The following is a 64671-nucleotide window of genomic DNA, read 5'->3' as shown; positions in this document are numbered from 1 at the left end:
AGGGCAGGGCATTCAAAAGCCCTTCCTGACTCTTAAGGTTTTTTCCCCTTTCCTTAGTCCAAACACTCATTAACATCTTAATACTAGTTATTTTTGTATGGACCTAGCAAAAGATACATTGAGGCTTGCAAGGCAGCTCTCCTGGCAACATCTTGCCACAGACTCAGACTACAGCACTCAGGCCAGATTAATCACTCCTCATCCTAGCAGGGTCCGAATCTACTTATTACTTTTGGGATCATGACAGCATTTGTCCATGACCAAGCTCTTAACTTATAGTTAAGCATTAGGCACTTTGGCCTGGCCCATCTCGATGCCAGGGTAGCACACAACTCACCACTTCCCTGGGTCTGTCTCGTCTCTCGTCGGGACCCTGCTTTTGGGGGTGCTAGGAAGTAAGGGCAGCTGAGGCTTAGGTCGAGAGAACAGATACCCAGGAGGAAAATATCATGTAGAGTCAAATGACTCCCAGGTTACAAAAGCATAGCATTTGCTAAGTCTTCCTGTGCCCATACAAAAAGGACATTGCTCTGAATAAACTGCAAAGGACTCAAGGAGAAGAGAAAAACAGTATTTGCAAGTCAACAGAACACTAAGAAAAAAGTTACAAATAAACAAAGAGGAGTGGGAGCATTGTAATGGGAGTAACCAAATAAACCTAAACTACCTGAGGCTATGTTATCCTACACTGGCATTCTTTGTTTGTGAGTTGAAAGGCCGGGGTGTTCCAGGTGCAGGTGAGTGAAAGTATACTGCCCCAAGCTCGTCCGGGCGCTGTGCATGGAAGGCTTGTTGTTTGAACCAGAACTTCTGGGTCAGAAATCGCTGAGGGAAACGTCACCTGGGCAGAGGGGATGTTCGTCCAGGCAGAGCCTGCCAGGCTGGGGTTGGCGGCCCGCACTCTGGAATCATTCCCATGGGTGCTCAGGCAACTCTATGGGATGTCAGGGTCAAACCCGGGTCAGCCTCGTGTAGCGCAAGTGCTCTGCCCGCTGTGCTGCTCTCTGGCCCCTCAATTACCATTTTAATCTAATTCTCTGGAGTTACTTGGAAGTGACCCTCACCTGAAATTCTGATCACCAACGTGAAAGGCGGTATTTGAGAAAACCTGAGCACACAACTCTCTGTTCCTGAGAACAGTGCTCCTCCCTGGAGACAGGAAAGTGGGGGCAGGGCGTCAGCTCAGGACTGAGGCACGTATTGTTAGGGCGTGGATCGAGATCTCCCTATAAGGACAAAGAGACTCCAGAGACTGCAAACAGCAAGCAGGGTTTATTGTAAGACTGGCTAGCCAGGGTCCAGCCGCCTACGCGGACATGCAGGTCCAGCAGGTTGGGCAAAAGACCCCGAGCTTCTCCAAAGGAGATCTTATATAGGCCTTCCCCGGCTCTTACAGCAGAGTCCGCGCATTTCATAGCCAATAGATTTGTAATATTACAAACGTTCTTAACCAATCCATTTAAAAGGACATCACTCCTTAGCCTATGGTTTTAGAGATCAGTATTCGCACCAATATTCAGGAATGTCCCAGTTGTGAGGGCAGTCCTGGGTCCTGTAATATGGGTCTTGTGATATGGGTCTTGTTATCTGGTCTGACCACCACCCTTCTTCCGACCCAGGGTACCTGTATTCAAATTCCTTGCTCAGGGACAGATAGGCAAGTTATTCTATAATGCTGGCTCCTGTAAATAGAGTCTTAAGAAAGCAAAATAGATTCCTGTGGTCTGTCCTCACATTCCTCCCTTTCCCTGCCACATATTGAGGAATCTTTCTCTATGCCCAGCCTCTAGACTGAAGGATACCCTTCCCTGTTCACTGCGGGGGTTAGAGGCTGGTATTGCTGTCTCAGAACCAGCAGTTGGACTGCATTAACGAAATCCCTAACAAATGCTACTAGCTTGTTCTGGTTGCAAGGGGTCCGTGGTCAGGAACAAAAAGCAGGGGTACTGGGGTCCCAGGTGGGATGGGATCAGGGTAAGCGAGTTGACTTTCCTAGTTTCCTTTCTATTACAAGATACCTGTAGGATAATCTTTGCCATTAAACACAATTCAGGACTACTGGAATTGGCAAGGTAGGAGGGGAACAAGCAAGGGGTTACATACAAGCATGCCAAGTATTGTTGGGGCCCGGTATAGGGGTTCTTCTAGCTATCCTGTAATATAGATGCTGGGAGGCCACTGTATAGTTCCAGTTACAATAGGCTCAATAGGTCTCTGATCAAACACACATCCCAGCATGGGTCATAACTGGCAAAGACCAAGGTTAATTTTACATGCCTCAATATCAAAAACTACCCAGTGCCAAAACTGGGGCAGGTAAGGAGCTCGCTCTACAGCTTTCACTACGACCCTACAGAAACAGAGAATTACCCATGCCCTTCCCATGGTTCCTTTAAGTCACTTTCATCAGTCTTATCTTGAGGGGGTCGTCTCCCGTTGTCTGGACATGCCACTAGTCAATGTCATTCTGATTCCAAGAGGGGAGGCAGCTTTTTGATTCCATCCTCCTTCAAAGCAGTTGGTGTGTTCAGGATCACAGTGTGAAGACCTCCCCACCGAGGTTCTCGGGTGGCAGTTTTTACCACCTGATTCAAACCAGATGTCTCAATGCATACGGATGAGAAGTTCACTCTGGCAGTGTGATCCGAGCCACGCTTGGAGCTGGGCCTTGATACCTGTAAGGGCTAGTAATAACTGGAAAAGAGAGAGAGCATACATTCTGGCCTACACTTCCATTTCAAAGCTAAGTTGGAATAGTGGCAGTTGACCCAAAAGAATTCCAAAGGGAACAGAGTTCCTCCCTTAGTGGGGTTCACACTCACAACAGGGCAGTTGGGATTTTCAAGGCGGGACGGGCTTCCTTAGTCTATCTATCTATTTCACATTCCCCCAGAGATTCCACCACCTTTAATCCTTTAAGGGAAAATGGTCGAAGGTCCGTCTTCTGGAACTGCTTCCTGCTGACACAGGAACGCTGACCCTGCCTGCACAAGGGGTGGAATCTCAGGCTGCCTCAGTTTTTAGTGGGCCCCAGGCAAGGAATTTGAAAAATCACATCAGTTAGTCTTAGAAATGCTACTTTGAAATGACCAAATCTTGGAGGCAGAAGAACAAATGACAAATGCTCAAGCGCTCAGGGTACAAGAACAAATTATAAATAGCATAGAAGGCACGGTTCTGAGTTACTTACCTCTTAGGGCCCTGTTCATCTCTCAATATTTCACTTTCTTAGTCTAGGGGTCTGTAATTTACAGCGTCCCTTTGGAAACCTTGCTCCAATACTTATTCTTCCTCTTCTGCAGGGTGTTCTGGCTTAGGGGAGCTATTCTGTAATGGGCTATCAACCCCATGATGAAACAAGAATTGAGAGCTCTTATGTACTAACTAAGAATGATTACTTAGAACCGATTTAGATCACCACTCTCAGTTCTTTAATCAATTTACAGGTTGGGGGAAACAATTGATATATATATATTTTTTTGTCTTTAGTAATTTCTTTTTTTTTTTTAATTTATTTATTTTTAATTAGAGAATCACCGTGAGGGTACAGTTACAGATTTATACACTTTTGTGCTTATATTTCCCTCATACAAAGTTTGGGAACCCATCCCTTCACCAGTGCCCATTCTCCACCACCCGTAAACCCAGTGTCCCTCCCACCCTCCCCAATCCCATCTCCCCCCCCCCCCACCCTGCCACTGTGGCAAGGCATTCCCTTCTGTTTTCTCTGTCTAATTAGCTGTTGTGGTTTGCAATAAAGGTGTTGAGTGGCCGCTGTGCTCAGTCTCTAGCTCTCATTCAGGCCGCAACTCCCTTCCCCCACATGGCCTTCGACTACAATGTAGTTGGTGATCGCTTCTCTGAGTTGACTTTTCCCCGGAACGTGAGGCCAGCCTCGAAGCCATGGAGTCAACCTCCTGGTACTTATTTCTACAGTTCTTGGGTGTTAGTCTCCCACTCTGTTATTCTATATACCATAGATGAGTGCAATCTTTCTATGTCTGTCTCTCTCTTTCTGACTCATTTCACTCAGCATGAAACTTTTCATGCCCATCCACTTGACTACAAAATTCTTGACCTCCTTTTTTCTAACAGCTGCATAGTATTCCATTGTATAGATGTACCAAAGTTTCCTCAACCAGTCATCCGTTCTGGGGCATTCGGGTTTTTTCCAGATTCTGGCTATTGTAAACAGTGCTGCGATGAACATACATGTGCAGATGTTGTTTCGATTGTACTTTTAAACAATTGATATTTTAAGCTGAAGTTCCCCCACTTTGGTAAAGCTCTGGCTCCTGCTTTTCTGGCCAGACTGGTGACAGCATGCACAACATTGAGTATATAGACTAGACATCTTACTTACTAAATTACCCAGTTATTCAATCACCTTTATTCTCACAAAAGAGGCAAATTACAGAAGCATGGTTTTCTCTCCTCCTCCATTTTAAATTTGCCAGACAGCTTAATAAATCTGGCTTGTTCTTTTGCATAAGCACAGCAAGATTTGAGAACTCTCCACTGGGGTACTCCATTACTTACTGAGAAGTCCTTGGAACTGGTCAAAGACAGAGCAGGAAACACACCAATAAAGGCGTTTAATGTTCTTAACTCACATCAGGGATACCCCAGGCTTGGCCACAAGATGTGAAGATCAGGTCCCACGAGGAACTTAAAGGTAGAGCCTTCAGGTTGAGTGGAATGTGGCCTCAGGCCTCTCGCCCTCTATAGGAGTATCTGGCAGTCAGGAGCTCATCCCATACACGGAGGGTGGGGCTAGGCTGAGTCAGTCATTGAAGATTTCCAGCTTCCTCATTTTCCATGGCACAGAGATGTCCAGTCCTTCCTTGAGCCAGCCTGCCTTTAGGGTCTCCCTGAGGTTAGTAGAGCACTTGAAACAATAACTGTTAAATACCTGCTCCAGTCATTTAGACCAAGCCTCTGACTCCTTCTCTGAAGGAGGGTTTTTGGGGTCCCATAGCTGGTTTTCCTGTCTGCTCCAGGATAGACCCTATTGCAGAGAGGAAAAAAAAAGTCTTGTCTGGGTTTATGCAAACATAATACCTTAATGTTTCATGGCACTGAGGAGAGAAAAGCAAACATTTCCCTTACTCACAATGAGATCTATCCATTTACTATGGGTCCCGGTCAAATGAAAGTTCTGTAGAGATGGAATATGCAGTTTATATTCCATCGGGTCTAACTTATTTAGTCCCAAATTAAAAGCCTTGATTTTCAATTATCTAAGAGCACTGTAACAGTAGTCTGATACTAGAACTATTCTTCAGATAATTTAAGGAGTTTCTTATAATAGTATAGTTTGATTACAGTCTTCTTCTTTCTTAAAACAAAACCTCAAACCTACACACAGATTTCTTCACATAATCAAGCCTTCTACACATTCCTTTACATTCCTTCTGTCCTGTTCCTTAAAACCAGTTTCACTTTTACAGGATTCCTTCCCCCCCCTTTTTTTTCCCACTAATGATATCTCTACCGATCATCCTTTTAACTTAAAATACACACTTACATTCCTTCCTTATTGTCATATCTCTCCGGTTTTAACCTATTTTTATTGAACTTAATATAGTTAGATCTACCAAGAAATTGAGAAACAAGTTGCTAATCATTATTTCAATTACCATGACTAAGCTATACTCTGCAGTAATCTTTTAAAAACATTACATCAATCCCATAGGTATTCAAAAGGTTCATAATTAAAGATCTTATAACATAGGATCCCTAATTCTTAAAATATTCACAAGATTCATATATTTCATTAACCCACATATTCCTTCAACCCTTGCCCACTTCATCACTTCCAGTGAACTGCATTTTGTATTTCATTTTCTTTTAAATGACTCCAACCTCAGTTTTTCCTCTCCAGTACACAATTCAAACAGTCACATATGTAGTTTAAACTTAAATTTTTAAACAATCCTTGAAAATCACAAAAATATAGAGAAAGGGAACATAATTTTAAATCATCTATATTTTTCTTAGTATGAAGGTCAAATGTTCCTTTTCATAATTTTTGAGTCAAAATTCTTCTGCCAGAATGCTTTAAAACTTAAATTCTTTCTTGCCACAAATACATATATATACATATTTTGGATATTCCCAATTCAAAAAGCATTCAAAACTTTTAGCACTTAGATATTAACTTCCTAACTTCAAGACTGGAATCAGCATAATATTGTGATATGTCACCATTCTCAGCTCTCACTTGCCTCAGCTGAGAAGGGGGAGGGGTCGGGGGCAGCCACTTGGATTCACGTGAAAGCCTAATATCTTTAAACTTTGATAGGATAAAAGTTTTGCAACCGATTTTATAACTTTAGAAACTCACATTTTAAACTCATTACTCTTTAAACTTGTTTTAGTATACCACAATAATTTCTACTCACATTCTGATAATACAGTATAAATACAAACAAATATATATATATTAACACACTAGCATAACAAAACCCTTGAACCATCATTTTTTATGAAGCATAGGAAGACCTTCTTTGGCTTAAGTTTAATAGTTCTTATACCTTACTTATTTCTAATCATGAGCTTTCTAACTTTAACAATTCCACAGTACAAACATGCTTTTAGGCACAGAAAAAGCCCTTTACTTTTTTGTTTTCTTAACCAAACTTTGATATTAGCATAGAAAAAAATACATGGACTGTCAATGTTTATGGAAACATAAGAAAACTGTTTATTTTGATGGCTTCTGTACTTCTGTTGATTGTAAAACAGCTAAATTCCTGATTAAAATTGGCTGAGGCTTGAAAGATAAAGTCTTATATCCTCAGAACTCTTATTTCACTTTAGTTTCAGGCGCTACTTCTGCAGCTCTTCCTAGATAGTACAGATTCTGAATTTCAGAAGAATTATAACTGTTAATAGCCATTAATGTTCTTCCAATAAGAAATCTAGATTGAGAATTTTGCATTCTTTCTAGGCTCAACATTCTGATAAGAAATCTTTGTTTAAACCGGGTCTAACAGGTTCCAAAATCACATAGATCCTTTAAATTGCTGAACTGCATATGACTCTGACCTCTTGAGATGATCCTGCTTTCCCCAGGCCTAATTTTTACTACTGATTTTTACTCTGGCTCCAGCACTCAAGTGTTCCACATAGAGGACAGACAGACAGAAAATGAGCTGACTAAAAAAACCACTACATGTGCACACATCTGCAGTTGATCGACTGATCTGACCCTTCAAAAATGGCAGGGAAAAAAACTGATAGACTGAGAAAGGAAGGAACAAGTCCCCAGGGCAAAGTTAAGCCCTGTCCGCCGATTTGGAACATTGCTCCCCGTTTCTCTGCCTGACCAGCCAGTTTCCTGCTTGTAAAAATGGGTCAAGAAAGAGCTTTTGTTGATATAAGATGGCAAAACAATCCATGAGAAAGTTTCTGAAACCCAAGTTGTCAGATGTTACCATTTTAAGGTCAAGACTACTTCTGAGGCAGGGAGCTAGTATCTTCTTATCAACCATGGGGATAGACCACCTTAGCGACACACTTTTTCAGTCCTGATATTATTAAACACTCAACCACATGACCTTGCATTTCCTGCCTTCTCTGCTCTGAAAATAGTAAGCAGAACTAAGAGAAAGATAACGAGACAAATACACACACACTAGGGTCACACGCACAAATCACACTCCTGCACTCGCTCGGAACAGTCCTTCTTTCACGCGGGTGCGCACCCCACTCACCATGTTCACACTGAGACTCCCAAACCCGCCCGATGGGCGTCCACGTGGTCTGAATGTTCAGTGGAGTCAGCCTTTCCAAACCTGCACCTGGTGCCAGAATTCCGAAACCAAATGAGGACCCAAAGACCATTTGTCCTCCCAATCAGGGTTGGCCACTTCCCTGCCGCGGTCCAAATGGGGACACCTTCCCCCCCGAAACCAAATGGAATATTCCCCCAAATTTAAGGCCTTTTTCTGACCTGCTCTCTGGGACTGTTTGCCGTCAGGAGATCTCGCTGGGGCCTCCAAATGTTAGGGCACGGATCGAGATTTCCCTATAACAAAGAGACAAAGAGACTCCAGAGACTGCAAACAGCAAGCAGGGTTTATTGTAAGACTGGCTAGCCAGGGTCCAGACACCTACGTGGACACGCAGGTCCAGCAGGTTGGGCAAAAGACCCCAAGCTTCCCCAAAGGAGATCTTATATAGGCCTTCCCAGGCCGTTACAAGAGAGCCCATGCATTTCATACCCAATAGATTTGTAATATTACAAACTTTCTTAACAAATCCATTTAAAACTCCTTTCTTAACCACTTTCTTAATAACTCCTAAGCCTATGACTTTAGAGATCGGTATTCGCACCAATATTGAGGAATGTCCCGGTTCTGGGGGCAGTCCTGGGTCCTGTGATATGGGTCTTGTGATATGGGTCTTGTTATCTGGTCTGACCACCACCTTTCTTGTGACCCAGGGTGCCTGTATTCAAATTCCTTGCTCAGGGACAGATAGTCAAGTTATTCTATAATGCCGGCTCCTGTAAAAAGAGTCTTAAGAAAGCTAAATAGATTCCTGTGGTCTGTCCTCTCAGTATGTGTCAGGTGGTGGCCCGGGTAACTCTAAGCACAGTTGGACTTGCACCAAACAGCAAAGTTCTGACACGGGAGTGTCTCTCAAATCTAGTACACACGTTTCACAAAGCATATCCAGGGTCTAGGACTCGGGTGAGTTTGGTGACTGGCATGTTGACACTGCCACCCCAATGTCACTTCAGTCACTCTCAGTACTGGGCGAGCCTGACTGTGACAGGGTGTGGTGCGTCCACAGCCAAGCTGCAGGCTACAGTGTGTGGAGAACACCCCCAGGCAGGGCAGAATGGGTGAGGAAGGAGATGAGGGGCGGGCAGGAGTCTTGGAGAGGTCTGCCTAGAGCCGCCGTGGAGAGGGGATGCCCATGGGACGCTGCATCCGGGGGCCCACCTGAGTGGCAGGAACGGTCACCTTAGGACAGGTGTGGGGGCCTGTCGGAGGCCGAGTCTGAGGAGAAGGTGTGCGGGCAGGGGATTCACTGGGCGCTGGCAGTAGGGGACCAGGCGGGGGAGGGACAGTATATGAGGGTCAGGGTAGCCCTGCCCTGTGAGGGCCCAGTGTGGGACACGAATGGCCCTGGCCCTGGGGCACCTGTCCCCAGAGGCGCTTGTCACTCTCCTGCCCATGTGTGACCTTAGGAATGTCATTCACGAGAAAAGGCACCTTGGTGCAGTGGTGTGGTGGCGGTTGGGTGGGGGCTTTCATCCAGGTACCACAGGACACGTCTATGAAAGTGGGAGTTGCATCGCCACTTGACTTCCTGTGGTTCCTCTGGGGAGATGTTGGCCCGGTTTTAAACCCTAAATAATTCAAAGGAAATTCCGAAGCTCCGGTACCTGTCCGTTTGTAGCATTTGCTGAAGCTCGAGGGTGCTCACACCGTTTTTCTCTCAACCTGCCGGGGCCACATCGCTTAAAAATCGCTAAGGGAAACGTCAAGTCTGGTTCTGTGCTGGGTAGGCATCACCTGGCAGAGGGGACCTTCGTCCTGGCAGAGCCTGCCAGGCTGGTGTTGGCGGCCAGCACTCAGGAATCATTCCCGCGGGTGCTCAGGCAACTCTATGGGATGCCAGGGTCAAACCCGGGTCAGCCGCGTGTAGCGCAAGTGCCCTGCCCATTGTGCTGGTCTCTGGCCCCTCGATTATCATTTTAATCTAATTCTCCGGAGTTCCTTGGAAGTGACCCTCACCTGAAATTGTGATAACCAATGCGGAAGGTGTTATTTCAGAAAACCTGAGCACACAACTCTCTGTTCCTGAGAACAGTCGCTCCTCCCTGGAGACAGGAAAGGGGGGGCGCGGGGGGCAGGGCGTCAGCTCAGGGCTGGGGCACGGATGTGGCAGGTGGGGGCCCGGGGAACTCTAAGCGGACTTGGACTTGCCCCAAACAGCAAAGCTCAGACACGGGAGTGTCTCTCCAATCTAGTCCGCACGTTTCACAAAGCACATCGGAGGGTCTAGGACTCGGGTGAGTTTGGTTTTGGTGACTGGCATGTTGACCCTGCCGCCCCAGTGCCACTTCGATCACTCTCAGCACTGGGCCCGAAGTTGCGTGCCTGACGGTGACAGGGTGTGGTGTGTCCACAGCCAAGCTGCAGTGTACAGTGTGTGGAGAACACCCCCAGGCAGGGCAGAATGGGTGAGGAAGGAGATGGGGGGCGGGCAGGAGTCTTGGAGAGGTCTGCCTAGAGCCGCCATGGAGAGGGGACGCCCATGGGACGCTGCATCCCGGGGCCCACCTGAGTGGCAGGAGCGGCCACCTTAGGACAGGTGTGGGGGCCTGTCGGAGGCCTTGTCTGAGGAGCAGGTGTGCGGGCAGGGGATTCACTGGCTGCTGGCCGCAGGGGACCAGGCGGGGAGGGACAGGATGTGAGGTTCAGGGTAGCCCTGCCCTGTGAGTGCCCGGTGTAGGACAGGAATGGCCCTGGGCCAGGGGCACTTGTGCCCAGAGGCGCTTCTCACTCTCCTGCCCATGTGTGAGCTAACAAATGTTGTTCACGGGAAATGGCACCTTGGTACAGTGGTCCTGGTGGGTGGGGTGGGGGCTTTCATCCAGCTATCACAGGACCCGTCTATGAAAGTGGGAGTTGCATCACCACTTGTCTCTGTGTGGTTCCTCTGGGGAGATGTTGGCCCGGTTTTACACCCTAAATAATTCAAAGGAAATTCTGAAGCTCCGGTGCCTGTCCGTTTGTGGCATTTGCTGAGCTCCGGGGTGCTCACACCGTTTTTCTCATGACCTGCCAGGGCCACATCGCTTAGAAATCGCTAAGGAAAACGTCAAGTCTGGTTCTGAGCTGCGTAAGGCATCACATGGACAGAGGGGACTTTCGTCCTGGCAGAGCCTGCCAAGGTGCGGTTGGTGGCCAGCACTCAGGAATCATTCCCGCGGGTGCTCAGGCAACTATATGAGATGCCAGGGTCAAACCCGGGTCAGCCGCATGTGGCGCAGGTGCCCTGCCCTCTGTCCTGGTTCTCTGGCCCCTGGAATATTATTTTAATCTAATTCTCTGGAGTTACTTGGAAGTGACCCTTGTCTGAAATTCTGACATTTGAGATAACCTGAGCACACAACTCCCAGTTCCTGAGAACTCTCGCTCCTCCCTGGAAACAGGAAAGTGGGGGGCAGGGCGTCAGCTCAGGACTGGGGCACGAAGGTGGCAGGTGGGAGCCCGGGGAACTCTAAGTGCTATTGGACTTGCCCCTAATAGCAAAGCTCTGACACGGGAAAGTCTCTGAAGTCTAGGACACACGTTTCACTGAGCACATCTGGAGGGTCTAGGACTCAGGTAAGTTTGGTGAAACTCACTTTGGCCCTGCTGAACGCCTCACCCCGGTCTCTCCCAGCACTGGGCCTAGAGTCCTGGGCGTGGCCGTGATGGGGCATGTTTTGGGAGTGGACTCGGCAGAAGCCCAGGGTGTGTGGAGAGTATAAATCAGGCAGTGCAGTGTGGAGAGGAAGCCGTGCCAGGAGCGTGCGGGCACAGAGTGGGGGGCAAGAGGAAGGGACGTCGCCAAGAGCAATGGGTGAGGAAGGAGGCCGTGGAGAGGGACGCCGTGACGGTGGGGAAGACAGGGGCTGTGGGAAGTGTCCAAGGAGTACGTGCCATGTGGTGTGTGTGGAGGGTCGCGTGCCGGCTGTGCTGGGTGCGGTGTGCAGGGCAGGGAACGTCCCAGAACCTCTGGGCAGCTGTGGGTTGCTGGTCTGGGGAGCGGCTTTGTGCAGTGGAAGAGCCCCAGGTGGCACGTGCGAAGAGGGACGTCCAGGGCACGGCGTGGGCCCTGTGGCCGGGCAGCCCAGCTGTGAATGTGCAGACGCCGTATGGGGGGTCCACTGTGAGTGGGCAGGAACGGCCATCCCGAGGACAGGTGTGGGAGTCTGTCAGAGGACTCGTCTGAGGGGGAATTCACTGGGCAGGCTGGCCGCAGGGGACCGGGCTGGGCGGGGGAGGAGAGACAGGCTGTGAGCTGCTGGTGGGGCCGCGAGGGCCCGGGTGGGGCAGGACCGGCCCTGGCCGCTGGGCACCTTCCCCAGAGGCGCTTTTCACTCTCCTGCAGTGTTGACTCATTTCTCCCTGCCAGCTGTGAGGTGAGGACTGTCCCTCCGCCGGGAAAGGAGCTGAGCGGGCGCGTTCCTAGACTGTCAGGTCCCGGGAGGGAGTCCTGCTCGCACGTTGACCAGACAGCCTGAGGCTGCAAACCAAGGCCCTTTCTTGCTAGCTCAGCCTAGGGTCTGAGTCTCACCCAACGCAGTGGCGTCTGGACAAAGACCCTGCCTCCGAACTCTAAGCAGCTTATGTAGGCTTTGGTTACAGAACTGCCTTTTCCCTAGGAATTGGCAGTGTGTGTCCCATTCTGGGCCCTGTCCCATCCCCTGACCTCAGGGCCCAACACTTTGTGTCTAATTCTTGGTCCCCGTCCAGTCCCGAGACTCCACTCCCTCGGCCCTCTCTGCTGGCTGGCATCACTGCCCAGGCCCCAACTCTGGTAGGCTGCTGCCCCGGGGCGGTTTACCTGCCTGGGTGACACTGTTTCCTGAGGAGTCGGGACTTTCTGATGCGGGGAACGGAGACTTAGGCCTGCTGAGTTTCGGCCTTAGAGTGGATTGTGTCACGGCCCCTCTTCAGCCTTACGAGACCGATTGCTGACACCCCGAGTCTAGGCCCAGGAACGGCTCCCTCTGTCCCGGGGTGTTTCCCGCCTTGGGGGCTTGTCACCCGTCATGATTCCCTTGGGGGCTCGTCACGGCACCCCCGAGTGTCTGAGGGACGCCATCAGCGTTTCTCCTGTTGTCGCTTATGTTTCTGGCAAAGGCAGGGGCGGGAGGGGGCGTGCGGAGGTGCTGGGAGCTCTTCCGTCCTGCTCCGGTCATCCTGCTTAGGTGGCCCTCCCCCTCCCCCTCTCCCAGCCAGGCACTCGGGTTCTCTGCTCCCCTTAGTGGGTGGGAGTGGGAACCCTGTGGAACCCTTATTTTTTCCCTGTTTTTTTTGCAGCTGTCAGCCAGAGTCAAATGACCACTACGGTTGACTCTATCCGAATAAATGAGCTGAACATGACGGAAACAGATGCCATCCCTGGAAGGTGAGACGTGTTCCTTCCCGATCTCTGCCCTGGGTGGCCCAGCTGTGAGCGTCGGGCCAGCACCGGGCAGCCGGCTGGCCCTCCTGTCTCCGCGCTGCCCCCACCTGGAAAGGACTCGAGCTCAGATCCGAGTGACGGGCGGTGTTTTGGAGAAGGGGGAGAGGCAGGTGTGCAGGGGCGGGAGGGCCGGGGGTGGAGGGGAAGGTCAGTACTCCAGCACAGTCTCTGCCGGCCGCACCTGTGGCTAGACCAGATGTTCCCAAACTAATTTGGTCCGTGCCGCAAGTTGGGGGCCTGGGGAGCCCCTCAACCAGCCTGGAACTCTGCCCGCTGTGAAGGAACGTGTTGGGCCGCCCGGGTGAGGCTGTCCCCGACCCGGGAAGCTCCTTGAGGACCAAGTGACCGTTTGCTTTAAACGTGCACAGCGAAGTGATGGGTCCGGAAGAAAAGTACAAAATGAACCACAAGAAGCGAGGACTCGCTTTGATCTTCAACCACGATCGGTTCGACAGTCTCCTGGGCCTGCGTGACCGCCGGGGCACCTGCGTAGACCGGGAAAATCTCTGTCGCAGGTACCGTGTCTGGGTGCCTGTGGGCCGCGTCCTCCCGTAGGTTTGCCGGGAGGCTGGGAGCTCGGACACCAGCTGGGGCGATGCCCCTCACCTGTGCTGGCTCTGGCGTCCTGCGGGTCTGCACAGGTTCCCTGAGAATCACTCGAGGTCTTGGCACTGACCCCTGTGGCCCGCTGGTCAAGACTCACTGGCGGGGTCCCCAGGTCCCCAGAGGACCGGGAGGTGCCTTACCCACGTCTGCAGAATGATCATGTTTGTTTTTAAACACTGAATGTGTGGGGGTTCTTTTGGCGGGGCATGGGGGGGTAACCTGGTGACCTCCTTGTTCTCATACAGTTACCAGCCTGGGTGGTGTGCGGGGGACCCTGTGGGGTCTCTGGGACTGAAATCAGGTCGGCCCTGTGCAAGGTGGGCACCCTAGCCGCTCAGATATCACGCTGGCCCTCTCGAGCAGCGCCTGAGTTTTGCACCAGCTGTAGCTCCCCCTCCACCACCTGGCTGGGTGCGCCCCTAGGAAACAAACAAAGCAAGCGAGGGCGCCAGAGTGGATTCTGGCCTGTGCCAGCGCATCCGCAGTCTAACGAGTTGTCAGAAACGTGTCTGCACCGCGAGGGCGGCACTTGAGCCGGGAGAAACCCCAGAGGATTGGGGTGAGCAGGGAAAACCTCAGCGTCTCATTGGGCGTCTGTTTCTCCCGAGGGGAAAGTCCGTGTGTTTGGTCTGGCTTGGGGGTCGCCCAGCTGTGCCCAGGGCTTCCTGCTGGGGCTCGGGGGGCCTCTGGGCGGCCAGGGAGGTGGGCGCCCACCCTCTGTGCTACAGCTCCGACCTGGAGGGTCAGTTTGTGTGTCCTGTAAGTGGGCGTCCAGCCCTCCGTCCAGCCAGCTGTGGGGAGACTCAGAGTGGCCCCCAACTTCCCTTCCTGTTGCTCCCCAGGTTTCAGGAACTAGGGTTCGAGGTGATTTGCTACGACAACCTTAAAGCGAAAGATGTACTACACAAGATGTATAAAGGTAGGTGGACGCCCTCCAGTCTGGGGCGAGAGCCCGGCCTGGCCGCTCTGGAAAGACAAGCTGGACGGTCCGTGTCTGTCGCCAGGTTACCCAGGCCCCAGGTAGCAGGCTCCTCCTCCACGGCAGGGACCCTTGCAAACCTGCGGCCCCTGTGCCGACTAAGGTTCAGCAAACGCCTGGCTGGCCCGCAGCTCCAGATGGGAATACTGAGGCTGCTTCATGACCACCGGTCAGGAGGACACGACTGACCACATCCCAGTGCTCCCTGGCCACGGGCGCTGTGGAGCCACACTCCCATTGCCGTGTCACAGTGGGGTCGCTGGTTGAACAGGGCAGACTCAGAAGTGCAGCAGGCCATGGGATGCCCAGGGCTGGGCATGGGATGGCCACCTGCCTGCAGGCCGTGCCCGTGGGCTCTTGGGATTCTGACATCACAAAGCCCCTTCAGACCTTGTCTCCTCCCTGCCTTCTTTTCTCTGTCTGTGGAGAAAGCCGTGCTCTGAGCCGTGGATTCTCCTTTGGATGCTGAGCACTGACCGGGGTTTACCAAATAAAAACAAAAAGGCTCATTCCAGAATGTTCTAAGTAGCATATGACAAAAAAGCTCTGATTGCCAAAATCACTGGTTGCTTGAACAGGGCTCCCCATAGAAGTCCCCCGCATGAAATTTGTGTACTGTTTATTTCCACGTGCAGACATGGCTGCGATAATTTAATTCTTAACTCAGTGGAGATTAACCACATGAAAGTCACATGAGTGAATGTGATCTCTCATTACTATTGTCGGTGATATTTTTGGGACCTGAGGTATGGCCACCATATTCCCTGTAGTTTTTGTCATTATTCTGAGTTTTTTGTTGGTTGGTTTGTTCTGGCACAGTGCTCATGGCTAACTCATGGCTCTGTGCTCAGGATTCACTCCTGGAGTGTCTGCAGGGAGCACGGGGGTGCTGACTGGACTCAGGTAGAGCTAACGAGCACTTGTTTCTCTCTGAATGTCAGCGTCAATCGCCAGCCACATGGATGCCGACTGCTTTCTCTGTGTTTTCCTGACCCACGGCGATGGCAATCACATTTTCGCCCAGGACGCTAGGGTGGAAATTTCCAAGCTGACGGACTTCTTCAGAGGCGACAAGTGTAGTAGCCTGGTGGGCAAGCCCAAGATCTTCATCATTCAGGTGAGACGGCCAGCGACCCTGAGGGCACTGACAGTCTCCAGAGGGACTCTCCGGGTGCTCAGAGGCTTTGGCGTGCGGTCCCTGAGAGTTGCAACTTGAACCCTGGTCATAATCCCACTCTATCCTAGAAAGAATCATAAAGAGTCTCTGTCTTTAACCCCACAAAATCCAGGTGCAAGACCAGCCAAGACTGGGGACCTCACCGGCCACCTCCATTCCCGGCTCCCCTTGCTAAATGGTACATTCTAGAGTATTCCTCTTCAGGACAGTGGGCAGGTCAAACATGGCCCAGGAATGCGTTGCCCTTTGAGCTGAGAGGGCTGGAGCAGGCCCCTGAGCATCCCCCCTACAGAGATAGAGAGGCAAGGGCAGCACTTTGACAGGCTCACAAAAAAGCCCGAAGAAGCAAGACCTCGGTTTTGCTTCCAGAGTTCCTGGAAGTGAGCGTCGATACTTGGAATTGAGTCATGATTTCCGAGGAGTGAGAGAGCCAGCGAGGTCAACTAAGGGTTACCAATCAGATACAGACAGGGAAGTCCCCAGTATATAACCAATCAGATACAGGTGGGGAATAACCTTTCATCACCACTATGGAACTGATGGAAGTCTTACGCAACCCTTAGCAACTCCGACTTACAACCAGTCGGCTAAGGACAAGTAGAGGAAAGGCCCTCAGACCTAGGCCCAGGGTGGTCCTTGGAGAGTCCCTGTTACACAATGCAATGGTATAAAAGCCCCTCACTCTTGAGACACAGGGCCGCTCGTTCCAAGAAGCCTCCCGCTGTGTGGGTGAGCCAGGGAGAGCCCTACCTCCAGCTAGTCAATAATGACCCTTTGTTTATTGCATCGCCACTTGTCTTCTCGTGGTTCCTCCAGGGGACATCTCGGCCCGGTTTTACACCCTAGATAATTCAAAAGAAATTCCGAATCTCCGGCACTGTCTGTCGGTGGCATTTGCTGAGCTCAAGGGTGCCCACAGCGTTTCTCTCTCGACCTGTCGGGGCCACATGGCGGTTCTCGGGCTGTCCGTGAGCCAGAGGGCCGTGCGCTTCCCCAGCTTGCCCTGTGTCCCTCTGAGCCATGCCGGCATCAGTAGGTCCCCATCAACCCCACTCCTGCCTGTGTCGTAGGCATGTCGCGGTGACAAGCTAGAAGAGCCTGCCCAGCCCATGGAGGAGGTGGATGCGACCCGCCTGCCTGACAGCAACGAGACCCAGGTGGACGCGGCGTCTGTGTACACACTTCCTGCCGGGGCCGACTTCCTCATGTGCTACTCGGTGGCCGAAGGTGAATGGGCTGGGGGGGTCTCTGGCTTCGCCTGGGGGCCCTGAGCGTCATCAGGACGAGGCTCCCCGCTGGCCAGTGGCCACAGCCACGGGGGCCATTGGTGCCTGTGTTTTGATGCAGTACTGATGCACTATTTATTCTGTACGTGATGTACTGCTTACTGACGTAGGTAGCACTGTAGCACTGTCCTGTCATTCATCGATTAGGTCGAGCGGGCACCCCGTAACGTCTCACAACAAATTGTGAGACCAGTTGTTACTGTTATTGGCATATCAAATATGTCCTGGGAGCTTTCCAGGTGCTGTTGTGTGGGTGGGATACTGTCGGTTTAGTAAGGCTAGTAATATATAAGATCCTGTTTGGAGCACTGAATTAGAAATACACTATGTAAAAATAAAATTTCCCCTACGCCTTATATAAAAGCTGTGCTTTATAAACTTGTTCATGATGATTTGTTACGGGCATTCAGTCTTCCAAACCCAATATCACCACCCTTACTCCAGTTCTCCCAACCACCCCTGAGCCTGCCCCGTGGCAGACCTTCAGGGACTCCTTTGATAGTGCTGGGCTAACTTCAGACATGACTATGTGAGCCCTGGGATGGCCTTGGACTTCCGGTACCTTTCATCACTCTCCCAGTTCTCAGCCTGTAGATGTTTCCCCATCTTGGTTACCTCACTTTCGCTTTCAGTTCTGATTTGTGCTTCCCCTCCCCCCATCAGGCTAGCTATATGTTTTCCGAGTCTGTATTCTCAGAGATGTAGCTCTTACTGTCCCCGTAGTCGCTGCTGTTTCTGCATGTTTCTTCTTCCATCTGCTCTCTAGTTCCCTTTAGGGTGTTAATTCTGGAGTTAGTCCATTTGCATCTAAAGCGATCAACTGACAGGTAATATTGAGTTTCAGTTTTCCTTTATGATTGCCATGAGGTTCAGAAAACAATGTTGAACTCATTTGCAAAGCACCAGTTCACTCCCCACCTTTTCCTCTTCTGGCCTTGGCTGCTGTAGTTTTCTGATCGACCTTCACCACCAGCTCTACAAATGGCAAACGTAGAGTTGAACTGAATCATCACCAGCGACAGTTTCTGTTTTCTCACTTGAACTTAAGATTATGATTTCCTATAAGGCTGAATTCCTCTGGCCTGCCTAGCAAACGCTCTGCAGGAAGGTTGTCAGAATTGAAACCTGAGGATTCCTCTCTGGAAGCGTCTTAATTCCCCGCAGGCCTGCGTGGAGGGTTGCCGTCCGCCCATGGGATGTGCTGCTGTCGGGGTCCTCCGGGTTCTGAGGTTTCTCCCCTTTCTCTCCGTTTGGGGCCCCTCGGGTGCAAATGCTCCTGTGCCTGGGCTTCAGCGGAGTGAGCGAGACCTCGCCCCGGTTGGGTTGTCCCCAGGCCTGATCGGCCCTTGGGTGGTGTCTCTGTCAGCACGCTGTGGCCAGCAGTGTGGGGGGCTGTTGAGTGTCAAGTCTCCGGGGTCTGCTTCAGACGGGGGCACTGCTAAGGTGATGCCGTCCCAGTGTCCTTAATAGCAGCTGACGGCTGGGCCCAGGGTGACGTGCCCGAGTCAGCCTCTCCACCGTTTCCTGGGAACCTCCTGAGTCAGGGACTCCCGGCTCTCGGCGCTAGTCCAGTCGCAGCAGGCATCACTGTTATGAATAAATCCGTTCTCGCCTTTGAAAACAGTCCGGGGACGTGTCTGACCGTCTCCAAGGAACCCCGCGAGCTCTCCGTCCCCGACCATGACCCTGTGCTTTGCCTCTTCAGGTTATGTGTCGTACCGAGATACTGTTTTCGGCTCATGGTACATCCAGGATCTGTGTGAGGTGCTGGCGAGGTACGGCACGACCCTGGAGATCACGGAACTGCTCACGCTGGTCAACAAGAAGGTGTCCCGGCGCCGAGTGGACATCCTGGACATTGTGGACATCAGCAAGAAAAGGGGCGTCAAGAGCAAGATGCAGATCCCCTGCTTCGCCTCCATGCTCACCAAGAAGCTGTGCTTCCTGCCCAAGCCCCAGTGAGCCGCGGCTTCATTCTCTGTGTCTGTCTGCGGAATGACTCCTCATTCATCTCTTGCATACACGAGGGCCAATCGCATGGTACAGCAGCTTAAATCATGGTGAAGGGGTTTTGGCTAAGATTGACAAACATTTTTAATGTTTGATTTTGATAGTAAATCACAAAATTGCTCTCCCCATTTTATAAATTTTTTATTAAAGCTTATGGCCTTTGAAAGAGATTGGAGTTTGTGCTTGTCCTTATCCCATCATGCGTTGACAGTTTAGAGCTTGGGTCCGGGCAGACATGAGGCGAAGGATGACGGACTCGTGGTCCGGGAGCAGGTGATGGCTGTTCCCTTTATTCCCAGATACACACATAGTTTATAGAGGGTCTCAGTTTAGCAGAAAGTCCAATCATAGAAGCTCAGCATCCTGGGCCCATTTCTGCTCCTTCTCTGCTCTGCGCTGGTCCAGTCCTAGTCAGTGCTGGACGCTGCAGTTGGGTGACTTGCTAAGCGTCCATGACAGTGTCTGTGTCTGGGGCTCTTGTGTCTAGGAGGCTGATGCAGGCTCAAGGCCAAACAGCGGTGCTGGCTCTCAGCCTGTTCTGCCCCACGTTGCCCGGACACTCCCCCTTGTGAGGCTTATTAAAGCTTATGGCCTTTGAAAGAGTTTGGAGTTTGTGCTTCTCCTTATCCCTTCATGTGTTGCCAGTTTAGAGCTTGGATCTGGGCAGACGTGGGTCGAAGGGTGACGGACACATGGTCCGAGAGCAGCTGATGGCTGTTTGCCCGCTCAGGAGTGGGCGCCAGCAGGGACAGGAGAACCCACTGACCGTTTGCGATTCCTCTCTGGCCCGGAGCCACAACCCACACCCCTCACGAGAAACCCAGAAACCTGTGCTGTGTAAGCATTTAAAAATCATTAGTAACAGACAGAGACCCGAGGGAGAGTCACACGGACACCTCCGGGGAGATCCCGAGCCCTTTCCCGCCGACGGCCGCTGCTCCCGCAGGCGCTGGCAGTGGCACAGGTGGCTGAGGGCGTCCTGGGTCTGCGGAGGAAGGAGAGAAGCGGGTGACGTCGGGGCTCCCAGGGCTCAGCACGGGCAAAGGCCGGCTGGCCAACGCGCAGGCTTGGGGGAGGCTTTCCTGGGGCTGGAGCCCCCCTTCCCCTGGGTGCCTCACTGGCCGGTGTGTCAGTTGGAGGAACTTTCCCTCTGCCTCGTGCTGGAGCCTGGGGGCCACATGGGATGCCGGGCATCGAACCAGGGCGGCTGTGTGCGAGGCAAACGCCCTGCACGCTGTACTACTGCTCTCGCCACAAGATTTGAAAAAAGGAAAACAAAAACCTCAGTTCTGGCATTTTTTGTTTGTGAGCTGAAGAGCCGGGGTGTTCCAAGGGCAGGTGAGTGAGGTATAACCACCCCTGGGTCATCCAGGCGCTGTGGATGGAAGCGTGGTAGTTTGAACCAAAACTTCTGTGTTAGAAATCACTGAGGGAAACGTCATGTCTGGTTCTGTGGTGCGTAAGGCATCACCAGGGCAGTGGGGACCTTCATCCTAGTAGGGCCTGCCAGGCTGGGGTTGGTGGCCAGCACTCAGGAATCATTCCCGAGGGTGCTCAGTCGACCAAATGGGATGCCAGGGTCAAACCCGGGTCAGCTGCGTGTAGCGCAAGTGCCCTGCTCACTGTGCTGGTCTCTGGCCCCTGGAATATCATTTTAATCTAATTCTCCGGAGTTCCTTGGAAATGACTCTCACCTGAAATTCTGATCACCAACTCGGAAGGTGGTATTTGAGACAACCTGAGCACAGAACTCTCTGTTCCTGAGAACAGTCGCTCCTCCCTGAAGACAGTAAAGCGTGGGTGGGTGTGGGGGTGGGGGGGAAGGGTGTCAGCTCATGGCTGGGGTACATATGTGGCAGGCAGGAGTCCGGGTTACTCTAAGCGCTGTTGGACTTCTCCCAAACAGCAAAGGTCTGACACGGAAACCAAGCTCTCACGTGAAACCAAGAAACCTGTGCTATATAAGCATTGAAAAATTATAATAGTCCCCGGGGACATTGAGCAGCAACTAACACGGCTCCGGGATGCGGAACTGGGACAGCTCTGAACCACAGCATGCTGGGAGGGGCAGGCACTGGAGTGGGGCGGCGCCAACCCAGCCTCCAAGTGGCCCTGGCTGCCGGAAGTCACGCCTTCGACCCACCCTCAGTGCCATCTTCCCACATTCAACAGAGAAGAAGCCGGGCGCTCTGCTGAGCAACGCGGCTGGAGAAAGCTCTGGACGCGAGACCCGGCCAGCAACACCGGGGATCCAGACGGAGGAGGTGCAGCCACCACACCCTCTCCAGATGGAGCCCCGGCGACACTGAGCAGCAACTAACTGGGCTCTGGTATGCTGGACTGGGACAGCTCCTGGTCGAGTGGCCGCTAATGCAGTTTTTCAAAAAAGGAAAAACATACAATCTTTCAATGGAAAACTAATTTTCAAATGCTTCCTTGGTAGTAGGACTGTCTTTCTTGGGAGGAAACTCCAACAATAATAGTGAGTTTTGTGTTGAAATATGGAACGTAATCAAGGTAAAGAGAAAATGAAGTGAAATTCATCAGTTCTGGCCCCAAGATTTAAAAAAAAGATAAACAAAAACCTCATTTCTTTTTTTAACTTTTTTTTATTAATAGTTTATTTTTAATTAGTGAGTCAAGGTGAGGGTACAGTTACAGATTTATACATTTTTGTGCTCATGTTTCCCCCATACAAAGTTCGATAACCCATCCCTTCACCATTGCCCATTCTCCACCACCAGTAAACCCAACATCCCTCCCACCCTCCCCAGTCCCGTCTCCCCCCACCCCACACTGCCACTATGGCAGGGTATTCCCTTTTGTTCTCTGTCTACGATTAGGTGTTGTGGTTTGCAATAAAGGTGTTGAGTGGCCATTGTGTTCAGTCTCTAGTCTATATTCGGCCCGCATCATCTTTCCCCCACATGCCCTCCAACCACATTTTACTTGATGTTTCTTTCTCTGAGTTGCCCAGAATGAGGGACCAGCCTCCAAGCCATGGAGTCAACCTCCTGGTACTTATTTCTACTATTCTTGGGTGTTAGTCTTATCGCCTACTATTCTATATTTCACAGATGAGTGCAATCTTTCTATGTCTGTCTCTCTCTTTCTGACTCATTTCCCTTAGCATGATACTTTCCATGCTGATCCACTTGTATGCAAACTGCATGACCTCATTTTTTTCTAACAGCTGCATAGTATTCCATTGTATAGATGTACCAAAGTTTCTTCAACCAGTCATCTGTTCTAGGGCACTCAGGTTTTTTCCAGATTCTGGCTATTGTAAACAGTGCTGCGAAGAACATATAAGTGCAGATGTCATTTCGACTATACTTTTTTGCTTCTCTGGGATATATTCCCAGCAGTGGTACTGCTGGGTCAAATGGGATTTCAACCTCTAGTTTCCTGAGAATCGTCCATATTGTTTTCCAAAAGGGCTGAACTAGTCGGCATTCCCACCAGCAGAGTAGGAGGGTCCCTTTCTCCCCACATCCTCTCCAACAGTGGTTGCTTTTGTTCTTTTGGATGTGTGCTAGTCTCTGTGGTGTGAGGTGGTATCTCATGGTTGTTTTGATCTGCATCTCCTTGATGATTAGTGATGTAGAGCACTTTTTCATGTGCCTTTTGGCCATTCGTGTCTCTTCCTTGGGAAAGTTTCTGTTCATTTCTTAGCCCCATTTTTTGATGGGGTTGGATGTTTTCTTCTTGTAGAGTTCAACCCATGCTTTATACACCCTTGATATCAACCCCTTATCTGATGGGTATTGTGTAAATATCCTTTCCCATTCTGTAGATAGTCTTTGTATTCTGGTCACTGTATCTTTTGCGGTGCAGAAGCTTTTTAGTTTAATGTAGTCCCATTTGTTGATCTCTGTTTTTACTAGATTGCTTAGTTCTGTGTCACCTTTGAAGATACCTTTATCTTCAATATCGTGGAGGGTTTTGCCGACCTTTTCTTCAATGTACCTTATGGTTTGTGGTCTAATGTTGAGGTCTTTAATCCATTTTGATCTGACTTTTGTGCATGGTGTCAGGTCGAGTTCTAAGCCCATTCTTTTGCATGTGGTTGTCCAGTTGTGCCAGCACCATTTGTTAAAGAGGCTTTCCTTGCTCCACTTCACATCTCTTGCTCCCTTATCAAAGATTAGATGATCATACATTTGAGGCTGTTTGTAGTGATATTCCACCCTGTTCCATTGGTCTTTGGCTCTGCCTTTGTTCCAGTACCATGCTGTTTTAACTGTTACCGCTTTGTAGTAGAGCTTAAGGTTAGGGAGGGTGATGCCGCCCATCATCTTTTTCCGAAGAATTGTTTTAGCTATCCGTGGGCGTTTATTGCTCCATATAAATTTCAGGATTGCTTGATCCGTTTCTTTGAAGAATGCCATGGGTATCCTTATAGGGATCGCGTTAAATCTGTATAATGCTTTGGGGAGTATTGCCATTTTGACAATGTTTATTCTCCCTATCCATGAGCAGGGGATATGTTTCCATTTCCTCATGTCCTCTTTTATTTCATGCAGTAGCGTTTTATAGTTTTCTTTGTAGAGGTCCTTTACTTCTTTAGTTAAGCTGATTCCAAGGTATTTGATTTTCTGGGGCACGATTGTGAACGGGATTGCTTTTTCCATGTCCCTTTCCTCTGTCTCATTGTTTGCATATAGGAAGGCCATGGATTTTTGGGTATTTATTTTATAGCCTGCGACTTTACTGTACAGGCCAATTATTTCTAAGGGTTTCTTACTAGAGCTTTTAGGCTTCTCTATGTATAGTATCATATTGTCTGCGAATAGTGAGAGCTTGATTTCTTCCTTTCCGATCTGAATCCCCTTAATATCTTTTTCTTGCCTGATGGCTATTGCTAATACTTCCAGTACTATATTAAAGAGAAGTGGTGAGAGTGGGCATCCTTGCCTAGTCCCCGATCTTAGAGGAAAGGCACTTAGTTTTTCTCCATTGATGATAATGCTTGCCATAGGTTCGTGGTAGATGGCTTTGACTATCTTGAGGAAAGTTCCTCCAAAACCCATTTTGGTGAGAGTTTTTATCATGAATGGGTGTTGGATCTTGTCAAATGCTTTCTCCGCATCTATTGATATGATCATATGGTTTTTATTTCTACTTTTGTTGAGGTGATGGATTATGTTGATCGATTTCCGAATGTTAAACCATCCTTGCATCCCCGGGATGAATCCCACTTGGTCATGGTGTATGATCTTTTTGATGAGTTGTTGGATTCTATTTGCTAGTATTTTGTTGAGGATCTTCGCATCGGTGTTCATCAAGGATATTGGTCTATAGTTTTCTTTGTTAGTGCTGTCTTTGTTTGCTTTTGGTATTAGGGAGATATGTGCCTCGTAGAAACTGTATGGAAGGGTTCCTGTCTTTTCAATTTCCTGGAAAAGCTTGAGGAGAACTGGCAACAAGTCTTCTTTAAATGTTTGGAAGAATTCACCAGTGAATCCGTCTGGACCTGGGCTTTTGTTTTTGGGGAGACTTTTGACTACAGTTTCGATTTCCTTGATATTTATGGGCCTATTCAGGAATTCCAAGTCTTCTTGGTTCAGTCTTGGGAGATTGTAGGAATCAAGGAATTCGTCCATTTCTTTTAGTTTATCTTGTTTCGTGGCATACAGACTTTCAAAGTAGTCTCTGCTGATATTTTGAATCTCCTTGGTTTCTGTTGTGATGTCCCCCTTTTCATTTCTGATTCGGTTTATTAGGGTTTTCTCTCTTTCTTTCTTTGTGAGTCTTGCTAGCGGTTTATCAATCTTATTTATTTTCTCGAAGAACCAGCTCTTTGTCTCATTGATCTTTCGGATTGTTTTTTGGGTTTCCATATCGTTAATTTCTGCTCTAAGTTTTATTTCTTTCCTTCGATCTGGTTTGGGTTCCTTTTGCTGGTCCTCTTCTAAAATCTTGAGCTGCGAAGTCAAGCTATCTATATAGGCCCTTTCTTCCTTTCTGAGGAAAGCTTGCAGAGCTATAAATTTTCCCCTTAATACAGCTTTAGCTGCGTCCCATAGGTTCTGGTAGCTTGTGTCTTCATTCTCATTTGTTTCGAGGTATTTTTTGATTTCTTCCTTGATTTGCTTCGTGACCCACTCATTGTTCAATAGTGAGTTGTTTAATTTCCATGTGTTTGATTTGGTTCTCTGCGTCTGTGCGTGATTAATTTCCATCTTCAGTGCATCATGGTCTGAGAAGATAGTTGATACAATTTCTATCTTCCCGATTCTATTAAGGTATAATTTGTGACCCAGAACGTGGTCTATTTTGGAAAATGATCCATGTGCGCTGGAAAAGAATGTGTATTCTTTCTTTTTGGGGTATATAGCACTGTATAGGTCTATTAGCCCTGAATCTTCCATTTCTTCCTTCAGAGCCATTGTTTCCTTGCTGAGTGTTGTTCTTGTCGATCTATCCAGAGGTGATAAAGCAGTGTTGAAGTCTCCTACTACTATTGTGTTGCTAGTTATGTCCTCCTTAAATTCTGTTAGGAGTTCTTTTAAGTATTTAGCCGGTCGTTCATTAGGTGCGTATACGTTTAATAGTGTGATTTCTTCCTGTTGTACATATACTTTGATGAACAGGAAATGACCTTTCCTGTCCCTTCTAATCTTTTTCAGCCTGAAATCTATGTTGTCGGATACTAGTATGGCCACCCCCGCTTTTTTGAGGGAGCTGTTTGCTTGCAGGATTGTTTTCCATCCTTTGATTTTGAGTCTGTGTTTGTTCTGACTATTCAGATGTGTTTCCTGTAGGCAGCAGAAAGTTGGGTTTAGTTTCCGAATCAATTTTTTCCACTCTGTGCCTCTTGATTGGTGCATTTAGACCGTTAACATTAAGAGAAATTATTGTCATGGGATTTTGAGCCATTTTTCTGTAGGGTTTGTTGTTCTTATAGGTCTTTTTCCTTGTCTTACAGTAGCCCTTTGAGTCCTTCTTTTAAATTTGGTCTTGAGTCTATGAAGTTCCTGAGCTGTTGTTTCTCTGTGAAATAGTGTATGGTTCCTTCAAGTTTAATTGAGAGTTTAGCCGGGTAAAGTATTCTTGGTGAGGCATTCATTTCATTGAGTTTTTTCACTATATCCCACCATTGTCTTCGGGCTTGGAAGGTTTCTTCTGATAGGTCTGCTGTGAATCTAAGGGGTGCTCCTTTGTATATGATCTCCTTCTTTCATCTTGCTGCTTGCAGTATTGTGTCTCTATCCATAGCATCCATCATTCTGACTATGATATGCCTTGGGGATTTTTTATTTGGGTCCCTTTTAGCTGGTACCCTTCGGACTCCTTGGATCTGGATGTCCATATTCTCTAGCTCTGGGAAGTTCTTAGCAATGATGTCTTTAATTGTGTTTTTTTTTCATTAAGATTTGTCCCCTGTGGTTCTGGTACTCTAATGATTCTTATGTTGTTTCCTTGAGGTCATCCCCTAGGACTCTAATTCGCTCTAGAGCCATTTTGAGGTCTTTGGCCATTATTTGTTGTTACCTATATGCTTTCTGCAGCTCGTCTTCAAGATCGCTGATTCTTTCTTCAACAGCAGTCATTCTACTGTTAAGGGCTCCTACTGAGTTTTTTATTTCATCTACCGCTTCTTTTAATTGTGTCACTTCTGTTCGTAGCTTCGAAATTTCTGCTCTCATTTCTTCCTGATTACCTTTGTGGATCGTCCCAATGCTGCATCCATATACTCCCTTAATTTATTGGATGTTCGCTCCATAGTTGCTTTGAGTTCTTCAACCATCTTCACGATTTCCTCTCTGAATTCTTTATCTGAGAGGAGACTATATTTCTGGGGAGTCATTGCTGGGGTTGCAGAGATCCTCCCTTCCATCTCTGCTGGTGGTGGGGATTTTCACTGTTTCTTCATGTTGATATGGGTTTTACTATTAGGCGCTCTCCTTAGCTTGAGAGGGGTCTCAAGAGAAAGCGTGGGGCTATGAACTTTTTACAAAGGACGCTATGTGCGGCTCGATGAGTTCATTAACAGTTTTTGTGAAATGAGGATAGGCTAGGTCAGTTGACTATTAACATATAGTGACTAAGATGACCAGGGTATTCTTCAGAGGGATAGATTCTAACAATTAACGCCAGAGCACAATGCATTGAGTGGGAAAAATATCTTCGGCTGCGTGAACAGCCCCTCAGCCCGCCTGGAACTCTGCCCGCTGTGAGGGAACATGTTGGGACGCCCGTATAAGGCTGTCCCTGCCCCGGGAAGCTCCTTGAGGACCAAGTGACCGTTTGCTTTAAACGTGCACAGTGAAGTGATGGATCCGGAAGAAAAGTACAAAATGAACCACAAGAGGCGGGGAGTCGCTTTGATCTCCAACCACGAGCAGTTCCACAGGCTCCTGGGCGTGTGCCGCCGCTGGGGCACCTGCGTAGACCAGGATAATCTCTGTTCCAGGTACCGTGTCTGGGTGCCCATAGGCCGTGTCCCCTCATAGGGCTGTCGGGAGGCTGGGAGCTCGGACACCAGCTGGGGCGATGCTCCTCACCTGAGCTGGCTCCAGCGTCCCGTGGGTCCGCACAGCTTCCCTGAGCATCACCTGAGGTCCTGGCACTGACCCCTGGGGCTCGATGGTCAAGACTCACTGGCAGGGTCCCCAGACCCCCAGAGGCCAGGGAGGTGCCTTACCCACGTCTGCAGAATGATCATGTTTGGTTTTAAGCACTGATTGTGTTTGGGATTTTTTGGCAGCTGGGGAGCTCACCTGGTGGGTCCCCTGGTTCTCACACAGGAACCAGCACTGGTGGTGTGTGGGGGACCCTGTGGGGTGTCTGGTAATGAACTTGGGTCGGCCCTGTGCAAGGCGATTCCTTAGTCGCTCGACTGTCGCACTGGCCCTCTCGAACAGCACCTGAGTTTTGCACGAGCTGGAGTTCCCCCTCTACCACCTGGCTGGGTGCCCCTAAGAAACAAACAAAGCAAGCGAGGGCACTAGGGTGGATTCTGGCCTGTACCAGCACATCCGAAGTCTAATGTATTGTCAGAAACGTGTCTGCATCTCGAGGGCGGCCCTTGAGCCGGGAGAAACCCCAGAGGATTGGGGTGAGCAGGGAAAACCCTCAGCGTCTCATTGGGCGTCTGTTTCTCCCGAGGGGAAAGTCCGTGTGTTTGGTCTGGCTTGGGGGCGCCCAGCTGTGCTCAGGGCTTCCTGCTGGGGCTTGGGGTGCCCTCTGGGCGGCCAGGGAGGTGGGCGCCCACCCTCTGTGCTACGGCTCCGACCTGGAGGGTTTGTTTGTGTGTCCTGTAAGTGGGCGTCCAGCCCTCTGTCCAGCCGGCCTATGGGGAGACTCGGAGTGGCCCCCAACTTCCCTTCCTGTTGCTCCCCAGGTTTCTGGAACTAGGTTTCGAGGTGATTTGCTACAACAACCTCAAAGCGGAAGACATACTGTCCAAGATGTATGACAGTAGGTGGACGCCCTCCAGTCTGGGGCGAGAGCCCGGCCTGGCCGCTCTGTAAAGACAAGCTGGATGGTCTGAGTCAGTCGCCGTCTTACACGGGCCCCGGGTAGCGGGTTCCTCCTCCACGTCAGGGACACTTGCAAAGCCTCCGGCCCCCAGTGCCGATTAAGTTCCATCACAATCCCAGTTGGCCCACTGGCATCGGGCTGGAGAGGGCTGGGCACGGATAGGCAGCTGCCTGGAGGCCGTGCCCGTGGGCTCTTGGGATTCTGACATCAGGGGACCCCTTCAGACCTCGTCCCCTCCCTGCCTGCTTTTATCCGCCTGTGGAGAGGACTGTGCTCTGAACCGTGGATTCTCCTCTGAATGCTGAGCACTGACTGGGGTTTACCAAATAAAAATGAAAAAGCTCTTTGCAGAATATTTTAAGCAGCAGATGACTAAAAAGCTCTGACTGCCCAAATCACTGGCCCTTGAACAGGGCTCCCATAGGAGTTCCCCCACATGAAAACTTGGGTACTGGTTTTTTCCACATGCAGACATGGCTGCGAGAGTTTAATCCTTAATTCAGCGAAGATTAATCACATGAAAGTCACACGAATGAATGTGATCTCTCATTACTGTATTCTCGGTGACAGTTTTGGGACCTGAGGTATGGCCACCATGATCCTTTTAGTTTTTGTCATTATTCTGGGTTTTTTGTTGGTTGGTTTGTTTTGGCACAGTGCTCAGGGATTACTCCTGGCTCTGTGCTCAGGATTCACTCCTGGAGGGCCCGGGGGAGCACGGGGTGTACTGACTGGACTCAGGTAGAGCTAACGAGCACTTGTTTCTCTCTGAACATCAGCGTCAACCGCCAGCCACATCGACGCCGACTGCTTTCTCTGTGTTTTCCTGACCCACGGTGAAGGCAATCACATTTACACCTACGACGCTATGGTGGAGATTTCCATGCTGACAACTTTTTCAAAGGCGACAAGTGTAGGAGCCTGGTGGGCAAGCCCAAGATCTTCATCATTCACGTAGACCGCCAGCGACCGTGAGGGCACTGACAGGCTCCAGAGAGACTTCTCTGGGTGCTGGGAGGCTTTGGATGCCATCACTGTCAGTTGCAACTTGAACCCTGGGTCATAATCCCACCCTGTCCTAGAAAGAACCCTTAAAGAGTCTCTGTCTTTAACCCCACGGACGCCAGGGTGTTAGACCAGCCGAGCCTGGGGTCCTCACTGGCCACATCCGTTATGGTCTCTCTAACGCTAAATGGAACATTCCAGATTGTTGCTCTTCCGGACAAGTGGGCAGGACACATGTTGGGCCCGGGAATGCGTTGCCCTTTGTTTGAGCTGAGAGGGCTGGAGCAGGCCCCTGAGCAGCCCCCCTAGAGAGATAGAGAGGCAAGGCAGCACCATGACAGGCTTGAAAGGAGCCGGAAGAAGCAAGGCCTCGGTTTTGCTTCCAGAGTTCCTGGGATTGAGCGCAGATACCTGGAATTGAGCCATGATTTCCCCGAAGTGAGAGAGCCAGCGAGGTCAACTAAGGGTTACCAATCAGATACAGACAGGGGAGTCCCCAGTATATAACCAATCAGATGCAGGTGGAGAATAACCCTTCATCACCACTATGGAACTGATGGAAGTCTTACACAACTCCAACTTAGAACCAGTCAGCTAAGGACAAGTAGTGGAAAGTCCCTCAGACCTCGGCCCAGGGTGGTCTGTGAAAAGTCCCCGTTACATAAGGTAGGGTATAAAATCCCCTCCCTTTTGAGACACAGGGCCGCTCGTTCCAAGAAGCCTCCCGCTGTGTGGGTGAGCCGGCGAGAGCCCTACCTCCAGCTAGTCAATAATGACCCTTTGCTTATTGCATCGCCACTTGTCTTCTCATGGTTCCTCCGGGGACATCTCGGCCCGGTTTTTCACCCTAGATAATTCAAAAGAAATTCCGGACCTCGTCACCTCTCCGTTGGCTGCATTTGCTGAGCTCGAGGGTGCCCACACCTTTTCTCTCTCGACCTGTCGGGGCCACATGGCGGTTCTCGGGCTGTCCCCGAGCTAGAGGGCCGTGCGCTTCCCCAGCTGCCCTGGGTCCCTCTGAGCCACACCGGAATCAGTGGGCCCCCATCAGCCCCGCTGCTGCCTGTGTCATAGGCGTGTCGCGGTGACAAGCATGACAAGCCCGTCCAGTCCATGGAGGAGGTGGATGCGACCCGCCTGCAAGACAGCAACGAGACCCAGGTGGACGCGGCGTCCGTGTACACGCTGCCTGCAGGGGCTGACTTCCTCATGGGCTACTAGGTGGCTGAAGGTGTGTGGGCCGGGGGGTCTCTGGCTTCACGTGGGGGCCCTGAGCGTCACCATGACGAGACTCCCTCCTTTCGAGTGGCCACAGCCACGGGGGCCGTCGTTGCTCGTGTTTTGATGCAGTACTGATGCAATTACTTATTCTGTGTGTGATGTACTGCTTACTGACAGAGGTAGCACTTTAGCACTGTTGTTCATCGATTTGCTTGAGCGGGCACCCAGTAACATCTCACATCAAATTGTGAGACTTGTTGTTACTGTTGTTGGCATATCCGGAGCTCCGGCACCTCTCAATACTTGGCATATCGAATACGTCACGGGAGCGTTCCAGGTGCTGTTGTGTGAGTGGGATACTGTCGGTGTAGTATGGCTGGTAATATAGCAGATCCTGTGTGGAGCACTGAATTAGAAATACAATATGTAAAAATAAAACTTCCCATACGTTTTATATAAACGCTGTGCTTTACAAACTTGTTCATGATGATTTGTTACGGGTATTCAGTGTTCCAACACCAATTCCCCCACCCTTACTCCAGTTCTCCCAATCTCCCCTGAGCCTGCCCCATGGCAGACCCCCAAGACTCATTTGATAGTGTTCGGCTAACTTAATACTTGAGTACATGAGCCTTGGGATGGCCTTGGGCTTCCGGTTCCTTTCATCACTCTCCCAGTTCTCAGCCCGTAGATTTTTCACCATCTGGGTTACCTCACTTTCTCTTTCATTGCTGATTTGTGCTTTTTTCCCCCGATCAGCCTCGCTAAATGTTTTCCGAGTCTGTATTCTCAGAGATTTAGCTCTTACTGTCCCCGTGGTCTCTGCTGTTTCTGCAAGTTTCTTCTTACATGGGCTCTCAAGATCCCTTTAGGTGTTAATTCTGGAGTTAGTCCATTTGCATCTAAAGCGATCAACTGACAGGTAATATTGAGGTTCAGTTTGTTTTATGATTGCCATGAGGTTCAGAAAACAATGTTGAACTCATTTGCAAAGCACCAGTTCACTCCCCACCTTTTCCTCTTCTGCCTTGGCTGCTGTAGTTTTCCGATCAACCTTCATGGCCGGCACTGCGAATGGCAAACGTAGACTGAACTGCTTCATCACCAGTGACACTTTGTTTTCCCACTTGAACTTAAGATTATGATCTCCTGTAAGGCTGAATTCCTCTGGCCTGCCTAGAAAACGATCTGCAGGAAGGTTGTCAGAATTGAAACGTGAGGATTCCTGCCTGGAAGCGTCTTAATTCCCCGCAGGCCAGCGTGGAGGGTTGCCGTCCACCCATGGGACGTGCTGCTGTCGGGGTCCTCCGGGTTCTGAGGTTTCTTCCCTTTCTCTCCCTCTGGGGCCCCTCGGGTGCGAGTGCTCCTGTGCCTGGGCTTTAGCGGAGTGAGCGAGACCTCGCCCCGTGTGGGGTTGTCCCAGGCCTGATCGGCCCTTGGGTGGTGTCTCAGTCAGCACGCTGTGGCCAGCAGTGTGGGGGCTGTTGGGTGTCAAGTGTCCGGGGTCTGCTTCAGACGGGGGCACTGCTAAGGTGATGCCATCCCAGAGTCCCTAACAGCAGCTGATGGCTGGGTCCAGGGTGACGTGCCCAGGCTCAATCTCTCCACCGTTTCCTGGGTCCCCCCACCAAAAGCTGGGACCCCCCTCCCGGCTCTCGGCGCTATTCCAGACGCAGCCGGCGTCACCGTTTTGATGAATCCCTTCTCGCCCGAGAATACTCCGGGGACGTGTCTGACCGTCTCAAGGAGCTCCAAGAGCTCTCTGTCCCCAACCATGACCCTGTGCTTTGCCTCCTCAGGGTATTTCTCGCACCGGAATACTCGGGACGGCTCGTGGTACATCCAGGATCTGTGTGAGTTGCTGGGGAGGTATGGCACGGCCCTGGAGATCACGGATCTGCTCACGCTGGTCAACAGGAAGGTGTCCCGGCGCGAAGTGGACATCATGGACACCGACAAGGAAAAAGACGCCAAGGGCAAGAAGCAGATCCCCTGCTTCACCTCCATGCTCACCAAGAAGCTGCGCTTCCTGCCCAAGCCCCAGTGAGCCGCGGCTTCGTTGCGGAATGACTCCGCACTCATCTCTCTCGTACCAGGAGGGCCAAACGCATGGTACAGCAGCTTGAATCACGGTGAAGGGGTTTTGGCTAAGAGTCACGAACATTTGTAATGTTTGATTTTGATAGTATGTCACAAAATTGCTCTCCCCATTTTATAAATTTTTTTTATTAAAGCTTATGACCTTTGAAAGAGTTTGGAGTTTGTGCTTCTCCTTATCCCTTCATGCATTGCCAGTTTAGAGCTTGGGTCCAGCCAGACGTGGGGTGAAGGGTGACGGGCATGCAGAGAAACCCCCTCGGGAGCAGGTGATGGCTGTTCCCTTTATTCCCAGATACACACATAGTTTATAGAGGGTCTCGGTTTACCAGAAAGTCCAATCACAGAAGCTCAGCATCCTGGGCCCATCCCCTCTCCTTCTCTGCTCTGCCCTGGTCCAGTCCCAGTCAGTGCTGGACGCTGCAGTTGGGTGACTTGCTAAGCGTCCGTGACAGTGTCTGTGTCTGGGGCTCTTGTGTCCAGGAAGCTGATGGAGGCTCAAGGCCAAACACCGGTGCTGGCTCTGAGCCTGTTCTGGCCCACGTTGCCCGGACACTCCCCCTTGCGAGGCTTCGCTTCTGAGCCGCTCTGCAAGGTCGGGTCTGACCTGCGCCAGTGTCTGTCACCCTGCTCCACAGGTGACTATTTAAAAGGTCAGAGGGGAAAATAAACCAAGCCCTTTCACCCCGCCTTGTGGTGGGCTGAGGGTTTGGTCGACAGTGCTGGTTATGGTGCCCAGCGCCTGTCCCGGGCAGAATAACCCCCGAGTCCCGGCTCCCGGCTCCAGGAGCAGCCTCGGCTCCGCTCCCCTGTGCCAGCTCGAGATGAGAGTGGGTCGCGCTCAGGAGTGGGCGCCAGCAGGGGCAGGAGAACCCACTGACCATTTGTGATTCCTCTCTGGCCGGGAGCCACAACCCACACCCCTCAGGAGAAACCAAGAAACCTGTGCTGTGTAAGCATTTAAAAATCATTAGTAACAGACAGAGACCCGAGGGAGAGTCAAGCGGACACCTCCGGGGGAGATCCCGAGCCCTTTCCCGCCGACGGCCGCTGCTCCCGCAGGCGCTGGCAGTGGCGCAGGTGGCTGAGGGCGTCCTGGGTCTGCGGAGGAAGGAGAGAAGCAGGTGACATCGGGGCTCCACAAAAGCCACCTGGCCAACGCACAGGCCTGGGGGAGGCTTTCCTGGGTGCCCCCTCGGGTGCCTCACTGGCCCGTGTGTCAGTTGGAGGAACTTTCCCTCTGCCTCGTGCTGGGGCCCGGGGGCCACATGGGATGCCGGGCATCGAACCAGGGCGGCTGTGTGTGAGGCAAACGCCCTGCACGCTGTACTACCATTCTGGCCCCAATATTTAAAAAATCAAAACAAAAACCTCAGTTCTGGCCTTTTTGTTTGTGAGCTGAAGGGCCAGGGTGTTCCAGGGGCAGGTGAGTGAAGGTAGAACCACCCCTGACTCGTCAGGGCGCTGTGCATGGAAGGCTTGTTGTTTGAACCAGAACTTCTGGGTCAGAAATCGCTGAGGGAGATGTCAGGTCTGGTTCTCTGCCTCGTGGGCATCCCTGGAGATAGGGGACATCTGGCCTGGCAGGGCCTGTGTAGGCTGGGGTCTTCCACGGCTGCTGGGGTCGGTGGCTCTGCACTCAGGAGCCATTCCTGCAGGTGGTCAGGCAACTCTATGGGCACCGGGGCTCGAACCTGGGTCTGCCGCGTGTAAAGCAAGTGCCCTACCCGCTGTGCTGGCTCTCGGGCCCCTGGAATATCATTTTCATCAGATTGTCCGGAGTTGCTTGCAAGTGGCCCTGCCTGAAATTCCCATCACCAACGCGGAAGTCTGTATTCCCCATAACCTGAGCACACAGCCCGCTTTGCCGGAGATCAGAGTCCTTCCTGGAAACAGGAAAGCCGGTGTGTGTGCGTGTGGGGGGGCAGGGCGTCAGCTCGGGGCTGGGGCATGGCCGTGGCAGGTGGGAGCCTGGGGAAGTCTAAGAGCTGCTGGATTTTTCCCCAAACAGCAAATCTCTGACACAGGAGTGTCTCTTAAAACTGGGACGCACGTTTCACTGAGCAAACCTGGAGGGTCTCAGGACTGGGGTGAGTTTGGTGACCGGCACATTGGCCCTGCCGCCCCACCCCCACCCCTCACCCCCAGCACTGGGCCCGGAGCCATGGGCGTGACTGTGACCTTGTGGTGTGTCAACAGCCAAGGCTGCAGGCTGCAGTGTACCCCTAGGCAGGGCAGAATGGGTGAGGAAGGAGGGGGACCGGGCCAGAGTCTCCCAGAGGGACACCCAGGGCCGCTGTGGAGAGGGAACGCCCATGGGATGCTGCATCCGGGGGCCCACCTGAGTGGCAGGAGCGGTCACCTTAGGACAGGTGTGGGGGCCTGTCGGAGGCCTTGTCTGAGGAGCAGGTGTGCGGTCAGGGGATTCACTGGCTGCTGGCCGCACGGGACCAGGCGGGGAGGGACAGGATGTGAGGTGCAGGGTAGCCCTGCCCTGTGAGGGCCCGGTGTGGGGCAGGAACGGCCCTGGCCCTGGGGCACCCGTGCCCAGAGGCGCTTGTCACTCTCCTGCCCGTGTGTGAGCTAACGAATGTCGTTCACGGGAAAAGGCACCTTGGCGCGGCGGTGTGGTGGCGGGTGGGGGGGGTCTTTCATCCAGCTATCACAGGACACGTCTATGCAAGTGGGAGTTGCATCGCCACTCGTCTTTGTGTGGTTCCTCTGGGGAGATGTCGGCCCGGTTTTTTTTTTTGTCTTTACTTTTTGGGTCACACCCCTCGATGCACAGGGATTACTCCTGTCTCTGACTCAGGAATCACTCCTGGCGGTGCTCAGTGGACCATATAGGATGCTGGGATTCGATCCCGGGTCGGCCGCGTGCAAGGAAAACGCCCTACCCACTGTGCTATCGCTCCAGCTCCTCAGCCCAGTTTTACACCCTAAATAATTCGAAAGAAATTCCGAAGCTATGGCGCCTGTTCCTTTGCGGCATTTGCTGAAGCTCGAGGGTGCCCACACGGTTTTTCTCTCGATGTGTCGGGGCCACATCACTTAGAAATCACTAAGGGAAACATCAAGTCTGGTTCTGAGCTTCGTAAGGCATCACCTGGACTGTGAGGGTCCCGGTCCTGGCCAGCAGGTAGGACCCTTTGTGGGGCTGAGGATGGGACACAGCCGAATGAACAGACGCAGAGACAGAAAGCAACAAGAAAGAGGAGAGAGAGAGAGAGAGAGAGAGAGAGAGAGAGAGAGAGAGAGAGAGAGAGAGAGAGAGAGCGCTTTATTCACTGGCAGCTACAGCATTTATACTTGCCTGCTGGGAGGCAGGCAGTGGTGGTATGGTATGTGTGCCCAGACCCCATACAAGCAGTAGTCAATCACAGATTGTGACATGTTCATCTATCATGTCAGGCACGGGTATTGGCTAGTGGAATGGTAAGGTCAGTAAGGTCAGTAACGACAACCTTGTTACAGGAATTTCAATTAGGCCCCTGTTTGAGAAGTGCCAGGCTCTGCCTTACTTGAAGATAAGAGCCAGGATTGAAATATGGCTCCCTACATCTCCCCCTGTTTTGTTTTAAATTAAATGTGGTCAGGGGAGGCTTTGTCCGGTATCCCTTGTGACAAAAAAACTCCATTTTTGCAGGGAGAGGAGGGAAGGGATGATCGGGTCTATGCAGAGGGCTCCTCACAGGCCCCATCAGTCCCTGGTCTTGGAGTAACCTCTATGCTATAAGGGAATACCTCACAGGGAGCCGGGCCCGGGTATCAGCCCTCCCTCGCAGTGCTTTGCCTGGCAGCCTGATCCACTAGAAGAAATCCTTGGGAGCCCGGCATCCTTCAAAGGATGAACTGGGGGAAGATGAGGTATGAGTCTGAACAGAGGTGTCAGAGTCCTGCAAATCAAGCCAATGATAATGAACCTGTATATGCTTGGTTTCTAATCGCTGAATTTGTTGTCTAATAAAAGCCAAGATTCGATTAAAAACGCAAGGGCCAAGAGTAACTAACAATAGTACAGCTGACAGTGGACCCAGCAAGGGGAGTAAGTAATCTTAAATCCTACTCTGAGTTTAGTCATGGAATCATGGACCACTCTTGTGTGATCTGCAAAAAAACAGCATTAAAACAGCATTCCTGGGGGCTGGAGCGATAGCACAGCAGGGAGGGCGTTTGCCTTGTACGCGGCCAACCCGGGTTCGAATCCCAGCATCTCATATGGTCCCCTGAGCACCGCCAGGAGTAATTCCTGAGTGTAGAACCAGGAGTAACCCCTGTGCATCGCCGGGTGTGACCCAAAAAGCAAAAAAACAACAACAGCATTCCTCCCCTAGGGCAGCACATAATCCTCCCCTGTTGCAACAATAATAAGTCCACTCCTCTCCTGTTCTGCAACACCACTTCAGACAGGAAGGGGGGGATGTCTCGAGATGATGATGGGGTTTCGATCCTCTCCAGGTCCTCATCAGTAGCTGTTCGAAGGGATGAGAATCCACTCCACTGAGTTGTGAGTGAATTGATACCAGTCCCAGCTCCTGCCAGTCGAATTCCAAACATCGTGGCTATGTTTAGAGTGAATATCACCTCCCTCTTCTGAGTGGGATGGTGGGTTACCTGTGGGGATAAAGAATCTCCTTCATAGTAGAGGATTCAGGGAAGCACAGTGACCATCACATAAAATTCATTTAGTTCCATGTTAAAAACATTGATTTTCCATGATCTAAGAGCACTGTAACAGGAGTCTGGATACTCCATCCAATATCTTTTCCTTAGATCTTACCAAAAGGTACAGAACAATTCTGCATGTGAGTTTCTTATAACAATACAGTTTGATCAAGTTTCTTTCCTTCAAACACAACCTCAAACCTTCTACACATTCCTTTATATTCATTCTGTTCTGTAACCTTCCTTCAACCCATTTCAAAGTCAACTTCACTTTAACAGGATTCCCTTTCTTTTTCCCACTGACAATATCTACATCCATTATCTTTCTGACTTAAGACATACATCTATATTCCTTATAGTCATCCCACGAGTTTAAACTCTTATTTTTACTGAATTTAGTACAACATGATCTCCTAAATTTGGACACCGGTTACCAATCATCTCATTTAACATGACAAAACTACTCTGCAGTACCATTCAAAAAGCATTCCATCAGTTCTATAGATTTTCAAAAGTTTTAAACAACTAAAGTTCTTACAACATATTCACTGGGCGAAAGTTCACTTTACATTAGAAATTAACCAAAGACATCTTTGGAACACTCATAGATCACCATGAAACAGTAAGGACTTCACGCTTGTGCACAAAGTTCTCTGAGCATCAGGATTACATTGATACTGTAAGTCCCAGACTAAGTCCTCAGGCCAATTCAGCCTGTGCTTCCCCATGCGGGTTCTGTTTTTGCTGAGTCTTCTTCAGATTTTCTTGTGACTTCCAGCTGAGATCTGCTCTGGGCTGAAGTTTGGAGGGTTGGAGTCTCAGGTGGTCTGGAGACTGAGCCAGGAGGATGAATTTTACTCCAGATGAGGCCGTAGCAGGATCCAGAATGTATTAGTAGGTCTGTCACCTGTTAAAATATAAGCAGAGACTTTTCCTCCTACAAGGAGGTTTCCGACTATTTCCTTTGTTGTGTGTTTGTCAGATTTTAATGCAAATATAAAAATGAATTGTTTCCCAAGCCCTTTCCATTTACAAAGTTGCAAGAACCAGATACCTGGAAGAGTTAAGAAACTAAATTAACAAGTCTTATCTGCTGGGCAAAAGTGTGATTAGAATTCACTGTTGAGGTTAGGGAGGGTCTGCATATCCAGTCTGACTGAGGCAGAGCTTGCTGAGCTAGGAATGCAGGGGGATGGGCAGATCCAGGGAAAATCTTTAAAAACTCCCAAGCTGACATCTGAGATTAACTCCATATAACCCTAAGCTAAGTAGCTTTAAAAGTTTTAGTTACCAGAAGTCTCAGAGATAAAATAGAACACAGGTACAATAAGTTTTTCAACCAATTTTGCAACTCTAGAAAATAATATTTTAAACTGAAGCATTATTCTTTGAACCTGTTTTCATAGATCACAATTATTTCAACTCCCAAGATTCTCTAGGTCAAATAATTCTAATCCAGTGCAGATATAAATATATACATTGGTATAATAGCATAAGACCTTTGGACCATCAATTTTTGTGAAACATGGTAAAAATTTCTTTGACTTAATTTTGATAGTTTTTGTACTTTAGTTCAAAATCATGGGCTTTCTAACTTTAACAATTCTACAATACAAACATGCTTTCAAACACAGAAAGAGCCCTTTGGGTATATATATATATATATATATATATATATATATATATACATACATACATACATACATATATATATATATTTTAACCAAACTTTGATAATGGCATAGAAAAAAACATTTCGACTGTCAATGTTTGTGGAAACATAAGAAAACTTTATTTATTTTGAGGGTTTCTGTACCTCTGTAGCTTAAAAAACTGCTAAATTCCTCATTAAAATTGGCTGAGGCTTGTAAGATAAAGCCTTGCACTCTCTGAATTCTTATTTCACTTTTTAGTTTTCTGGCTCTAGTTCTGTAGCTTTTTCTAGATAGTACAGATACTGGAATTCAAAAGAATTCCAGCTGTTAATAACTATTAATGTTCTCCCAATAAGAAATTTAGATTAAAAATTTCAATTTCGTTGTAGGCGCCACATTCTAATTAGAAATCTTTGTTTAAACCTGATCTAAGAAGTTCCAAAGATACCTAGATCTTTTAAATTGCTGGGCTTCATATCACTCTGATCTCCCTTGATTTTGTTTGCCCAGGTCTAAGAATTACTGACTTCAAACTAGCTCTAACACTCGAGTGTTCCACAGACAGACAGAAAGACAATAAGTTCACTAAAAACACCACACGTACATGTGCACACGTCTGCAGCTGATCTATCGATCTGACCCTTCAGAAATGGCAGGGAGAAAACTGACAGACTGAGAAAGGAAGGAGCAGTCCCCAGGGCAATGTTAAGCCCTGTTGGTTGATTGGGAACATTGCTCCCCGTTTCTCTGCCTGACCAGCCAGATTCCTGCCTGCTAAAAATGGGTCAAGAAAGCGCTTTTGTTGATATAAGCTGGCAAAACCTCTTCAAAATTGTTGAAACCGAAGGTGGTCAGATGCTAGCTTTTTTCTTTCTTGGTCAAGACTAGTTCTGAGGCGGGGAACTAGTATCTTCTTATCAGACTTGGGGATAGGCTACCTTAGTGATATACTTTTTCATTCTTGATATTATTGAACACTTAACCACATGATCTTGCATTTTCCTGCCTTCTCTGCTGATAATAATAAGTAGAACTAAGAGAAAGATAATGAGACAAATACACATACTAAGGGCACAGGCACAAAGCACACTCCTGCACTCGCTCAGACCGGTCCTTCTTTCAGGCGGGTGCGCACCCCACTCACCACGTTCACACTGAGATTTCTGAACCTGCCCTATGGACATCCACGTTATCTTTGGTCTTATCCCCCTGACAATGGGGTTGCTGGTAATCTAGAGAGCAAAGAAAATGATTTTCAATCGACGTTTTCTATGAGAACTAGGGATTCTCTGGCCGCTGGTGTCAGACTCCGAGGGGAAGAAGGGTCAGCATTACCATGCAAAAGGTCATAAAGGGGCATAAGATCTCCTTTGGTAAGTTTGAGATAAGGACTGAGCCATGTAATATGCCCAAGCAGTTGTTGAAAATCATGTAGTGTCTTTAACGAAGTAAGATTCAATTGCGTTTTCTGCAAAAGTACACGGGGTCCCTGGAGGTGGAATCCAAGAAAGGTATAGGGGTCAGCAGTCTGAATTTTATTGGGGGCAATTTGAAAGCCAGACTGAGTAAACACACAGATTATTTGATTGCAGCAGAGAATAGTGGCCTGTGGATTAGATCCAGCAAGCAATATATCATCCATATAATGAACCATATAAATGTCGGGCCATTGTGCCCTGATGGGAGCAAGAATTTGAGCCACAAAGTTTTGACACAGTGTGGGACTATTTGCCATTCCCTGGGGTAAAACTTTCCATTGAAAACGTTGCATGGGCTCTTTATAATTAGTAGCTGGCAGAATAAAGGCAAAACGGGGGCGATCATCAGGATGCAAGGGAATTGAGAAAAAGCAGTCTTTTAAGTCAAGTACTATCTTATACACTTCTGAAGGAATGGCTGCTGGGGATGGCAGTTCAGGTTGAAGTGCCACGAAAATGACCATGGCTTTATTTACTGCTCTTAGATCCTGTAGCAGTCGCCAACTGCCGTTTTTCTTTCTTATAACGAAAATGGGTGTGTTCCAGGGGGAGGAGGTGGGCTCTATGTGCCCTGCCGTGAGTTGTTCCTGCACTAACAGCTTGGTGGCCTGTAATTTTTCAATGGGAAGGGGCCACTGGTCCACCCATACAGGTTCATTGGATTTCCACATGATCTTATCAGTATGGGGTGCAGGAGGAGCAGTGGCAGTTACTGAAAAAAAGCCTAAGCCTGTGCGGTCATTTTTCACTGGGACGAGGGCTAGCAGCGCAGGCATGCCTTAGAGGTTTCTCCCTAGACCCTTTCCGGGAGAATAACCAGCTGCGAGGAGCATGTCTAGGCCCTTGGTGTCAATTAGTAAGAGGTCCATTTGTGAGAGAATATCCCGGCTCCAGAGATTGACGGGGAGCCCGGGCAGAACATAAGGGCGTACAGTCCTGGATTTTCCCTCCTTGGTGCGCCAATCAAGCGGGGACGAATTAAACATAGGGTTTTGGGATTGGCCTGTACCCTGAAGGTGAATCAGCGAGGGGTTGAGGGGCCACTCTTTTGGCCAGTCTTTTTTGGCAATGATTGTTACATCTGCACCAGTGTCAATCAGACCCGAGAGCTCCTTCCCGTTGATTTCTAAAGTCATCATGGAGGAGGAATTAAAAAAGGCAGTGGCATGGGCCAGATAAGGGGGTGGCTGTTTTCCTGACGGGGGCCAAGGGGCTGAGGGCTGATACCTTGCCACCTCATCTTCCAGGATAGCCCCGTCCTCCGGGGGCAGGGATTCTGGTTCTGGAGGAGAGGGATCGGGGATGCCAGAAATCACAGGATAAAGTCTCGGAGGTGCCTCCACACGGGAGGGCTCAGGTAGGGGAGCAGGATGGTCAGAGTCTATAGTAGAAGAATTTGAGGAGTCAGCCCCCTGCATGGGGGTGGCCTCATCCCCACAGACTGAGGGAGCCTTGGAAACAGAGGATAAGCAGGCCATAAAGCAAGAAGAGAAAAGAAAGGGTCACTGGTAGGCTGTTTCTGCCAACTCGACAGAAATGAAAACACAGGACAAAGGGATTCAACCTTCCACCAGTGACTGTCTTCACTGGGAGACTGTTTCTGTCAACTTGACAGAAATGAGAGTACAGAAAGGAAAGGGTCACTGGTAGGCTGTTTCTCTAACTCGACGGAAATGAACAAGAAGAGCGGGGATGGGGACACTCATAACAAACCACTCAGATGCATGTCTGGCCGGTGAGGAACTTAGCCATAGTGGATCAGCCTGAGAGGTGACTTGCGGCCAGTGTCTAAACCAGCACCACCCTAGACCATATGTTCCTCGTGGAATCGCAGACAGCCCAATCGGACTCCATAACCTTAAAGGGATCTTAAGGATGCCAAGTCAGACTCAGTACAAGGACGAGGATATCCAACACTGCACAATCTCACACACACACACACACACACACACACACACAAGACAAGGGAATTCAAGCCTTTCCGCCAGTGACCGTCTCATCCTTAACACGAGACTGTATTTGAGCCCAGTTCCGTACCAGGGCGTGACGAGACTGTATTCGAGCCCGGTCCCATACCAGGGTGTGCGCCAAGAGAGAGGTGACCCTCAGAGTTACTCACCTTCTTCGTGAGTTTGTCGGCCGACTTGAACCTGACCGCGCATTCGGTGGTCCCCTATTGCCCCACGCTGGGCACCAGGTGTGGGGGTCCGTCCTGGCCAGCAGGTAGGACACTTTGTGGGGCTGAGAAGGGGACGCAACCGAATGAACAGATGCAGAGACACAAAGCAACAAGAAAGAGGAGAGAGAGAGAGAGAGAGAGAGAGAGAGAGAGAGAGAGAGAGAGAGAGAGAGAGAGAGAGAGCGCTTTATTCACTGGCAGCTACAGCATTTATACTTGCTTGCTGGGAGGCAGGCAGTGGTATGGTATGTGTGCCCGGACCCCGTACAAGCAGTAGTCAATCACAGATTGTGACATGTTCATCTATTGTGTCAGGCACGGGTATCGGCTACTGGAATGGTAAGGTCAGTAAGGTCAGTAACGGCAACCTTGTTACAGGAATTTAAATTAGGCCCCTGTTTGAGAAGTGCCAGGCTCTGCCTTACTTGAAGATAAGAGCCAGGATTGAAATATGGCTCCCTACACTGGACAGAGGGGACCTTTGGCCTGGCAGAGCCTGCCAGGCTGGGGTTGGTGGCCAGCACTCAGGAATCATTCCCGCGGGTGCTCAGGCAGCTATAGGCATTCTAGGGTCAAACCCGGGTCAGCCGCGTGTAACACAAGTGCCCTGCCTGCTGTGCTGGTCTCTGGCCCCTGGAATATCTTTTTGTTTTTGCTTTTTGGGTCACACCGGCGATGCTCAGGGGTCACTCCTGGCTCTGCACTCAGGAATCACTACTGGCGTGCTCAGGGGACCATATGGGATACTAGGAATTGAACCGAGGTTGGCTGTGTGCAAGGTGACCTACCCAATGTGCTATCACTCCAGCCACCCTGGAATATCACTGTAATCGAATTATCAGGAGTTACTGGCAAGTGCCCCTTGTGTGAAATTCCCATAACCAACGGGGAAGTCTGTGTTCCCGGTAACCTGAGTGCTCAACTCTCTGTTTCTGAGAACAGTCGCTCCTTCCCGGAGACAGGAAAGCGGGGGGCAGGGCGTCAGCTCAGGGCTGGGGCACGAACGTGGCAGGTGGGAGCCCGGGGAACTCTAAGCGCTCTTGGACTTGCCCCAAACAGCAAAGCTCTGACACGGAAAAGTCTCTTAAGTCTAGGACACACATTTCACCAAGCACATCCGGAGGGTCTAGGACTCGGGTGAGTTTGGTGAACCGCACATTGGCACTGCCGTCCCACCCCCACTGGGTCACTCCCAGCATTGGGCCTGGAGCCCTGGGCTGGCAGTGATGGGGCGTGGTGTGGGAGTGGCCACGTCGGCAGGCCCCGGTGTGTGATTATTCCCCGGGCAGCGCGGTGTGGAAAGGAAGTCGTGCCGGGAGCGTGCGGGGACAGAGTGCGGAGCAAGAGGAAGGGACATCGCCAAGAGCAATGGGTGAGGAAGGAGGCGTGGAGAGGGACGCCCGTGACGGTGGGGAAGACAGGGGCCGGGTCCAAGGAGACGGTGCCGTGTGGTATGTACGAAGGGTCGCGTGCCGGCTGGGCTGGGTGCGGTGTGCGGGGCAGGGAATGTCCCAGAACCTCTGGGCAGCGTGGGTTGCTGGTCTGGGGAGCGGCTGTGTGCAGCAGAAGAGCCCCAGGTGGCACTTGTGGAGAGGGACGTCCAGGGCACGGCGTGGGCCCTGTGGCCGGGCAGCCCAGCTGTGAGTGTGCAGACGCCGTACGCAGGGTCCACTGTGAGTGAGCAGGAACGGCCACCCCGTGGACAGGTGTGGGGCCTGTCAGAGGACGCGTCTGAAGGGGGGATTCACTGGGCAGGCTGGCCGCAGGGGACCGGGCTGGGGCGGGGGAGGAGGGACAGGCTGTGAGCTGCTGGTGGGGCCGCGAGGGCCTGGGTGGGGCAGGACCGGCCCTGGCCGCTGGGCACCTTCCCCAGAGGCGCTTTTCACTCTCCTGCAGTGTTGACTCATTTCTCCCTGCCAGCTGTGAGGTGAGGACTGTCCCTCCGCCGGGAAAGGAGCTGAGCGGGCGCGTTCCTAGACTGTCAGGTCCCGGGAGGGAGTCCTGCTCGCACGTTGACCAGACAGACGCGAGGCTGCAAACCAAGGCCCCTTTCTTGCTAGCTCAGCCTAGGGTCCGAGTCTCACCCAACGCAGTGGCGTCTGGACAAAGGACCCTGACTCCGAACTCTAAGCAGCTTATGTAGGCTTTGGTTACAGAACCGCCTTTTCCCTAGGAATTGGCAATGTGTGTCCCATCCTGGGCTCTGTCCCATCCCCTGACCTCAGGGCCCAACACTTTGTTTCTAATTCTTGGTCCCCGTCCAGTCCCGAGACTCCACTCCCTCGGCCCTCTCCATTGGCCAGGCGCCACTGCCCAGGCCCCGACTCTGGTAGGCTGCTGCCCCGGGGCGGTTTTCCTGCCCAGGGTGACACTGTTTCCTGAGGATTCGGGACTTTCTGATGCTGGGAACCGAGACTTAGGCCTGCTGAGTTTCGTCCTTAGAGTGGAGCCTGTGACGGGCCCTCTTCAGCCTCACGGGACCCAACACTGACGCCCTGAGTCTACGCCCCGGAAGGGCTCCCTCTGCCCTGAAGTGTTTCCTGCCTTGGGGGCTTGTCACTCGTCATTGTTCACTTGGGGGCTCGTCACAGCACCCCCGAGTGTCTGAGCGACACTATCACTGTTTCTCCCGTTGTCCCTTATGGTTCTGGCCGAGGCAGGGGCGGGAGGGGGCGTTCGGAGGTGCTGGGAGCTCTTCCGTCCTGCTCTGGTCATCCTGCTTAGGTGGCCCTCCCCCTCCCCCCTCCCAGCCAGGCACTCAGGTTCTCCGCTTCCCTGAAAGAAGGGCCTTAGCAGGTGGGAGTGGGAATCCTTTTTAACCCTGTGTTTTGTGGGTTTTTGGGGTTTTTTTTTACAGCTTTAAACCAGAGACAAATGACCACCATGATTGACTCTATCCAAATAGCTGAGGAGCAGAACGTGACGGAAACAGTCGCCATCCCCGGGAGGTGAGAAGTTCCTACCCGGTCTCTGCTCTGGGCGGCCGGGCTGTGAGCGTCGGGGCCAGCACCGGGCAGCCGGCTGGCCCTGCAGTCTCCACGCTGCCCCCACTTGGAAAGGACTTGAGCTCAGATCCCAGTGACGGGCGGTGTTTTGGAAAAAGGGGAGAGGCAGGTGGGCAGGGGGCGGGAGGGCAGGGGTGCAGGGGGAAGGTCAGGACTCCAGCACAGTCTCTGCCGGCCTGACCTGCGGCCGGAGCAGACGCTCCCGAGCTAACTTGGTCCATGCTGCACTTTGGGGGCCTGGGGAGCCCCTCAGCCCGCCTGGAACTCTCCCTGCCTTGAGGGAACTCTTTGTGATGCCTGGGTGAGGCTGTCCTCGCCCTGAGAATCTCCTTGAGGACCAAGTGACCGTTTGCTTTAAACGTGCACAGTGAAGTGATGGATCCGGAAGAAAAGTACAAAATGAACCACAAGAGGCGCGGACTTGCTTTGATCTTCAACCACGAGCAGTTCCACAGTCTCCTTGGCCTGCCCCACCGCTTGGGCACCTGCGTAGACCGGGATAGACTCTATACCAGGTACCGTGTCTGGGTGCCCGTGGGCCTCATCCTCCCGTAGGGCTGCCGGGAGGCTGGGAGCTTGGACACCAGCTGGGGCGATGCTCCTCACCTGGGCTGGCTCCGGCGTCCCGCGGGTCCGAGCAGCTTCCCTGAGCATCACACGAGGTCCTGGCACTGACCCCTGCGGCCCGCTGGTCAAGACTCATTGGCGGGGTCCCCAGACTCCCGGAGGCCAAGGAGGTGCCTTACCCACGTCTGCAGAACGATCATGTTTGTTTTTAAACACTGAATGTGTGGGGGGTTTTGGCGGGGGATGGGGGGAACCTGGTGGCCTCCTGGTTCTCACACAGGAACCAGCGTGGGTGGTGTGCGGGGGACCCTGTGGGGTGTCTGGGAATGAACTTGGGTCGGCCCTGTTCAAGGCGACGCCTTAGTCGCTCGACTGTTGCACTGGCCCTCTCGAGCAGCGCCTGAGTTTTGCACCAGCTGGAGTTCCCCCTCTACCACCTGGCTGGGTGCGCCCCTAAGAATCAGAAACAAAGCAAGCGAGGGCGCCAGAGTGGATTCTGGCCTGTGCCAGCACGTCCGCAGTCTAACGCGTTGTCAGAACCGTGTCTGTACCACGAGGGCGGCACTTGAGCCGGGAGAAACCCCAGAGGATTGGGGTGAGCAGGGAAAACCCTCAGCGTCTCATTGGGCGTCAGTTTCTCCCGAGGGGAAAGTCAGTGTGTTTGGTATGGCTTGGGGGTCGCCCAGCTGTGCCCAGGGCTTCCTGCTGGGACTCGGGGGGCCATCTGGGCGGCCAGGGAGTTGGGCCCCCACCTCTTGCGCTACGGCTCTGACCTGGAGGGTCAGCTTGTGTGTCCTGTAAGTGGGCGTCCAGCCCTCGGTACTGTCGGGCTGTGGGGCGACTCGGAGTGGCCTCCAACTTCGCTTCCTGTTGCTCCCCAGGTTTCTGGAACTAGGTTTCGAGGTGATTTGCTACAACAACCTCAAAGCGGAAGACGTACTGTGCAAGATGTATGAAGGTAGGTGGACGCCCTCCAGTCTGGGGCGAGAGCCCGGCCTGGCCGCTCTGGAAAGACAAGCTGGATGGTCCGTTTCTGTCTCTGTCTTACCCGGGTCCCAGGCAGGGTGTTCCTCCTCCACGCCAGGGACCCTTGCAAAGTCTCTGGCCGCCAGTGCTGACTAAGGTCCAGCAGACATCTGGCTGGCCTGCTGCTCCAGACAGGAATGCTGAGGCCACTTCATGACCACAGGTCAGGAGGACACGACTGACCACATCCCAATGCCTCCTTGGCCGCGTGCGCTGTGGAGCCACACTCCCATTCAGCTGCCTGCAGGCCATGCCCCTGGGCTCTTGGGATTCTGACATCAGGGGACCCCTTCAGACCTCCTCTCCTCCCTGCATGCTTTTATCCGCCTGTGGAGATGGCCGTGCACTGAGCCGTGGATTCTCCTCTGAACACTGAGCACTCACCTAGGTTTACCAAATAAAAACAAAATGGCTCTTTCCAGAATATTCTAAGCGGCAGATGACAAAAAGCTCTGATTGCCAAAATCACTGAGTACTTGAACAGGGCTCCCCATAGAAGTCCCTCCCATGAAACCTTGTTACTGGTTTTTTCCACATGCAGACATTGCTGCGATAGTTTAATCCTTAATTCAGTGGAAATTAATCACATGAAAGTCACATGAATGAATGTGATCTCTCATTACTGTATTCTCGGTGACATTTTTGGGACCTGAGGTATGGCCACCATGATCCCTTTAGTTTTTGTTATTATTCTGGGTTTCTTGTTGGTTGGTTTGTTTTGGCACAGTGCTCATGGCTAACTCCTGGCTCTGTGCTCAGGATTCACTCCTGGAGTGTCTGCAGGGAGCACGGGGGTACCGACTGGACTCAGGTAGAGCTAACGAGCACTTGTTTCTCTCTGAACATCAGCGTCAACCGCCAGCCACGTCGATGCCGACTGCTTTCTCTGTGTTTTCCTGACCCACGGCGAAGGCAGTCACATTTATGCCTCCGACGCTAAGGTGGAAATGTCCATGCTGACAGATTTCTTCAAAGGCGACAGGTGTAAGAGCCTGGTGGGCAAGCCGAAGATCTTCATAATTCAGGTGAGACGGCCAGCGACCATGAGGGCACTGACACACTTTCCAGAGCGACTTCTCCGGGTTCTGAGAGGCTTTGACATGCCATCACTGAGAGTCGCAACTTGAACCCTGGTCATAATCCCACCCTTTCCTAGAAAGAACCGGTAAAGAGTCTCCGTCTTTGACACCCACGGAAGCCAGGGTGAAGACCAGCCGAGAATGGGGACCACACCAGCCACCTCCCATTCCTGGCTCCCCCTCGATAAATGGAACACCTAGAATATTCCTCTCTGGGACAACCGGGCAGCCACACATTGTGCCTGGGAATGCATTACCCTTCGTTTGAGCTGAGAGGGCTGGAGCAGGCCCCTGAGCATCCCCCCTAGAGAGATAGAGAGTCAAGGGTAGCACCATGACAGGCTCGAAAGAAGCTGGAAGAAAAGAGACCTTGGTTTCACTTCCAGAATAACTGGATGTGAGCACAGATACCTGGTATTAAGCCATGATTTCCCCGAAGTGGCATAGCCAGCGAGGTCAACTAAGGGTTACCAATCAGATACAGACAGGAAAGTCCCTAGTATATAACCAATCAGATGCAGGTGGGGAATAACCTTTCATCACCACTACGGAACTGATGGAAGTCTTATGCAACCCTTATACTCTGACTCACAACCAGTCGGCTAAGGACAAGTAGTGGAAAGTCCCTCAGACCTGGCCCAGGTGGTATGTGAAAAGTCCCTGTTACACAATGCTATGGGATTAAAACCCCTCACTTTTGAGACACAGGGCCACTCGTTCCAAGAAGCCTCCGGCTGTGTGGGTGAGCCGGCGAGAGCCCTACCTCCAGCTCGTCAATAATGACCCTTTGCTTATTGCATCGCCACTTGTCTTCTCGTGGTTCCTCCAGAGACATCTCGGCCCGGTTTTACACCCTAGATAATTCAAAAGAAATTCCGAAGCTCTGGCACCTCTCCGTTGGCGGCATCTGCTGAAGCTCGAGGGTCCCCATACCGTTTTTCTCCTCTCGACCTGCTGGGGCCACATGGCTGTTCTCGGGCTGTCCCCGAGCGAGACGGCCGTGCGCTTCCCCAGCTAGCCCTAGGGCCTGCTGAGCCATGCCGACATCAGTGGGCCCCCATCAGCCCTGCTGCTGCCTGTGTCATAGGCATGTCGTGGTGACAAGCATGACGAGCCTGCCCAGCCCGTGGACGAGGTGGACTCGACCCCCCTGCCCGACAGCAATGAGACCCAGGTGGATGCGGCGTCCGTGCATACACTGCCTGCCGGGGCCGACTTCCTCATGTGCTACTCGGTGGCTGAAGGTGCGTGGGCCCAGGGATCTCTGGCTTTGGGTGGGGGTCCTGAGCGTCACCAGGACGAGGCTCCTTCCTGGCGAGTGGCCATAGGGGTCCATTAGTGCCCATGTTTTGATGTAGTACTGATGCACTATTTATTCTGTACATGATGCAGTGCTTACTGATGTAGGTAGCACTGTAGCACTGTCCTCTCGTTCATAGATTTGCTTGACTGGGTACCCAGTAATATCTCACAACAAATTGTGAGACTTGTTACTGTTTTTGGCATATCGAATACGTCAGTGGGAGCTTGCCAGTCTCTGCTATGTGGGTGGAATACTCTCGGTGTAGGTAAGGCTAGTAATATAGAAGATCCTGTGTGGAGCACTGAATTAGTAATACAATCAATCAATCAGTCAGTCACAACCACAATATCCCGTTAATCACCGATTTCTCGGGCGGGCTCAGTAACATCTCATTTTGTCCTTTCCCTGAGATCTTAGAAGTCTATTTTGACTTGGCCCTCCTAAGGATGTTGCACTGGGGGCTCTTCAGGGTCAGGGGAATGAGATCCAGCTTGTTACCGGATGTTGCATATGAATACACCATGGGGAGCTTGCAAGGCTGTCCCATGGGGGCAGGAAACTCTCAGAAGATTGCCAGTTTCTCCCAGAGGGAGAAGGAGGCTAAAGATATCTCGGGGTGGGGAGGGAAGCTGGAGCCTATCCCCTCCGAGGGGCCCCGGGAAAGACAGCCCAGCGTGGGGGCAAAAGACTCTCTGTTGTTCAGACTATTAGACATTGTTATATCCCTTGCCTTAATTACTTGTAGAGCATTATGAATATTAACTTAATTGTGAGTTCTGAGGTGTAAAGAATTGGCAAAACAGTTTTTGAGACATAAAACAAGTCCTAATAATGGATATTGTATGTGTATTACACAAGATTTACCTAACTATTTAGTTCCTTGGATAATTAGTAATACAATATGTAAAAATAAAATTTCCCCTACACCTTATATAACACTGTGCTTTACAAAGTTGTTCATGATGATTTGTTACGGGCATTCACTGTTCCAACCCCAATCCCACCACCCTTACTCCAGTTCTCACAACCACCCCTGAGCCTGCCGCCTTGGCAGACCCTCAGTGATTCATTTGATAGTGCTCGGCTGACTTCATACTTGAGTACCTGAGCCCTGGGCTTCCGGTTCATTTCATCACTCTCCCAGTTCTCAGCCTGTAGATATTTCACCATCTGGGTCACCTCACTTTGGCTTTCACTGCTGATTTGTGCTTTTTTTCCACCCCCCCATCAGCCTCACTAAATGTTTTCCAAGTCTGTATTCTCAGAGATTTAGCTCTTACTGTCCCCGTAGTCTCTGCTGTTTCTGCATGTTACACCTATGGAGATCAACTGATAGGTAATACTGAGTTTCAGTTTTGCTTTATGATTGCCATGAGGTTCAGAAAACAATGTTGAACTCATTTGCAAAGCACCAGTTCACTCCCCACCTTTTCCTCTTCTGGCCTTGGCTGCTGTAGTTTCTGATCAACCTTCACGACTGGCTCTACAAACGGCAAACGTAGAGTTGAACTGAATCATGACCGGTGACACTTGGTTTTCCCACTTGAACTTAAGATTATGATTTCCTGTAAGGCTGAATTCCTCTGGCCTGCCTAGCAAACGCTCTGCAGGAAGGTTGTCAGAATTGAAACGTGAGGATTCCTGCCTGGAAGCGTCTTAATTCCCCGCAGGCCAGCGTGGAGGGTTGCCGTCCGCCCATGGGTCGTGCTGCTGTCGGGGTCCTCCGGGTTCTGAGGTTTCTCCCCTTTCTCTCCCTTTGGGGCCCCTCGGGTGCGAATGCTCCTGTGCCTGGGCTTCAGCGGAGTGAGCGAGACCTCGCCCCGTGTGGGGTTGTCCCCAGGCCTGATTGGCCCTTGGGTGGTGTCTCTGTCAGCAGGCTGTGGCCAGCAGTGTGGGGGGCTGTTGGGTCTGCTTCAGACGGGGGCACTGCTAAGGTGATGCCGTCCCAGAGTCCTTAACAGCAGCTGACGGCTGGGCCCAGGGTGACGAGCCCGCGCTCAGCCTCTCCTTCGTTTCCTGGGCCCTCCCACCGCCAATGCTAGGACCCCCTTCCAAGCTCTCGGCGCTAGTCTAGATGCAGCTGGCGCCACCGTCTTGAATGAATCCCTTCTTGCCCCTGAGAACAGTCCGGGGATGAGTCTGACCATCTCCAAGGAGCCCCTCGAGCTCTCCGTCCCCGACCATGACCCTGTGCTTTGCCTCTCAGGGTATGTGTCGTACCGGAATACTCAGGATGGCTCGTGGTACATCCAGGATCTGTGTGAGGTGCTGGCGAGGTACGGCACGACCCTGGAGATCACGGAGCTGCTCACGCTGGTCAACAGGAAGGTGTCCCGGCGCCGAGTGGACATCTGCAACAAGCCGGGCGCCTTGGGCAAGAAGCAGATCCCCTGCTTCGCCTCCATGCTCACCAAGAAGCTGCGCTTCCTGCCCAAGCCCCAGTGAGCCGCGGCTTCGTTGCGGAATGACTCCGCACTCATCTCGTACCAGGAGGGCCAAACGCATGGTACAGCAGCTTGAATCACGGTGAAGCGTTTTGGCTAAGAATGACAAACATTTGTAATGTTTGATTTTGATAGTATGTCACAAAATTGCACTCCCCATTTTATAAATTTTTTTATTAAAGTTTATGACCTTTGAAAGAGTTTGGAGTTTGTGCTTCTCATCCCTTCATGCGTTGCCAGTTGAGAGCTTGGGTCCGGGCAGACGTGGCGGGAAGGGTGGCCCAGGAGCAGGTGATGGCTGTTCCCTTTATTCCCAGATACACACATAGTTTATAGAGGGTCTCAGTTTACCAGAAAGTCCAGTCACAGAAACTCAGCATCCTGGGCCCATCCCCTCTCCTTCTCTGCTCTGCCCTGGTCAGTCCCAGTCAGTGCTGGACGCTGCAGTTGGGTGACTTGCTAAGCGTCCGTGACAGTGTCTGTGTCTGGGGCTCTTGTGTCCAGGAAGCTGATGGAGGCTCAAGGCCAAACACCGGTGCTGGCTCCCAGCCTGTTCTGGCCCATGTTGCCCGGACACTCCCCCTTGTGAGGCTTCGCTTCTGAGCCAGTCTGCAGGGTCGGGTCTGACCTGTGCCAGTGTCTGTCACCCTGCTCCACAGGTGACTATTTAAAAGTTCAGAGGGGAAAATAAACCAAGCCCTTTTCCCCGCCGTGTGATGGGCTGAGGATTTGGTCAGCAGTGCTGGTGACGGTGCCCAGCGCCTGTTCCGGGCAGAATAACCCCCAAGTCCCGGCTCTGGGGTCCAGGAGCAGCCTCGGCTCCGCTCCCCTGTGCCAGCTCGAGACGAGGGCGGGTCGCACTCAGGAGTGGGCGCCAGCAAGGGCAGCAGAACCCACTGACCGTTTGCGATTCCTCTCTGGCCGGGAGCCACAACCCACACCCCTCATGTGAGAGCAAGAAACCGGTGCTGTGTAAGCATTTAAAAATCATCAGTAACAGACAGAGACCGGAGGGAGAGTCAAGCGGACGCCTCCGGGGAGATCCCGAGCCCTTTCCCGCCGATGGCCGCTTCTCCTTCAGGCGCTGGCAGTGGCGCAGTGGCTGAGGGCGTCCTGAGTCTGCAGAGGAAGGAGAGAAGCGGGTGACGTTGGGGCTCCCAGGGCTCAGGATGCGCAATAACCGCCTGGCCAACACGCAGGCCTGGGGGAGGCTTTCCTGGGTGCCCCCTCGGGTGCCTCACTGGCCCGTGTGTCAGTTGGAGGAACTTTCCCTCTGCCTCATGCTGGGGCCCGGGGGCCCCATGGGATGCCGGGCATCGAACCAGGGCGGCTGTGTGCGATGCAAACAGCCTGCACCCTGTACTACCGCTCTGCCCCAAGGTTTGAAAAGAGAAAAACAAAAACCTCAGTTCCGGCATGTATAAAACTAAGGCACGTCGACGGGCGTGTGCACTTGCGGGCTCTCCGGGTGGCTCTGTCTCACTGCCCTTGCTCGGTGCTCTGGAACCGCTGTGTATGGGCTGGATCGGGACGGCCATTGGCCAAGAATCGGCAAGGGAAGAACGAGGACCAAGCTGGTTACCGTTTATTCAATTTTCCATCTTTCTCATCTCCCACACCCCCAGCTTCGCCTCTCTCTGGATCAACTGCAGCCCCTCTTGCTTTTCTAGTCTCTCTTCCTACTTGTCTCTCCCACCTTCCCTCTAGGCTACACCCAGCCAGGTAGCAAAATCAACATAAGAAAGCCCTTCCTGAGGGCAGGGCATTCTGAAGCCCTTCCTGACTCTTAAGGTTTTTTTTCCTTTCCTTAGTCCCAACACTCATAAACATCTTAATACTAGTTATTTTTGTATGGACCTAGCAAGAGATACATTGAGGCTTGCAAGGCAGCTCTCCTGGCAACATCTTGCCACAGACTCAGACCACAGCACTCAGGCCAGATTAATCACTCCTAACCCTAGCAGGGTCCAAATCTAGTTATATTGTTTGGATCATGACAACATTTGTCCATGATCAAGCTCTTAACTTACAGTTTAGCATTAGGCACTTTGGCCAGGCCCATCTCGATGCCAGGGTAGCACACAACTCACCGCTTGCCCTGGGTCCGTCTCATCCCTCGTCGGGACCCTGCTTTTGGGGGTGCTAGGAAGTAAGGGCAGCTGAGGCTTAGGTCGAGAGAACAGATGCCCAGGAGGAAAAATATCATGTAGAGTCATATGACTCCCAGGTTACAAAAGCGTAGCATTTGCTAAGTCTTCCTGTGTCCATACAAAAAGGACATTGCTTTGAATAAACTATGCAAAGGACTCAGGAGAAAAGAAAAACAGCATTTGCAAGTCTACAGAACACTAAGGAAGAAGTTACAAATAAACAAAGAGGAGTGGGAGCACTGTAACCTGAGGCTATGTTATCCTACACTGGCATTCTTTGTTTGTGAGCTGAAGGGCCGAGGTATTCCAGGGGTAGTTGAGTAAAGGTATAACTGGCCCAAGCTCTTCCAGGCACTGTGCATGAAAGGCTTATTGTTTGAACCAGAAATTCTGGGTCAGAAATTGCTGAGGGAAACAGGGAAGCGTCAGCTGGACAGAGGGGACTTTCGGCCAGACAGAGCCTGCCAGGCTGGGGTTGGCGGCCGGCACTCAGGAATCATTCCCGTGGGTGCTCAGACAACCAAATGGGATGCCAGGGTCAAACCAGGGTCAGCCGTGTGAAACGCAAGTACGCTGCCCACTGTGCTGGTCTCTGGCCCCTGGAATATCATTTTTTTTTAAATTGCTGTCCAGAATGACAGTGTTTTTTTTCAACGCAGTGAAGATATTACTGATTACATGGTCGTCAGACTTCTGTTAAATATGTTTAAAAGTATACTATTAATTTGTAATTCTTTCATAAGTTATCTCTTCCCTCTAATTCGGTTCTCTTTAAAAAATTAAAAATTTTGATTCTTTCTCTTTTTAAAAATTTTAAAAAATATTTTCTCTATCTTATGATAGATAAAAATCATATTTTCTTTTTTAAATTCTTTTATTGATTCACCATGTGGAAAGTTACAAAGCTTTCAGGTTTAAGTCTCAGTTATACAATGCTCAAACATCCATCCCTTCACCAGTGCACATATTCCACAACCAAGAATCACGATATACCTCCCCCCTTCCCCAACCCCCAGCCCCCTACCCCGCATGTGTAACTGGTAAATTTCACTTTACTTTCACTTTACTTTGATTACATTCAATATTTCCACAAAAAAATTCACTATTATTGATTTGGAGTTTCTCCCCCCTAAAGTCGATCTGCTGAAAAGAAAGCAGTTGGTAATTTGTTTTCCATTGCTGAGAATGAAGAGATATGAGGTCAGGAGGCCGCACTAGCAGCAGCATAATTTTGGATTTCTGTATTTTAGTATTTTAGTAACTAAGTCCAGAGAAATGCCCGCCAGGAATCGCAACATTGTAAGCTTGTACCTCTCAGCTACTTTATTGGAATATCATTTTAACCAAATTTTCCAGAGTTACTTGGAAGTGACCCTCACCTGAAATTCTGATCACAAAGCGGAAGGCAGTATTTGAGATAACCTGAGCACACAACTCTCTGTTCCTGAGAACTCTCGCTCCTCCCTGGAGACAGGAAAGCGGGGTGGGGGGAAGGGGGGGTGGGCGTCAGCTCAGGGCTGGGGCACGTATTGTTAGGGCGCGGATCAAAATCTCCCTATAACGACAAAGAGACTCCAGAGACTGCAAACAGCAAGCAGGGTTTATTGTAAGACTGGCTAGCCAGGGTCCAGCTGCCTACGCAGACACGCAGGTCCAGCAGGTTGGGCAAAAGACCCCGAGCTTCTCCAAAGGAGATCTTATATAGGCCTTCCCCGGCCCTTACAGCAGAGCCCGCGCATTTCATACCCAATAGATTTGTAATATTACAAACTTTCTTAACCAATCCATTTAAAAGGACATCACTCCTTAGCCTATGGTTTTAGAGATCAGTATTCGCGCCAATATTCAGGAATGTCCCGGTTGTGAGGGCAGTCCTGGGTCCTGTGAATTGGGTCTTGTGATATGGGTCTTGTTATCTGGTCTGACCACCACCTCTTTGCGACCCAGGGTGCCTGTATTCAAATTCCTTGCTCAGGGACAGATAGACAAGTTATTCTATTATGCCGGCTCCTGTAAAAAGAGTCTTAATAAAGCTAAAAAGAATCCTGTGGTCTGTCCTCACATTCCTCCCTTTCCCTGCTACATATTGAGGAATCTTTCTCTATGCCCAGCCTCTAGACTGAAGGATACCCTTCCCTGTTCACTGCGGGGGTTAGAGGCTGGTATTGCTGTCTCAGAACCAGCAGTTGGACTGCAGTAACGAAATCCCTAACAAATGCTACCGACTTGTTCTGGTTGCAAGGGATCCATGGTCAGGAACAAAAAGCAGGGGTACTGGGGTCCCAGGTAGGATGGGATCAGGGTAATCGAGTTGACTTTCCTAGTTTCCTTTCTATTACAAGATACCTGTAGGATAATCTTTGCCATTAAACACAATTCAGGACTACTGGAATTGGCAAGGTAGGAGGGGAACAAGCAAGGGGTTACATACAAGCAAGCCAAGTATTGTTGGGGCCCGGTATAGGGGTTCTTCTAGCTAACCTGTAGTATAGGCTCAATAGATCTCTGATCAAACACACATCCCACCATGGGTCATAACTGGCAAAGACCAAGGTTAATTTTACATGCCTCAATATCAAAAACTACCCAGTGCCAAAACTGGGGCAGGAAAGGAGCTCGCTCTACAGCTTTCACTACGACCCTACAGAAACAGAGAATTACCCATGCCCTTCCCATGGTTCCTTTAAGTCACTTTCATCAGTCTTATCTTGAGGGGGTCGTCTCCCGTTGTCTGGACATGCCACTAGTCAATGTCATTCTGATTCCAAGAGGGGAGGCAGCTTTTTGATTACATCCTCCTTCAAAGCAGATGGTGTGTTCAGGATCACAGTGTGAAGACCTCTCCACCGAGGTTCTCAGGTGGCAGTTTTTACCACCTGATTCAAACCAGATGTCTCAATGCATACGGATGAGAAGTTCACTCTGGCAGTGTGATCCGAGCCACGCTTGGAGCTGGGCCTTGATACCTGTAAGGGCTAGTAATAACTGGAAAAGAGAGAGAGCATACATTCTGGCCTACACTTCCATTTCAAAGCTAAGTTGGAATAGTGGCAGTTGACCCAAAAGAATTCCAAAGGGAACAGAGTTCCTCCCTTAGTGGGGTTCACACTCACAACAGGGCAGTTGGGATTTTCAAGGCGGGACGGGCTTCCTTAGTCTATCTATCTATTTCACATTCCCCCAGAGATTCCACCACCTTTAATCCTTTAAGGGAAAATGGCCGAAGGTCCGTCTTCTGGAACTGCTTCCTGCTGACACAGGGACGCTGACCCTGCCTACACAAGGGGTGGAATCTCAGGCTGACTCTGTTTTTAGTGGGCCCCAGGCAAGGAATTTGAAAAATCACATCAGTTAGTCTAAGAAATGCTACTTTGAAATGACCAAATCTTGGAGGCAGAAGAACAAATGACAAATTCTCAAGCGCTCAGGGTACAAGAACAAATTATCAATAGCATAGGAGGCACGGTTCTGAGTTACTTACCTCTTAGGGCCCTGTTTATCTCTTCAATATTTCACTTTCTTAGTCTAGGGGTCTGTAATTTTCAGCGTCCCTTTGGAAACCTTGCTCCAATACCTATTCTTCCTCTTCTGCAGGGCGTTCTGGCTTAGGGGAGCAATTCTATAATGGGCTATCAACCCCATGATGAAACAAGAATTGAGAGCTGTTATGTACTAACTAAGAATGAATACTTAGAACCGATTTAGATCACCACTCTCAGTTCTTTAATCAATTTACAGGTTGGGAGAAGCAATTGATATTTTAAGCTGAAGTTCCCCCACTTTGGTAAAGCTCTGGCTCCTGCTTTTCTGGCCAGACTGGTGACAGCATGCACAACATTGAGTATCTTTATAGACTAGACATCTTACATACTAAATTACCCAATTATTCAATCACCTTTGTATTCTCACAAAAGAGGCAAATTACAGAAGCATGGTTTTCTCTCCTCCTCCATTTTAAATTTGCCAGGCAGCTTAATAAATCTGGCTTGCTCTTTTGCATAAGCACAGCAAGATTTGAGAACTCTCCACTTGGGGTATCCCATTATTCACTGAGAAGTCCTAGGAACTGGTCAAAGACAGAGCAGGAAACACACCAATAACGGCGTTATTGTTCTTAACTCACGTCAGGGATACCCCAGGCTTGGCCACAAGATGTGAAGATCAGGTCCCACGATGAACTTAAAGGTAGAGCCTTCAGGTTGAAGGAATGTGGCCTCAGGCCTCTCGCCCTCCATAGGAGTTTCCTGCAGTTAGGAGCTCATCCCACACACAAAGGGTGGGGCTCAGGCTGAGTCAGTCATTGCAGATTTCCAGCTTCCTCATTTTCCATGGCACAGAGATGTCCAGTCCTTCCTTGAGCCAGCCTGCCTTTAGGGTCTCTCTGAGGTTAGTAGAGCACTTGAAACAATAACTGTTAAAAACCTGCTCCTGTCATTTAGACCAATCCTCTGACTCCTTCCCTGAAGGAGGGTTTTTGGGGTCCCATAGCTGATTTTACTATCTGCTCCAGGATAGACCCTATTGCAGAGAGGAAAAAAAGTCTTGTTTGGGTTTATGCAAACATAATACCTTAATGTTTCGAGGCACTGAGGAGAGAAAAGCAAACATTTCCCTTACTCACAATGAGATCTATCCATTTACTATGGGTCCCAGTCAAATGAAAGTTCTGTAGAGATGGAATATGCAGTTTAACAACATCGGGTCTAACTTATTTAGTCCCAAATTAAAAGCCTTGATTTTCAATTATCTAAGAGCACTGTAACAGTAGTCTGATACTAGAACTATTCTTCAGATAATTTTAGGAGTTTCTTATAATAGTATAGTTTGATTATAGTCTTCTTCTTTTTTAAAACAAAAGCTCAAACCTACACACATATTTCTTCACATAATCAAGCCTTCTACACATTCCCTTACATTCCTTCTGTCCTGTTCCTTAAAACCAGTTTCACTTTTACAGGATTCCTTCCCCCCCCTTTTTTTCCCACTATTGATATCTCCATCCATCATCTTTTTTTTTACATTATTGAAATCATTTTTATTTTTTTTAAATTTTATTGAATCACCATGTGGAGGGTTACGTAGTTCTCAGGATTATGTCAGTTATACAATACTCAAACACCCTTCCCTTCACCAGTGCCCCTATTCCTTCACCAACAACCCCAGTATACCTCCCACCCCCTCCCGCCCCCCAGTCCCCGCCCTTGTAAGTGATAAGTTTCACTTCATTTACGCTTTATCTTGGTTACATTCTATGTTTCAACACATAACTCGCAATTGTTGCTGGGGTTTCCCCCAAAAAAGAAAAAGTCAGTCCTACTGTCAAGGAAGCATTTGGTAGTTCTCCATTGCTGAGAATGTAGAGAAATTAAGTCCCGCTGTTTGTTACATAACTTTTCTATTTTTTCCCGCCCTCGTTCCGCGCCACCGAGTTCACGCCTGTTTAGTAGTCACCACGCTGCCTGACAAAGGGAAATAAAACCGAAAAAGATGGTTATTTCCCGTCATCAGCCAGCGTGGGGCTCTGGCTTAGTTGATAGTCTGTTAGAAAGTCTGCAAGCAGTTTCTGGAACCAAAAGTAGTGCGCTGGTAACGGCCCCGGCTCGAGATTCCACCTGTGTCGCGCTGTTCCATGTACATAATACTTTATTCCCTTGTATCCCATTCCCATGCCACCAGGTCCGTGTCAACTTAATGGACATCATACTATGGTTAACGCCACGCTGCGTTTCTTCCCGAGAAAGAAGGATATTTCTTCTCAGCCGGTGTGGGAATATGACAGTTCAATCTAGAGAGATAGCTACCACTTTGATTGCCTTCAATATTTCAACAAAAGACTTACTATTCTTGTTAGGATTTCCCACCAAAGTCTGACCCGTTAAAAAGGAACCATTTTGGGGCTGGAGAGATAGCACAGCAGGTAGGGCGTTTGCCTTGCACGCGGCCGACCCGGGTTCAAATCCCAGCATCCCATATGGTCCCCTGAGCACGGCCAGGAGTAATTCCTGAGTGCAGAGCCAGGAGTAACCCCTGTCCATCGCCAGGTGTGACCCAAAAAAGCAAAAAAAAAAAAAAAAAAAAAGGAACCATTTCATATTGCTGATGATTAGATTATATTAGGTTGCGCGGCCACAGCAGCGGCCGCGCGGTTTTGGGTTTCTGTATAAAGTCCAGGGAAAGTACAGCCAGAAATTACACGTCACTACAAACTTGTACCCTTTTTTGGTCTCCCCAAAGTCCAACCCATTACTAAGGAACCATTTCATATTGCTGATGATTAGATGACATTAGGTCGCGTGGCCGCAGCAATGGCCGCGTGGTTTTGGGTTTCTGTATAAAGTCCAGGGAAAGTACAGCCAGAAATTACACGTCACTACAAACTTGTACCCTTTTTTGGTCTCCCCAAAGTCCAACCCATTACTAAGGAACCATTTCATATGGCTGATGATTAGATGACATTAGGTCGCGTGGCCGCAGCAGTGGCCGCATGGTTTTAGGTTTCTGTATAAAGTCCAGGGAAAATTCTGCCTGAAATTCTATCGCTACAATCTTTTACCCTTTTATGGTGCTCATAAGATGGGAAAACCTAGAGAGATACCGGGCCCCCGCAGGGGCAGCCTGGCGGAAACGCTCAGTTCACATACTGCAAGTTTTTCAGTGGGCTGCTGGTGTCCAAAGTAGCTCTTTTGGCCTCCTCGGTCATACTGGAGCGGCGGGCATGGTGAGTGGCTCCATCATCTTTTTAACTTAGAATACACACTTACATTCCTTCCTTGTTGTCATATCTCTCTGGTTTTAACCATATTTTTATTGAACTTAATATAGTTAGATCTACCAAGAAATTGGGAAACAAGTTGCTAGTCATTATTTCAATTACCATGACTAAGCTATACTTTGCAGTAATATTTTAAAAACATTACATCAGTCCCATAGGTATTCGAAAGGTTCATAATTAAAGATCTTATAACATAGGATCCCAAATTCTTAAAATATTCACAAGATTCACATATTTCATTAACCTACATATTCCTTCAACCCTTGCCCACTTCATCACTTCCAGTGGACTGCATTTTGTACTTCATTTTCTTTTAAATGACTCTAACCTCAGTTGTTACTCTCTTTCCAGTACACAACTCAAACAGTCACATATGCATCTTAAGCTTATATTTTTAAACAATCCTTGAAAATCACAAAAATATAGAGAAAGGGAACATAATTTTAAATCATCTATATTTTTCTTAGTATGAAGGTCAAATATTCCTTTTCATAATTTTTGAGTCAAAATTCTTCTGCCAGGATGCTCTAAAACTTAAATTCTTTCTTGCCACAAATACATATATATACATATTTTGGATATTCCCAATTCAAAAAGCATTCAAAACTTTTAGCACTTAGATATTAACTTCCTAACTTCAAGACTGGAATCAGCATAATATTGTGATATGTCACCATTCTCAGCTCTCACTTGCCTCAGCTGAGAAGGGGGAGGGGCCGGGGGCAGCCGCTTGGATTCATGTGAAAGCCTAATATCTTTAAACTTTGATAGGATAAAAGTTTTGCAACCAATTTTATAACCTTAGAAACTCACACTTTAAACTCATTACTCTTTAAACTTGTTTTAGTATACCACAATAATTTCTACTCACATTCTGATAATACAGTATAAATACAAACAAATATATATACATTAACACACTAGCATAACAAAACCCTTAAACCATCATTTTTTATGAAACATAGGAAGACCTTCTTTGGCTTAAGTTCAATAGTTCTTATACCTTACTTATTTCCAATCATGAGCTTTCTAACTTTAACAATTCCACAATACAAACATGCTTTTAGGCACAGAAAAAGCCCTTTAGTTTTTTTTTTCTTAACTAAACTTTGATATTAGCATAGAAAAAAATACTTGGACTGTCAATGTTTATGGAAACATAAGAAAACTGTTTATTTTGATGGCTTCTGTACCTCTGTTGATTGTAAAACAGCTAAATTCCTCATTAAAATTGGCTGAGGCTTGAAAGATAAAGCATTATATCCTCTGAACTCTTATTTCACTTTAGTTTCAGGCACTACTTCTGCAGCTCTTCCTAGATACTACAGATTCTGAATTTCAGAAGAATTATAACTGTTAATAGCCATTAATGTTCTTCCAATAAGAAATCTAGATTGAGAATTTTGCATTCTTTCTAGGCTCAACATTCTGATAAGAACTCTTTGTTTAAATCCGGTCTAACAGTTTCCAAAATCACATAGATCCTTTAAATTGCTGATCTCTTGAGATGATCCTGCTTTCCCCAGGTCTAATTTTTACTACTGATTTTCACTCTGGCTCCAGCACTCAAGTGTTCCACATAGAGAGACAGACAGACAGACAATGAACCGACTAAAAACACCACTACATGTGCATACATCTGCAGTTGATCGACTGATCTGACCCTTCAAAAATGGCAGGGAAAAAAACTGATAGACTGAGAAAGGAAGAAACAAGTCCCCAGGGCAAAGTTAAGCCCTGTCGGCCGATTTGGAACATTGCTCCCCGTTTCTCTGCCTGACCAGTCAGTTTCCTGCTTGTAAAAATGGGTCAAGAAAGAGCTTTTGTTGATATAAGCCGGCAAAACAATCCATGAGAAAGTTGTTGAAACCTAAGTTGTCAGATGTTACCATTTTAAGGTCAAGACTACTTCTGAGGCAGGGAGCTAGTATCTTCTTATCAACCATGGGGATAGACCACCTTAGCGACACACTTTTTCATTCCTGATATTATTAAACACTCAACCACATGATCTTGCATTTCCTGCGTTCTCTGCTCTGATAATAATAAGCAGAACTAAGAGAAAGATAACGACAAATACACACACACTAAGGTCACACGCACAAATCACACTCCTGCACTCGCTCGGACTGGTCCTTCTTTCACGCGGGTGCGCACCCCACTCACCATGTTCAACTGAGACTCCCAAACCCGCCCGATGGGCGTCCACGTGGTATGAATGTTCAGTGGAGTCAGCCTTTCCAAATCTGCAACTGGTGCCAGGATTCCGAAACCAAATCAGGACCCAAAGACCATTTGTCCTCCCAATCAGGGTTGGCCACTTCCCTGCCGCGGTCCAAATGGGGACACCTTCCCCCCGAAACCAAATGGAATATTCTCCCAAATTTAAGGCCTTTTTCTGACCTGTTCTCTGGGCCTGTTTGCCGTCAGGAGATCTCGCTGGGGCCTCCAAATGTTAGGGCGCGGATCGAGATCTCCCTTACCGACAAGGAGTCCAGAGACTGCAAACAGCAAGCAGGGTTTGTTGTAAGACTGGCTACCCAGGGTCCAGCCGCTTACGCAGACACAGAGGTCCAGCAGGTTGGGCAAAAGACCCCGAGCTTCTCCAAAGGAGATCTTATATAGGCCTTCCCCGGCCCTTACAGCAGAGCCCGCGCATTTCATACCCAATAGATTTGTAATATTACAAACGTTCTTAACCAATCCATTTAAAAGGACATCACTCCTTAGCCTATGGTTTTAGAGATCAGTATTCGCGCCAATATTCAGGAATGTCCCGGTTGTGAGGGCAGTCCTGGGTCCTGTGATATGGATCTTGTAACATGGGTCTTGTTATCTGGTCTGACCACCACCCTTCTTGTGACCCAGGGTGCCTGTATTCAAATTCCTTGCTCAGGGACAGGTAGACAAGTTATACTATGATGTCGGCTCCTGTAAAAAGAGTCTTAAGAAAGCTAAATAGATTCCTGTGGTCTGTCCTCTCAGTATGTGGCAGGTGGGGGCCCGGGTAACTCTAAGCACAGTTGGACTTGCCCCAAACAGCAAAGCTCTGACACGGGAGTGTCTCTCAAATCTAGTCCGCCTGTTTCACAAAGCATATCCAGGGTCTAGGACTCGGGTGAGTTTGGTGACTGGCAGTTTGACCTGCCGCCCCAATCCCACTTCGATCACTCTCAGCACTGGGCCCGAAGTTGCGTGCCTGACTGTGGCAGGGTGTGGTGTGTCAACAGCCAAGCTGCAGTGTACAGTGTGTGGAGAACACCCCCAGGCAGGGCAGA

The 64671-nt window shown here is 49.9% G+C and overlaps 2 protein-coding genes and 1 pseudogene across 2 annotated transcripts; all 3 read left to right on the top strand.

Moving 5' to 3' along the window:
* The first annotated feature begins 13114 nt into the window (after positions 1-13114).
* On the top strand, positions 13115-19210 carry LOC129405598 (caspase-6-like). Its single transcript, XM_055141905.1, has 6 exons — positions 13115-13143; positions 13569-13715; positions 14649-14725; positions 15727-15902; positions 17033-17189; positions 18954-19210. Exons 1-6 carry the CDS (start codon positions 13115-13117, stop codon positions 19208-19210), a joined length of 843 nt encoding a protein of 280 aa, XP_054997880.1.
* A 295-nt stretch (positions 19211-19505) lies between these two features.
* LOC101539167 (caspase-6-like) lies at positions 19506-33020 on the top strand (annotated as a pseudogene).
* A 12910-nt stretch (positions 33021-45930) lies between these two features.
* On the top strand, positions 45931-52472 carry LOC101538911 (caspase-6-like). Its single transcript, XM_012933669.2, has 6 exons — positions 45931-45995; positions 46421-46567; positions 47501-47577; positions 48495-48670; positions 49812-49968; positions 52234-52472. Exons 1-6 carry the CDS (start codon positions 45931-45933, stop codon positions 52470-52472), a joined length of 861 nt encoding a protein of 286 aa, XP_012789123.2.
* Positions 52473-64671: the final 12199 nt, after the last annotated feature.

The sequence above is a fragment of the Sorex araneus genome, chromosome 6 (genome assembly GCF_027595985.1).
Source record: "Sorex araneus isolate mSorAra2 chromosome 6, mSorAra2.pri, whole genome shotgun sequence".
In the NCBI taxonomy this organism is placed as follows: domain Eukaryota; kingdom Metazoa; phylum Chordata; class Mammalia; order Eulipotyphla; family Soricidae; genus Sorex; species Sorex araneus.
This window is presented reverse-complemented; position numbering and strand designations above follow the sequence as displayed.

Excerpts from the sequence above, each read along its gene's own strand:
- LOC129405598 (XM_055141905.1), top strand. The coding sequence starts at position 13,115 with ATGACGGAAACAGATGCCATCCCTGGAAG. Across the intron at positions 13,716-14,648 it reads CGGGAAAATCTCTGTCGCAG|GTTTCAGGAACTAGGGTTCG; the intron begins GTACCGTGTCTG and ends GTTGCTCCCCAG. Across the intron at positions 15,903-17,032 it reads CCAAGATCTTCATCATTCAG|GCATGTCGCGGTGACAAGCT; the intron begins GTGAGACGGCCA and ends CCTGTGTCGTAG.
- LOC101538911 (XM_012933669.2), top strand. The coding sequence starts at position 45,931 with ATGATTGACTCTATCCAAATAGCTGAGGAGCAGAACGTGACGGAAACA. Across the intron at positions 48,671-49,811 it reads CGAAGATCTTCATAATTCAG|GCATGTCGTGGTGACAAGCA; the intron begins GTGAGACGGCCA and ends CCTGTGTCATAG. Across the intron at positions 49,969-52,233 it reads GTGCTACTCGGTGGCTGAAG|GGTATGTGTCGTACCGGAAT; the intron begins GTGCGTGGGCCC and ends TTTGCCTCTCAG.